The sequence below is a fragment of the Arachis ipaensis genome, chromosome B7, assembly GCF_059453495.1.
Source record: "Arachis ipaensis isolate K30076 ecotype BB chromosome B7, ASM5945349v1, whole genome shotgun sequence".
Taxonomy (NCBI): domain Eukaryota; kingdom Viridiplantae; phylum Streptophyta; class Magnoliopsida; order Fabales; family Fabaceae; genus Arachis; species Arachis ipaensis.
The window spans coordinates 74,077,739-74,149,827 of record NC_142442.1 but is presented as its reverse complement, the minus strand read 5'-3'; the positions used below and the strand labels follow the sequence as shown (position 1 = coordinate 74,149,827).

Here is a 72,089-nt window from a genome sequence, read left to right as displayed (position 1 = left end):
TAAGCAAAATGTAACTAAGGGGAAATGGGAAAAACAATGGAATGCAACTAAGGATAGAAAATTTGAACAAAAAGAGGAAAAGAAGAAGTAGTAGAAAACCTTGAGTAGAGAGAGGGGGCAAGGTGTAGGGCAAGTGAAGATAGGAGAGAAGAAATGGAAGGAAGAGATGATCCGCCGAAGGCGGTGGTCGGCGGCAGTGGCGGCGGATGGTGCTATCAGAGGTGATGGTAAGGTGAGAAGGTGATAGGAGGGGGTGAAGAAGAAAGGAAGAATGAATGGAAGAAGAGAATGGAGATGGAAAACTCAAACTGGGCGCGCTGCATCATAAGTGGCGTCGTGGAAGCGACGCGTGCGCGCCACATGCGCGTGCGCGCGGATGGGTGGAAAAGAAGAGGGGCGCGCGAGCACCACCCACGCGTACACGTGGGTTGGTAGAATGGTGAGGGACGCGTACGCATCAAAGCGCACACACGCGTGGAGGCAGCTGCGCGTTTTGCGCAGTGTTCGCGCGACGTTCGCGCAACTATCGGGTTGCATGTACCAGGGGTGGCATGCAAAGCGACCGACGCGTACGCACCATAGACGCGCACGCGTGGATTGTCAGGATGGAGAGAGGACGCGTGAGCGTGCCCTACGCATACGCGTGGAGGTAGCTGCGCGTTTCGCGCAGTGTTCGTGCGATGTTCGCACAACTCTTGGGAAAATGTACCAAGAGTTGCAAACGCGCAATCGACGCGCATGCATCTGTTACGTGCGTGGATGGCCCTTTTTTTTTCATACACATGAGGAGAGTTAATTAAAGCACAAAATTGGTAGTAATGCATGCTAAAGGGGTCAAAAACATCAAAGATCTCATGTAACATTCAACCTTAAGCATTTATTCAACATCTCAATTCAATCAAACCATTATCAATGGACTCCTCATGAGCAATTTAGCATAAAAATCAAGCAAAAAGCAACTATACTATGAACAAACTCACAAATCACAAATCAAGCAATCACCAAAGGTACAAAAATTCTACAAGCTATGTGCAAGAACTATAAGCAAAGGTAGATCGTACCATAGTGGGGTGTCTCCCACTTAGCACTTTTCTTTAACGTCCTTAAGTTGGACGGTCATTAGCTCAAATCTCTTCGCCTTCGGGTGCATCCTCAAGGAGGAACACCTCAACCTCTTTGTTGCTTTTCATCTTTTCTCCATGGTATAGCTTCAGACGATGACCATTAACCTTGAAGATATTGGGGCTTGAGGGATGGTGCAAGTGGTAGACCCCATATAGAGGAGAACTAACTCTCCCGCTCTAAACTCTCTTCTAAAAATGTTTCTATCATGCACCGCTTTCATCTTCTCCTTGTAAAGCCTTGAATTCTCATATGCTTCCAAGCGAAGGTTCTCAAGCTCCACCAATTGTAGCTTCCTTTCAACGCGCACCCCAAATCCTGTGTTTAACTCTTTTACGGCCCAATATGCTTTATACTCTATCTCCACCGATAGATGGTAAGCCTTTCCATAAACCAACCGGAATGGGCTCATACCAATCGGCTTCTTGTAGGCCGTTCGGTAGGCCCAAAGCGCATCACCAAGCTTAGAACTCCAATATTTCCTGTGAGGCTTCTTAACCTTTTCCAATATGCGCTTGATTTTCCGATTGGAGACCTCGGCTTGGCCGTTCATTTGTGGGTGGTATGCCATGGCCACTTTATGGATGATGCCATACTTCTTCATTAACCCTGCCATTCTTTTGTTGAAAAAATGCGAGCCTTGATCACTCACGATTGCTCGTGGCAATCCAAAGTGGCAAATAATGTTATTCCGAACAAAAGAAATCACTACATTAGCATCATCGGTTCTAGTGGGGATTGCCTCCACCCACTTGGAAACATAGTCAACGGCTAGCAAAATGTACATGAAACCATTAGAATTTGTAAAGGATCCCATAAAGTCAATACCCCAAACATCAAAGATTTCACAAAACAACATTGTTTGTTGGGGTATCTCATTCTTCTTAGAGATATTTCCAAACCTAAGACATTGTGGACAAGAACTACAAAAGAGAGATGCATCTTTGAAAAGGGTAGGCCACCAAAACTCACAATCCAAGACCTTCCGAGCCGTCCTTTGAGGACCAAAATAGCCACCACTCTTGGAAGAGTGGCAAGCCTCTAAAATAGCTTGATGCTCGAATTACGGTATACACCTTCGAATTACGTGATCGGCACCACATCTCCATAAGTATGGGTCATCCCATACATAATATTTGGGTTCGCTTTTGAGCTTATCCTTTTGATGTTGAGGAAAATTAGGAGGAAAGGTGCGAGCAACCAAGTAATTGGCAATAGGTGCATACCAAGGGGTCACCTCGAATATTGCTAGCAAGCCCTCGAGAGGGAATGTATCATTAATAGGAGTGGAATTGCCCTTTGTGTGCTCAAGGCGACTCAAGTAGTCCGCCACTAAGTTTTGCAAACCACTCCTATCTTTGATTTCTAGGTCAAATTCTTGCAATAGCAACACCTATCGGATCAACCTAGGTTTGGATTCTTTTTTGGCCAACAAATATTTCAATGCCGCATGATTCGAGTATACCACCACCTTAGAGCCAAGTAGATAAGCCTGAAATTTATCCAAGGTAAAGACAATAGCTAACAACTCTTTCTCGGTGGTGGTATAATTGGATTGCGCTCCATCTAAATTTTTTGAGGCATAGGCAATGACATAAGGAATTTTACCCTTGCGCTGTGCTAGCGCCGCTCCCACCACGTAGTTTGATGCATCACACATTATCTCGAATAGCCGAGTCCAATCCGGCCCTCTAACGATGGGATCTTGGGTCAAAGCAATCTTGAGCTTGTCAAACGCCTCCATGCACTCTTCACTTAAATCAAATTCCACATCATTTTGCAACAATCGATAGAGAGGTAACGCCACCTTACTAAAGTCCTTAATGAATCGCCGGTAAAAACCTGCATGTCCAAGAAACACACGGACTTCCCTCACAGAAGAGGGGTAAGGCATACTAGAAATAACATTGACCTTTGTTGGATCCACCGAGATCCCATCTTTAGAGACAATGTGTCCTAAAATAATACCTTGTCTAACCATAAAATGGCATTTCTCAAAATTTAACACAAGGTTTGATTTAGTACACCTCTCTAGAACTTTTGCTAGATTGTCCAAGCAAAGGACAAAAGAGTCCCCATAAATAGAAAAATCATCCATGAACACCTCCATGCATTGCTCCAAAAGATCCGCAAGTATACTCATCATACACCTTTGGAACGTTGCCGGTGCGTTGCACAAGCCAAATGCCATTCTCTTATACGCATACGTTCCGAACAGGCATGTGAAGGTGGTTTTTTCTTGGTCATTTGGAGTAATGTGGATTTGAAAATATCCAGAATAGCCATCTAAGAAACAGTAATGAGATTTACCACATGATCAACCATTTGATCGATGAAGGGCAACGGAAAGTGATCCTTCCTAGTGGCCAAGTTTAGGCGCCGATAGTCAATACACACCTTCCATGACTTTTGGACTCTTGTGGCTATAAGCTCTCCTTGTTCGTTCTTGATTGTAGTAACACCAGATTTTTTCGAAACCACTTGGACGGGACTCACCCACTCTCTATCCGAAATTGGATAGATAATGTCTGCTTCTAATAACCGGGTGACCTCCTTCTTCACAACCTCTAGAATGGTAGGATTGAGATGCCTTTGAGGTTGTCTAACGGATTTGGCTCCTTCTTCTAAGAAAATTCAGTGTTCACACACTTGGGGGCTAATGCCAATTAAGTCTGCTAAGCTCCACCCAATGGCCTTCTTGTTCCTCCTTAAGACATTAAGCAACTTCTCCTCTTGGTGGGGGGAGAGCTCCTTAGAAAAAATTACCGGGAGCTTTTGGTCATCTTCAAGGAAGGCATATTTTAGGTGGGCCGGGAGTGGTTTCAAATCTATCTTTTGTTCATGACTCGGCATTTTGTCATCCGGTGACATTGGAGATGATAAGACATCTTCTTCACATACATGGGAACTCCCCACACTTGGTTCTTCAATCATACTCTTTCCATCAAAATTATCTTGTTGAACTTGGGCCACAACATTGTTAATCAAATCACATCGAAAAATAGAGTGATCCTCTAGTGGATGTCTCATGGCTTCATCAAGATTAAAGCTCACTTCTCTTCCATCGATCTCAAATGAGTAGGTACCCGAAAACGCGTCTAATTTGAATCGGGCGGTCTTCCAAAATGGCCTCCCTAGCAAAATAGATGAAGTCCTTCCAGAATCACTAGGGGGAATCTTGAGAATATGAAAATCAATCGGGAAGACCAACCCCTTTATACTTACTAAAACTTCCTCCGCAATACCAACTACGGAAATTATGCTTTTGTCCGCCAAAACAAACCGGGCGGCCGACCGTTTCAATGGTGGAAGCTTTAAGACTTCATAGACGGACAAGGGCATAATACTCACGCAAGCGCCAAGATCGCACATACAATCAACAAATTCAACTGCATCTATGGTGCACGTTATTAGGCAAGGGTCGGGGTCACCACACTTCTCCGGCACACCATCCATTAAAGCGGAGATTGAACTTCCCAATGGAATAGTTTCTAATTCACAAATTTTTTCCTTATTCATACATAAGTCCTTTAGAAACTTTGCATATTTAGGTACTTGGCGGATAGCATCAAAGAGAGGAATGGTTACCTCAACTTTCTTGAACATCTCCACTATTTTGGGATCCAACTCAACTCGCTTCTTAGTCTTCCTTGCCAATGTGGGAAATGGGATTGGAGTAGCATCTTGCAAGACATCCCCATCCTTAGGTATTCCTCCCCTTGGTTGAGCAATCACTTCTTCAACTACCTCTTGGGCTTCATCCTCCTCTTCAACTTCTTCTATCTCAACCCCATCTTCAACCTCTATTGGACTTGGCTCTTCATGACTCCTCTCTTGCAATTTGGTACCAGACCTCAAGGTAATGGCATTGATGCCACCCTTGGGGTTGGGTAGAGGTTGAGAGGGTAAGGCACTTGAACTTGAGGGTTGAGTGGTAGAGGTATAGGTAGAGCTTGAGGGTGGTTCTATTCGGGAAATAAAGGCTTGGAGTGTAGAATTGAGACTGGTAAGGCTTGTGGCAGGTGTTGTTTGAAGCTCCTTTTGCCCTTGGAGGATGGAGCGGAGTGCCTCATCTTGGTTGGAAGAAGGGGAAGGATAAGTGATTTGGGGGGCTTGTGGTTAATTGGATGGAGGTGCTTGCCTTTGATGAGGTGCTTGGTAGGTTTGGGAGACTCTTCCTTGGTTTTAGTTTTGGTATGGGAGATTTTGTTGGTATTAGTTTTGTTAGTTGTTGTTGTTGTTCCATCTTTGGTTCCCACTATTGTCTCTTCCTCCTTGATTATAATTGTCCCTCCATCCTTGGTTAGAGTTATCTTGCCACCCTTGATTAAAATTATCCCCTTGGCTATAGTTTCCTGCTTGTTGATGATAACCTTTGTTTGGACGATTGTAGTAGGCATTAGTAGCCGCCAAAGTATTATCTTCTTGGAGGTTTGGACATTCATCAGTGTAATGGGTGTAACAAGAGCAAATTCCGCACACTCTTTGGGGGACCAATTGTGGACTTTGTTGTGGTTGAGGAGGTGGAGGTTGTTGTTGATTTAGTTGGAGTTGCTTTAGAATGTTTGTCATTTCTCCCAAGGTTTTGGTAAGGGCGGTGGTCTCACCACTAGTAGAAATTTCATTTATAGCTCTTGGATGGTTGTTTCTTTGTCTAGCATGTTGGGTGGACTAGGCCAAATCGATGATCAATTGCCATGCCTCCTCCGCCGTTCTATACTTTGTCAAGAAACCATTATTTGAGGCATCCAAGAGGATCTTGTCTTGTGGTTTCATTCCTTGGCAAAAATAGCTTATCAACACTAGAGTGTCAATCATATGGTGAGGGCATGAGTCAAGCAGTTTCCGAAACCTTTCCCAATACTCGTATAGAGTTTCCATTTCACCTTGGACAATGCATAAAATTTCTTTCCTCAATTTATCCGTCACCTCCGAAGGAAAGAATTTATCTAAGAACTCCCTTCTAAGAAAATTCCAATCACCAACAATCTCATCGGACAAAGTGTAAAATCACTCTTTGGCTCTTCCCTCTAGAGGGAAAGGGAAGGCAAACAACCAAATAGCAACCTCATCAGAACCCTCCCGCCTTGTTATTGAACACACACCTTGAAAATCGCTAAGGTGTCTAATAGGATCTTGGGCGGAGAGTCCATGAAACTTGGGTAGAAGATGAATCAAAGCAGTCTTGAGTTCAAAATTAGTGTTTAACTCCGGATAATGCACTTGAAGCGGTTGAAAAACAAAGTCTGGAGCACCGGCTTCCTTAAGAGTGACTCTCCTTGGAGTGGCCATCGGTTCGGTACCTAGATTGATAGAAGAAGAATTAGTAGTATCGATGGAAGAATAGATGGTTTCTTCCTCAAATGACGTGTCCAATTCACCCTCGGATACGGTTAGTGAATTGGTAAAAACCCTTTCACCACCTTCAAAGGCTAACCGTCTTCTAGCTTGCCTAAGATGTGAGATAGTTCTCTCAATTTCTGGATCAAAAGGGGCTAAGCTAGGATCCGGTAGTGAATGAGTCTTTCAAAGAAAGAAGTATGGAGCTCATGACAATAAGATGCACTAAACAAAGATTAATCCTAACTAACAATTGAACTATCAAACAATCAATGAATGCAAGTATTCACATATCCATATATTTACACTAACCAACAACATGGCACACAATTGCAACTCCCCGGCAATGGCGCCATTTTGATGAGTGATATTTTGTCGGTATAGAATTCTCTAATGGAATTATATCGTGAGTATAGCTCTAAACCAACAAACTATAATGCATCAAACAAAGAAAGTGTGTGTCCACAATTCAAATCAATAACCGAGAGTATTAGTCTCGAGTCGTTCTCCCTAGGAGTTGCCTTAGGATGCACATCATTGGTTAGGAATCTCTTGGTGTTGAGGTTGAATACGAGAAGTGTAAACTAGCTTGCAAAAAAGTAACAAACAATTGACAATGAAACTAAGGGGCACAAGAATTTGAAATCAAGCAAGAGTGAATGACAATCAATCAATATAAAAGCCTTAGCTAGGGTTGAGAATTAAAAGTCCTATCATCATTATCTCCATCAATCATGACATCAATTGGTTATTGCTCCACTTAGTTAACCTTTAACTATGAAGGAAAGTCAAGTGAAGATAATCAATTTGAGTCCACAAGTCCTATTCTAATCCTAGGGAGAGACTAAAGTTAGTGTCATTCAAATCAATTAGTAATTTCCAATTGTCAATCAACAAAGGACCTTAATAATTCAAGTGTTTTCAATTACCCAACCCCTAAGCCAAGAGTGAAGAACTACTCCATAGCTAAATTTGACGTTTCATCAAGCATTTGGTGAGCAATAATGGAAGACATCATGAAATTGGAGAAAGGAATTGAATTAAGGCTATCTATTACAAAAAATCAACAACAATCAAACAATTAACAACAATGAAAGTGAAACTCCTCAATTCATTAATGGAAATCAAAGTAACAAAGGTCTAGATACAAGATCTACAATACTAGAACATCAAAAATACTAAATTGAGAATAGAAGAAGAGGATCTACAATCTAGAGCAATGCAAACTTGAATCAAATTTAGATCTCACCAAAGTATCCAAGTACAATTGGGATTGAGAAAGTCAAAAACCCTAGAGAGAAGTTGGAGTTTCTCTCCCTAAAAATGTAACTTCCAAAAGTAACTAACTAGAAAAGAGTGTAAAAGATGTGTTCTCCTTCAATCCTTGGTTCTTTTAATCTTTTCCCGTCAGAATTCCTCTCAGAATTGGGCCTAGGAACCCTCTGAAATTGCTAAAAACGTTTTCACTAAAGGGGTCACGTGCGCGTATCACGCGTACGCGTGGCTTATGCGTACGCGTCGATGGGCTTTTGTGATCCACGCGTATGCGTCAGGTGTGCGTACGCGTCGATGAAGATTTCGCCCAGCGACGCCTGTGCATCCATGCTTGCGCACCAATTTCAGAATTCATCTCCCACGCGTGCACGTCGGTGCTAATACTCCAAAGCTCCATTTTCCATGCTCCTTCCACTTATGCATGCTTTCTTCCTCTCTTCTAGACCATTCTTGCCCCCCTATAAACTCTGAAATCACTCAACAAATGGATTACAGCATCAAATGGTAATAGAGGGAGATAAAAATATAGCACAATTAAGGCCTAAAAAGTATGTTTTCATTCATCAAGCAAACTCGGGAAAGAAACATAAAACCATACATTTTATATGGATAAGTGTGACAAAATATTGGTAAAAACCTCTAAATTCTACACAAAGTGAACCCTAAGATTGGGGTTCATCAATACCAAAACTACCAATTTTACGCTATTGTGGCAAAGGCTAAACAAGGAATGGTCCTTTGGGGATTGCTTAAAATCATATCGAAGGAGGGCAGATGAAAATTTTGCAAACCAGCAACGTGGAGCCTGCCGCAGTCCGTAGAGAGACTTTTGAAGTTTACAGACCAGTCCTTGTTGAGGCACTTGAAAACCAGGGGGAAGCTTCATGTAAATATCCTCATCAAGTTCTCCATGAAGAAATGCATTGTGGACATCCATCTGGTGGAGTTCACAATCCTGGGCTGCTGCCATTGCAAGTGTTGTGCAAATTGTTACCATCTTTACCATTGGGAAAAATGTTTCATTGTAATCCAAGTCTTTCACTTGATTATTTCCCAAAATTACCAGTCTTGCTTTGAACCTCTCTATTGTCCCGTCAAAATTTTTTTTAATTTTATAAACCCACTTACACCCATGTGCTTTCTTTCCTGAGGGAACTGTTATGAGCTTCCAAGTGTCATTGAGTTGAAGTGCACAAATTTCTTGGGACATCACTTCACGCCAATGCTCATCTGTAACTGCTTGAGAGAAAAATAGAGGCTCCTATTCTGTCTGGAGATAAGCAAGAAAACTACGGTGTTGTTTGGAAAAAGAATTATAATTCACAAAATTTTGTATAAGATAGGACACACCTGAGGATTTTGATGGAGAGGGAGGTTGGTCGGTAGGGTTTATTTGTATCGTGACAGTACAGACAAAATCGCGCAACCTGATTGAGGGTGTCTTCATGTGGTGACCCCGACCAAGTGGAACGTCCATTGTGACTAGTGGTAGATCGGAAGTCGGCGTTGTTTCTACTGCACTTGGTTCTGATGTATCGTCAGCGATGTACCCTTTAATGTCTTCATTAAGCTCATTCCCCCTTGTTTGTCAATAGGTGCTTCAATGAGGGAATTCCCAGCACAGTCATTTAAGTGTGGAGTACTGGGCCCAAGTGTGGGAGTTGAACTTGGCCTATTGTGTGTGTCTTCTTCAATAATTGTTTCAAGCATAGGAGATTCAATATCTTCAATCTTTGGTTCCAAAGCCTGATCCACTTTAAAAGGGAACGTATCTTCAACAAAATGGACATCACGAGACACAAAGAAAAATTCTTTTTCCAAGTCAAATAATTTTCATCCTTTTTGCCCAAAAGGATACCCGACAAACACACATTTTCGGCTACGGCTGGAAAATTTGTCCCATTGCCTATTCTGATTTTGAGCATAACGCAAAGAGCCAAAAACCCGCAACTGCTCATAACTTGGAATTGTTCCATGAAAAACCTCATACGGAGTCCTGCCCTTCAATATTGAGGATGGCATACGATTAATTAAATAGCTAGCAGTTAAGACACATTCTCCCCAAAGCTGAATAGGAAGATTGCCTTGAAAACGTAATGATCTAGCAACATTGAGAATATGTCGATGTTTGCACTCCACTCATCCATTTTGTTGTGGTGTATTAACACATGACGATTGATGAACAATGCCTAGTTGTAGGAAGTATTGTTTTAAACACATGAATTCCGCTCCATTATCAGATCGAACCATTTTAACATACTTGTTATATTGGCCTTCAACCAAAGTGAAAAACTTTTTCAATATGATTAATACCTCAGCCTTTTCTTTCAACAAATATATCCAAACCGCTCGTGAACAATTATCCACAATAGTCAAGAAATATGAAGCACCACACGAGGAGGGAGTTCTATAGGGCCCCCACAAGTCACAATGAATTAAATAAAAAATATTGGAAGCTTGATAATCACTTAAAGGAAACATATCTCTTATTTGTTTAGATTTTCAAAAATTTCACAAATCTCATTGCTTGTATATTTCTCACTTACATTACAAAGCATTTGCACAATTAAATGATGGATGCCTGATAAACCCCAATTTCATGGTTTATCTTGTGCTTAATTTAGGGGATTTTATCACCTTTTCCCACATTTATTCAATGAAATAGCATGGTTTTGTAATTCTCCCTTAATTTGTGCTTAAGTGTAAAAACATGCTTTTGAGGCCCTAAATTGGTGATTTTAATTCACTTTAATTCCATTCGATGCCTTGATGTGTTTGTTGAGTGATTTCAGGTTCATAAGGCAAGTATTGGATGGAAGAAATGAAGAGAAAAGCATGTAAAGTGGAGAATTCATAAAAAAATGAGCATTTGGAGAATTGAGGGCCACGCGCATGCGTCATTCACGCGTACACGTGAGTAGGAGTTTTGGCCAGCGACGCGCACGCCTGACACTCGGCACGTGACCCACTTAAAGTAAAATTGCTGGGGGCGTTTTTTGAGCTGCCCAGGCCCAAATACAACTCGTTTCTGAGGGTATTTCATGCAGAATTGAAGATTGAGCAAAGGGGGGGAGCACTTAGTTGTAGCTTGGCATCATATAGTTTAGTTTCTAGAGAGAGAAGCTCCTTCTTCTCTCTAGAATTAGGGTTCTTAGGCTTATTTCCATCTTAGATCTAGGTTTAATTTATTGTTCTCATCTTGTGTTCTTTACATTTTCATGCTCTAGTAGTTTGATTCTATTAGTTTTCATGATGATTTCACCTTTATGCCTCTTTTATGTTATTGATGAACTCTTTTTGGATTTGGATCTCCTTTAATGCAATTTGATATTTGATGTTCTTTTGGTGTTAACCTTAGTTGCTATTATTGAGTTCTTGCTCTTGCTAGTTATGTTTGTTATTAATTCTTGCATTTGATGATGTTTACTTTTATTGCACTCTAGATGTTTGATAAAATGTTTCCTCTAGTTTTTGAGTAGTTCTCTTGACTCTTGGCCTAAGCTAAGGGAATTGGGTGACCTTGATTCATTGGGTCTCATTGAATTGGTGATTTGAGAACCCTATGTGGTCAATTTGATAACCATTGACTCTAGCCTACTACTAAGTCAATTAGTAGCTAGGTTAGGACTTATGGATTGATGTTGATCAAGCCTATTTGACGTACTTAATGCATTGAGGTAGACATTATACTTATTTCAAGCATAGGAGTAGACTTAATGGGTTGGCCTCTCGTAATTGTCAATATTTGGTTTGTAGACAAGGATGGTGATCTCAATTATCTAAGTCTAGCAAATGGTTCTTTCCTTTCTTTCAATACTTCTTGTCGTTTACTTTCTTGTTATTATATTTTCTTGTCGATTGAAAATCAAACCCCCTTGTTCTTCATAGCCAATAATTGATCACTTCATTGCAATTTCTTGTGAGACGACCCGAGGTTTAAATACTTCGGTTAATTTTTATTGGGATTTGTACTTGTGACAACTCAAATTTTTGTATGTGAGGATTCATTGTTGGTTTAGAACTATACTTGCAACGAGAATTCATTGGTGAAATTCTAAACCATACAACAAAACGCAAGCATCAAAATGGCGCCGTTGCTGGGGAATTGCAATGGTGCTATGTTGTTGGCTATTGTATATATTGTGAATATGTTTGCCTCTTGCTTTTTTGTTAGTTTTTGCTAGTTGTAGGACTTTGCTTTCTTTGTTCCTTGTTAGTTTTTGTTTTATTTTCTCTTGTCATCATGAATTCTCATCACTTTGGCTATGACTGTGGTTCAAACTCTGTTGTAGAAAATGGAAGCTTTAATGAAGATTTGCATCAAGGATTTGGAGATCAAGGGTGGGAGGAGCCCCAAGCTTATGGACAATCTTCTTGGCAACAATCTCCTCCCGAATCAAGTTTGACAAGAGTGCTTGGGACATGACTACTCTCCTCACGGAGATGCGCAAGGAACAAAAGGCATTTTATTCCATCCAAGCCATTCAAGCGCCATCCCAACATCATTACTCTCCGGATTCTTATGGGTACAATCCAAATCCTAATGCATACCAATCTAATGTGTGTGATGACCCTTATTGTGATTGTCAACCACAACCACCACATACATATGACCCCTTCCCTCAATATAGTCCCCAACAATCTTACTCATAAGCTTCATACCACCATTCACCCCCATATGACCCTAACCCATATCCACCATACCAACCACCATATGAATCATACCCAGAACCGCTATTCCAACACCAATATTCCCAAGAACCACAATTTCCATACACACCACCTCAAGACTTTCACCAATATAGACCACCTTCTAACTACAATACCTTTCCCTCAAATAATGAACCCTCTCTTCCACCACCACCTTCATCGGATGACCTAATGCGAGAGCAACAAGAACTTCTAGCTAGGTGTCTGAAGCAAGATGAAGAGCTTAAGGAGATAGAAGCCAAGGTTGCTATTGTGATGGAAGCCGTTAGCAACATGGTCTCATCCCGCCTAAGCCTATGCAATCAAGGCACTCCCATTGTTGAATGTGGAGAAGCATTCAAGGATCTTAGTGAGGGAATGGACTTAAAGCTTCAAGGGAAAGAAGAGGAGTTAAAGTAAGAAGTGCAACAAGAGAAGGAGGTAGAGATTATTGAACAAGAGGAAGTAGTGGTTGGAGATTTAGGATATGTTGAGTACATGGGAGAATCACAAGTTGAAAAGTCCTCTTCCAAGAAGCTTGATATTGATGTTGAAGAGGGTATACAACTGCCAAAGCATGTCATGGTTGAAGACTTGAAAGAAGTCGATCAAGGGATAGATTCAATCATTGATGAATTCTTATGTACAATTAAATCCTCTCCCACTGGGCTTGAAATTGAGATTAAAGAAGAAGATGCACAACCTCCCATATCCTTGGTGAGCAATAATGAGATGGAATTAGAAGAAAGCTACCAAGAAGAAGGTTTGGAAGAAGTTGGGCAATCAACAAGTCCTCCTGTATATGATGATTTCGCATCAACATATGATTCTGTTGAGCTTGATGAATCCTTCTCCACTATGGTTGGAATTGATGATGAGGTAGATTTCACTAGACCTCCTATCTATGATTTGAGTGCTGGAGAAGAGCTTGAAGACATTGGTGGAGAAGAGCTTGAACTTGAGGAAGCTTGGCAAGAGGCAAAGCTTGAAGAACCTTGCCAAGTGGTGGAAGCCTCTAGAAGAAGATGGACGGGAGTAGAACATGCTTTGTCAAGACCGTTGGGAACTCCTCTACCTGAGTTGCCGTCTAATCTTTCATTTGAGTGGGTAAAACTTCTAACTCTTAGCTTTCTTATCCCACTTGAGTATGGTATTATTGAGACGGATGGCCAACTTAGGGTGCTTTGTGGAATTAAGTGTAAGCGGAGGATGTTTAGTGGTTGGCGTTGTAAGTCTAGGCTCATTATGGTTGGAAGCTCAAAATTGAGGAGCATGGATTGGTGTAATGCTCAAATAGATGGGTCTAGGAGAGTAGTTTGGTGCCCTCATGAGAATTCGGCTTTCCTACCACCCGGAGGGAATCACCATGATCAATTTGAAGACGAGTGCGAAAATAAAGTATGGGATCCCAGACTACTAGAGGAGGATCAACCTTGGGAGCCTATGGTTTATGGAGAACTCCATCAGAGCTTAGAGGTAACATTGAATGATGGAGCTTATTGGAAGTCCAAGCATTGGTGGATGTTCAAGGATGGATTCAAGCGCAAGCCACCTTGATGAAGAGCTCCCCATAAGTCCAACTTAAGGACAATAAACAAAAGTGATAGGTGGGAGACACCCCACCATGGTAAACTCTTTTCATTTTTCCTTTTTGTAAATATTGGTAAAATTTGTTTAATTTCATATTTTGTTTGGTTTGTTGAGTTTAATTGGGAGTTTGGTATATTAAATAAGGTTTTATGGTGTTTTGGTAGCTGTTTGGAGGTGTGAAATGCTTGGTTTGGTGCAAGAACATGGAAAAATTTTGAAAAACAGAGCACCAACCCACACGTACGCGTGCCCCACGCGTATACGTGACCCAAGTTTTTTCGACCATCCACGCGCACGCGTCACCCAGGCATACGCGTGGATCCCAAATTTTCACCCCCAAGCCAAGAACCCGAGAGTTGTGCATCAAGTGTGCCAACTTTGTGCCTTCACCCACGCGTACGCGTATCTCACGCGTACGCGTCGACCCTCTCTGAATAACCCACCACGCGTATGCGTGACTCACGTGTACGTGTCGCTCCCATTTCACCACTCCACGCGCACGCATCACTGACGGGTACGCGTGGGCTGCCTTATTTTATCCATCTTCTTTTCTTCTCCCCTTTCCATTTCTTTCCTTCTTCTTTCTTCTTCTCTTTTCTTTTCACCCTTCAATCATCATCCAACACTACCAAACACCATCTATAACCAATTCTTTTAGTTAGTTGGTTGGTTGTTTAGTTAGTTTAATTTTTGTTTAATCTTCTCTTTTCTTCATGATAAGTGTTGGATTATTAATCTTGTTTACTGTCTATTGCTGCTTATTATTAATTGAATGTTATTTTATCATAACTGTTTTTGATATTCATTGTGGGATCCTTTATTGAGGATACAATTTTGTTACTTGGTTTCGAGTTCTTAATGCTTAATGTTTTGAATACCAAGTACTTATACATTGCCTCCAAGTATATTAACTCTTTTGAATTGCATGTTTTGGCCACCATGCATTCATCATCCATCGTTAGACAATTGTACATTACCAATGCATTTTTTTAGGTGATGCTTGCTATGCTTGATCCATATTCACATCACCTATTTCATGCATTGAGATTTTGGAATTGTGAAATTGGATCGAAAGCTTACCTAAGTGGCATATTTTTGAGCTCTCTAAGCTTTGTGGACCATGCTTGCTATGTGATTGATTTTCACTTCTACATTCTCTTTCTTATGTTCCATAGCATCCATGTGCTCCACCTCTATGTCACTTAGGTGTTGCAAATAAACTTCAATATGTGTCATTGTTTGATGTGTAAGTTTCACATTCTATCTTGTTCATTAAAGTTACCTTACACATCAATCAATGTCCATTCATGATCCAATTTCACAATTGCTTGACTTCGCTTGAATGCTTTTATGCTTCTTTATTGCTTGTTTGGTTGTCTCAACCTACAAGTTTTCTTTAAAGTATTTCAAGCACACTAGAATGAGTGAAGTATATACTTTCTTTGTGTAATTGTGACATAACTCTCTATGATAGTGTGTGTGTTCTAAAGGGCGCCTAATTTAGAATTCACACACCTATTCTTTCTTAATGTCACCTTAATTCACTCACCCCATTCTAGTGATTTACCTCATTCCAACAATTTACGCTTCCTTGCTTTTGTATTTTCTCATCTTACAGTGTTATTTTCTGTTTTTCATGACCGATGCACTATAAACAAAAAATGGAAGCGGAAGAAAGAACACGCAATACCGGTTGATCCGCCAGCTGAAGATGGCACAATTCGGAAAGTCGCCATACCCCCTTGCTCATCTTTGAATGCACCGAGGACGGTGCAAACTTTGAAGTGTGGGGAGGTCGTCCGACCAGTCGACATTTTTGGGTGATAAATTTCTAATCCCAACACTTTTGCATCTCATTTTAGGTCTTCTAGAATTTTTTAGTTGCATTTTATTATTTTGCATACGTATACATAATAAGCTTAGTCAAAATAATGAGATTTTTCAAGAAATTTATCTATAGGGCACCGTAATTGATTGAAAAAAAAAATTTAGAACTTGCTTGAATTACATATATTGTGGAACATGATTTTTGAGCTAAGAACACAAGCATGTGAGATTTGAACCTAATTGTGTGGTTACATTATACAACCACTTATTTTTATTCTTGTGTGTATTGTTCTCTTTCTATGAATGCAATCATTGATTTGTTTGATTCTTTATGTCCATTATTTTGTGTATGAATGCACTTATATGATTGAGGCCATTGTTCATTGAGCTCACTTACCACTACAAGAAAAGGTAATATTTGTAACAAAAAAACGTTACAAAAAATCAAAATTTTGGAACAAAAGGATTTTGTAACAAAAAAAGGGGCCATTGCAGTATGTCCCGTTACAAAAAGTTTTTGTAACAAAAAATAAAACTATTACAATTCAAAGTAATATTTTGTAACAACTTTTTCTGATACAAAAAATCAAAAGTCGTTACAAAAGTGATACAAATTTTGATCTTCAAAATATTTTTGGTGACAATATATTTTTTCCTATCATAAAATTGTGTTACAAAATGTAACTTGATTTTGTAACATTTTTTTCTTTAGTTAGGAAAGCAAAATAATTATTTTGTAACAGCTTTTTTTTAATAAAAATTGCATGCATAATTTACCAAATTATTTTTTTAATTAACTTAACTATTTTACTAAGCAAGTGAACATTTATATAATACGTAAAAACATACATAATTCAAACATGCTTCATTTAACTATAATTGTTTTAAAACAAAATAACATTGTGAGTACATTGATTAGTTCTACAAGTTATATTTCTTGCACAAGTTTAACCAAAAGTTAAAAATCTAACATAGATTAGTGTCTCTATGAATCAAAATATTCTTGAGCCTTCAAGGTAGCATGTTGTCACCATTTTAGCACTCCTGTAAATAAAAAAAAACGAAACAAAAAATTAGAAACAAGTTAAGATATAACACTAATTATAATTTTTTCCATTAACTTTTATCCAAAATATTCTGAAAAATTTTGGCATAACCTCCCTAAAACTTAGATATTTCCACCGTCTACGGTTCCATCAAAAACAACCAATTCACTACTTATTTCTCAGCCAATACACAACCAAATTTATCAAACCAAATAATAGGGACAATATTCTTGAAGTGACACAAATCAGTTTAATTTGAAGCCATATCTGTTAACTAAGGTAATGAGGTTGGTAATGGACAAAGAATGCAAAAGAAAACCAAATATACTACCCAGAGCCCAAACTCTCCTATCAGGAAACAAAGCTGAACAGGATCGAGTGAATCGTACATGAACTCTGGAATGCTAGCTTCCTTAGCATTGATACAATGAAGAAGTCACATCTTTAATCCATCTCCTCCTCCACTACAATTCCTTTTCACAGGCGGATGACTCACAAGCACAAACAGTTGAGATCATAAATTGTAAGTCCAAAGATATCTTGTTCTGTCAAACAAAATGTATAATCATGCATACTTACCAAGTAATTATGAATAACAAATTTCTCTCCACATTTGATAGAAGTTTCTACTCATCTCCATAGTACAAGTTTTCAAAACCACTAACCAATGCAATAAATAAATAACTGTGTAAAAAACGTACATATGAAATCACTTGAAAGTGGAAGCCACTATCACTACAGAGTGCATACCATGTTACATGTGCAACATGTCAAGTTATTCTTCTACATAATATTTCACATGCTCTCCTCCATTATTAGAACCAGTTAACTAATTAGAAGCATGAAAACAAATTAAATTAAACTAATGAAAGAATAAAGGCAGAGACTCATAGAGTAATTAGAGTCAACCTGAGAGATAGAAACTTAAAACACTTTAATTTGTTTTGGGAGTGGGAGGGCCCGGCTTAACGTATTCCTTATGTAACACAATGCTTGCTTCCTCTCCACAAACTCTCTTTTTTCTAAGTTCAAAAGCAGAGACCAATTAAAAGTGCTTTATCAAGCAAAGAAGTAAGCTCAATTGAGTGCCCCATCCTTTCTCATCTCCAAAGTACTAGCAAACAAAGGAAACTTCTTTCATTTTTCTTTTCTTTTCTTTTTTTGGTTATGAATTATATTCTCCACGAGATGCAATTATCTTCCGCTTGGAAACATCCATATTATATAGAAACGATGTTAAATCTTCATTTCCACTAGAATCTATTTATCACAATTTTAAATCCAAGACTTTGATTAGTGAAAACTAACATGCACCAACAGAGTTAGTTCCCACTGGTTAAGGAAACATGTTTGTTGGATTTTTTAATTTTTAGGTATTAATATAAATTTTAACTTTTATTGTTTAATGTTTAATATTTAGTGGAATCAGCTAATTTATGAATGAAAGAAAAGTAATTATTGAAAAAGACTAAATAGTTTTTGTAGCTCATCTAATTTCAGCAAAAAAGTTTCACGTTTTCCACAACTTGAACAGTTATAAACTTCAATTCTGAAAGTTTCAGGCTAACAAACAACCACTGAATTTTATAGAAAAATTTAACCAGAAACTTTAAGAAAACTAGTCAGATCACAGCTATTGAGTAACAAAAGATGTATTTGTCAATAAGAACCTGAGAAGCATGCTAGGGGAATCAAAAGAAGGAATTCATTGAGAATGTAGTTTGAAAGCATCTAAATTTAGCATAGATCTGGAATCATTTCATCACCAATTATAAAAATTTAATCATGCAGAGTTGCTAACTTTACAAAACAAGGAAGCCCAACATTTTCTCATCTATTAATTTGAATAAAAAGAAAAGGGAAATAAAAAGAATAAAAAATATCTCACCAGTTTCAACTGAGAGCCTCATCAGCAGGATAGCCGGTGAAGATTTCAAAGACCTTATTGACATAGATGATGGGGAAATCAGGCTCAAGCGCATCACAAACAACAAACGAGGTTGGTGTTGTGATGGCAGGGATTTATACCGGTTCGAAATTCCACAAAATAATTCCGTTGTTAGTATAGTCCAAACCAATAGAAAATCCTCGCAATCAAATTAAGATTTGTGGTTTTGTGTCCCAAATAACGAACCCTAATAAAATTTTACCGAAGTATTTGGACTCCGGGTCGTCTCCCTAGGATACAATGAAGTGCTCAATTATTAGCTATAAAGGGGTAAGGGGGTGATGAGCGGATAATTTATACGCTTTTTGGCATTGTTTTTAGGTAGTTTTTAGTATGATTTAGTTAGTTTTTACAATATTTTTATTAGTTTTTATTCAAAATTCACATTTCTGGAATTTACTACGAGTTTGTGTATTTTTCTGTGATTTCAGGTATTTTCTGGCTGAAATTGAGGGACCTGAGCAAAAATCTGATTCAGAGGCTGAAAAAGGACTGCAGATGCTATTGGATTCTGACCTCCCTGCACTTGAAATGGATTTTCTAGAGCTACAGAAGACCAATTGGCGCGCTCTCAATTGCGTTGGAAAGTAGACATCTAGGGCTTTCCAAAAATATATAATAGTCCATACTTTGCTCAAAGATAAATGATGTAAACTGGCGTTTAACGCCAGTTCCATGTTCCATTCTGACGCTAAACGCCAGAAACAGGTTACAAGTTGGAGTTAAACGCCCAAAACAGGTTACAACCTGGCGTTTAACTCCAGAAACAGCCTAGGCACGTGTAAAGCTCAAGTCTCAGTCCCAGCACACACCAAGTGGGTCCCGGAAGTGGATTTCTGCACTATCTATCGTAGTTTACTCATTTTCTGTAAACCTAGGTTACTAGTTGAGTATTTAAACAACTTTTAGAGATTTATTTTGCACCTCATGACATTTTCACGTTTTACATTGTATCTCTACGGCATGAGTCTCTAAACTCCATGATTGGGGGTGAGGAGCTCTGCTGTGTTTCGATGAATTAATGCAATTACTACTGTTTTTCATTCAATCACGCTCGTCTCTATTCTAACATATTCACCCGCACTTTACCCTGATGAATGTGATGATCCGTGACACTCATCATCATTCTCACCTATGAACGTGTGCCTGATAACCACCCCCATTCTATCTACACTAGCTTGAGTGTGTATCTCTTAGCCTCCTGGTTCATGATCAGAGTCTTCGTGGTAGAGGCTAGAATTATTGGCGGCCATTCCTGAGATCCGGAAAGTCTAAACTTTGTCTGTGGTTTTCCGAGTAGGATCTGGGAAGGGATGACTGTGACGAGCTTCATACTCGCGAGTGTTGGGCGTAGTGACAGACGCAAAAGAATCAATGGATTCTATTCCAACATGAGTGAGAACCGACAGATGATTAGCCGTGCGGTGACAGCGCATTTGGACCATTTTCACTGAGAGGACGGATGGTAGCCATTGACAACGGTGATCCACCAACATACAGCTTGCCATGGAAGGAGCCTTGCGTGCGTGAAGAAGAAAACAGTAGGAAAGTAGAGATTCAGAGGACAGAGCATCTCCAAAACCTCAATCTGTTCTCCATTACTGCATAACAAGTAACCTTTATTTCATGTTATTTAGTTTTCATAAACAAAAGTAATTTTTATTATTAATCTCCTGACTAAGACTTACAAGATAACCATAGATTGCTTCAAGCCAACAATCTCCGTGGGATCGACCCTTACTCACGTAAGGTATTACTTGGACGACCCAGTGCACTTGCTGGTTAGTTGTGCGGAGTTGTGAAAAGTGTGAATCACGATTTCGTGCACCAGGGGGTTTTTGGTTCATAAGAGGGCAAGAAAAGTAAATTAAGCAAGTAAGTAAAGAAAACAAGATAAAGAACTCTTAGCTAAGACTTAGGTAACTGAGATCACCATCCTTGTCAACAAACCAAATATTGATAATCATGAGAGGGCAACCCATTAAGTCTACTTCCCAAAAGCTTTAAGTATGTAATGTCTACTCCTAAGCTTGAAGTACGTCAAATAGATTTGATCACATCAACCCTTAAGTCCCAACCTACCTACTAATTAACTTAGTAGTGGGTTAGCGTCAATGGGTATCAAATTGATTACCAAGGGTTCTCAAATCACCAAATCCATTATATCCAATGACTCAATTTTGCCTAATTCCCCTGGCTTAGACCAAGAGTCAACAAAACTACTCAAAAACTAAAGAGAACATTTCATCAAACACATAAAGTGAAATTGAAATAAACATCATAAATTGCAAGAATAATAAAATCTACCAACTACTTATTGCAAGGAGAGTAAGATCACAATTCAATTCATCAATAAAAAGAAACATTAACATCAAATTGCATTAAATGTAGATCAAATCCAACATGAGTTCATCATCACAAAAGAGAGCGAAATGAGAAATTAACATCACAAATAAGAGAATCAAGATGTAAAAATGAGAAATTATAAAAAAAACAATATGATATCAAGGAATTAAACATGGATCTATGACAATCTAATCTAATCCTAACCTAATTCTAGAGAGAAGATGGAGCTTCTCTCTCTAGAAAACTAATTAAAGGCTCATGTTGGCTAAAACTAATGCTCCTCCTTTGCTTGGACTTCAATTCTGCATGAAATACACTCAGAAACAAGTTGGATTTGGGCCTGGGCAGCTCAGAAATCGCCCCAGCATTTTGCCTTTAAGTGGGCCACGTGAGAGCATCGGCGCGTGTGCGTCGATTGGTAAATTCTTCATCCGCGCGGACGCGGCATGTACGCGTGCGCGTCTCTATGTAAAACCACTTTTGCGCGTGCGCGCCTTGTACGCGTGCGTGTCCATTGGTGCATTCCCAATCTTTGTTTCTTCATGTATTCTCCACTTTGCATGCTTTCCTCCTCATTTCTTCCATCCAATACTTGCCTTATGAACCTGAAATCACTTCAACAAACACATCAAGGCATCAAATAGAATTAAAGTGAATCAAAATCACTAATTTAAGGGCCTAAAAAGCATGTTTTTACACTTAAGCACAATTCAAGAGAGAATTACAAAACCACCGAAGACCACGACTCCACCGCACACTTCACGACGGCAGAGTAAACGATGGTAGCAGAGGAGAGGAGACGAAGACGAGGCAGACAGTTCACTACTAGAGGCTACGCCGGTGTTTCATCTTGCCGCAGGAGCTCTATTGTGCTTGGTGGAGTCGACAGCGCAGAGAAGAGTGAGGCGCGAGTTAGGGGGTGAGCACTTAGGATTTTTTTACTACTTCACCCTGTTAGTTTTTACATTCAACAATTTGGTATCTTAGCTTTTTTTTTCTTTGATATTTAATTATTGTTCTTTACAAATATAATTTAATTAAATTTTTTGTGCTTTCACAAATTAAATTCTAGTTAACATTAAAAATCTGATTATGAATAAAAATTATATATTAATTTTTTAAAAAATATAAAATAATATTTATAATTTTAAAAAAATTAAAGAATACAAACAATATGTAAAAAATTTTAATTTCTGAAATAAAATGAAATTATTCTGAAAAAATTATATAAACAAATTTTTTTTACCCTCAAAGTGTTTAACATTTTGAAAAAAAATTGTTATAAAATATATTTACATTTTGTGACAAACAAATAACTTGTTACAAACAATGTTGAATTTTGTGACAAATTAATTTTTTGTTACAAAACAATTGGAGCTTTTGAAACAAAAAAATATTTTTTTACAAAATAATTAGAGTTTTTGAAACAAAAAGATATTTTGTTACAAAATATTACGAATTTTTGCAACTTCTTTTTTTGTTACAAAATATTATAATATTTCGTAACAAAACAACAGTTCGTTATAAAAAGTAACATAATTTGTAACAACATAAGTTAGGTTGTTACAAAAAATTAGCATGTTTTGTAACAATTTCAAATTTGATACAAAATTTTTGTTACAAATGTTCCATTTTCTTGTAGTGTACCCAAATAGCCTACCTTTTTATCCTCCATTCTTAGCCAACTTTGAGCCTATGCTAAATCCATTTGTTCTTAGTTTTAGCACGTTACAAGTCTAAAGCGAAAAATAATAAATGTCCCTTGTTTGGATCTTTGATTAGCTTAGGCTAGTGAGAGTGTTTATCATTTGATTTTGGGAAAGTTGGGAACATTGGGTAGAGATAAAAATGTGTTTTGTGGTTTTATTGAAAATCATGGGAATTGGGTACATACTCATGCATTGAATATTAAACTATATGCATTGATGCTCTTGTATATATTTTAGTTTGAAAAGAAAAAAAATGAGAAAAATAATATATATATATATATATATAAAAGAAAAAAATAGAAAAAGAAAAGCAATAAAAAGGGGAAAAAATGCCCCAAAGTAAAGTTCAATAAAAATCAATGCATATATGCGGTGAAGTGAAAAGAGAATGCATGAGTGTGTGAAAAAGTGAAGAATGGGTAGTTAGGTTAGCTTTAAAATTATATAGGTTGTCATAGGTTAGGTGGAAAGTTTAAGCTTATCAAAGATTCAAATTCTAGTCCACTTGACCATATGCATCCTTACCTTGACCCTAGCCTCATTATAACCTATGGAAAAGACCTCATGATATTTGTATGCATGCATGAAATAATTTTGATTGTTAGATGAAAAACAAATCTTAGAAAGCATGATTAGGGGAGAATTGAGTGAATCAACCCCATACACTTGAGTGACTAGAGCGGATACATATCCGGTGAGGGTTCGATTGCTCAATTACATGCTTCCACCCATGATCATCCTTTCTTGCAAGTTTGTGAACTATTTTTAATAAGTCAATTCAATTGTGGGTTTGCTTTGATCGCTATTACTTTAGCCCTTGTGCTTGTATATGTATTCTTGGGAATTGAATTATTTTGACCAAGTAATTGCATTCATTTACATAGTTGAATATAGGTAGATTGCATGTAGGTAGTTTTCATTGAATAAATGTTGATACCCTTTGTTCGTTTCTTGATTTTAGCATGAGGAGATGCTTGGTTTAAGTGTGGGGAGGTTTGATAAACCCCAATTTCATGGTTTATCTTGTGCTTAATTTAGGGGATTTTATCACCTTTTTCCACATTTATTCAATGAAATAGTATGGTTTTGTAATTCTCCCTTAATTTGTGCTTAAGTGTAAAAACATGCTTTTGAAGCCCTAAATTGGTGATTTTAATTCACTTTAATTCCATTTGATGCCTTGATGTGTTTGTTAAGTGATTTCAGGTTCATAAGGCAAGTATTGGATGGATGAAATGAAGAGAAAAGTACGCAAAGTGGAGAGATCATGAAGAAATGAGCATTTGGAGAATTGAGGGCCACGCGCACGCGTCACCCACGCGTACACGTGAGTAGGATTTTTGGCCAGCGACGCGCACGCGTTAACCACGCGCACGTGTGACGCTCGGGACGTGACCCACTTAAAGTGAAATCGCTGGCGGGCGATTTTTGAGCTGCCCAGGCCCAAATACAACTCGTTTCTGAGGGTATTTCATGCAGAATTGAAGATTGAGCAAAGGGGGGAGCACTTAGTTGTAGCTTGGCATCATGTAGTTTAGTTTCTAGAGAGAGAAGCTCCTTCTTCTCTCTAGAATTAGGGTTCTTAGGCTTATTTCCATCTTAGATCTAGGTTCAATTTATTGTTCTCATCTTGTGTTCTTTACATTTTCATGCTCTAGTAGTTTGATTCTATTAGTTTTCATGATGATTTCACCTTTATGCCTCTTTTATGTTATTGATGAACTCTTGTTGGATTTGGATCTCCTTTAATGCAATTTGATATTTGATGTTCTTTTGGTGTTAATCTTAGTTGTTATTATTAATTTCTTGCTCTTGCTAGTTATGGTTGTTATTAATTCTTTCATTTGATGATGTTTACTTTTATTGCACTCTAGATGTTTGATAAAATGTTTTCTCTAGTTTTTGAGTAGTTCTCTTGACTCTTGGCCTAGGCTAAGAAAATTGGGTGACCTTGAGTCATTGGGTCTCATTGAATTGGTGGTTTGAGAACCCTATGTGGTCAATTTGATAACCATTAACTCTAGCCTACTACTAAGTCAATTAGTAGCTAGGTTAGGACTTATGGATTGATGTTGATCAAGCCTATTTGATATACTTAATGCATTGAGGTAGACATTATACTTATTTCAAGCATAGGAGTAGACTTAATGGGTTGGCCTCTTGTAATTGTCAATATTTGGTCTGTAGACAAGGATGGTGATCTCAATTATCTAAGTCAAGCAAATGGTTCTTTCCATTCTTTCATTACTTCTTGTCATTTACTTTCTTGTTAATATATTTTCTTGTCGATTGAAAATCAAACCCCCTTGTTCTTCATAGCCAATAATTGATCACTTTGCAATTCCTTGTGAGATGACCCGAGGTTTAAATACTTCGGTTAATTTTTATTGGGGTTTGTACTTGTGACAACTCAAATTTTTGCATGTGAGGATTCATTGTTGGTTTAGAACTATACTTGCAACGAGAATTCATTGGTGAAATTCTAAACCATACAAAGAAACGCAAGCATCAATGCCCTGGTCTCTTATGCCAAAGCGCTAGTTGATTCTCTGTTCTGACATGACAAGCTTGAATCTTGTGTCTCCCACGATACTGATAAACCCCGTTTTTAGGGTTTATCTTTTATGGATTTTGAGGGTTTTATCAATGATCTTTCACACTTATTCATATAAAAATGCATGGTTTTGTGTTCCTTCCCCAACTTTGCTTCATGAATGAAAACATGCCTCTTTTGCATTAAATTAGATATATTTTAATCCTCCTCTATTACCATTTGATGCCGTGATCCGTCTGTTTAGTGATTTCAGAAGTTATAGGGCAAGGATGGCTTAGAAGGGAGAAAGGAAGCATGCATAAATGGAAGGAACATAAAAAAATGAAGCTTTGGAGTTTTGAGCAGCGACGCGTATGCATACCTTGCGCGTACGGATGGATGTGCGCCACCAAGACCGGCGCGAGGAAGCCAGAGCCCGAGCCAGTGCGTTTTCATGGCTAGGCCAGATTCCCAGGAATGTGCACGCACGCCTGACACATGCGCATAGATTGTAAAAGCTCCAGGGACGCGTATGCATGCTGTGCGCGTACGCGTCAATGTTGCACATGACTTTTAAAGAGAAAACGTGACCAGCGATTTCAGGGCAGTTACAGACCCTGTTTGGAGCATAATTCTGGCGGGAAAAGGCATAAGAAGACCAAAGATTGAAGGGATACAGATCTATTGACTCATTTTTAGATATTTTTAGTTGGAAGTTACATTTTTCAAAATAGAGACTCCAGCTTCTCTCTAGCTTCTCTCTAGGGTTTAGCCTCTCAAATTTGGAATTCTCTTGTTGAATTTGGTGAGATCTATTGTCAATTCTCTTCTACTTTTCTTCCAATTGTAGATCTAGATTCTCATACTCTCAAATTAGTTCTTGTTGTTCAAGTTACTTGTGGATCTTAGCTTTTGGATGTTGTTACTTCTATTTCCATTAATACATTGAGGTAATTCAAGTTCTTAGCCTTCAATTGTTTGATTGTTGTTAATCTCTTGTAGTGGACACTTTTGATTTCAAGTTTATTCTCAATTTTACAATGTCTCTCATCATTGCTCCCCAAGTGTTCGAAAAAATACCAACTTTAATTATGGAGTAGACTTTCCCTACTTGGCTTGGAAGTTGAGATATTGGAGACACTTGAATTATTAATGTCTTTTGTTGATTGTCAATTGGAAATTGCTAGTTGATTTGAATGTCACTAAAGCTAGACTTTCTTAGGGTTAGGCTAGGATTTGTGAATCCAAATTGATTACTTTCACTTGACTTTCCTTAATACTAGAGGTTAACTAAGTGAAGCAATAACTAATTGAGATTACAATTGATAGAAATAACGATGATAGGAAGTCCAATTCTCACTTCTAGCCAAGGCCTTTATATAGTTTGATTTTCATTCACATTACTAGCTTGTTCTTTTCTTATATGAAACTCCAAAACCAATGCACTTTCTAATCAACAATGTACATCTTGGAGCACTCCTAGGGAGAACGACTCGGGAGTCATACTCTCGGTTATTGATTTTAGATTGTTTGATGTGGAATCGCGTGTCAGTCTAGACTATGCTACGATTGGATTTATTGATAAATTCTATATCGGCATAAAATCACTCATCAAAATGGCACCGTTGCCGGGGATCGAACCCGGGTCACCCGCGTGACAGATGTTGTTGATTAGTGTAGATATGTGAATATGTACATACTTGCATTTTGTTTGATTGTTTGTGTTAGTTTTCCTTCTGCGTGAATATTGTCATGAGCTCACTATATCTCTCTTTGAATGACGCGTTCCCTACCCGATCCGAGCTTAGCTAGATTTGATCCGAAAATAGAAAGAACTTTACTTCATCTCAGACAAGCTCGGAGATGGTTAGCCTTTGTAGGTGGTAAAAAGGTCCCTACCAATTCACCTACTATATCCGAAGTTGATTCCGAATTGTAATTCAAGGAAGGCACAGTTTATTCTTCCATAGACACTACTAATAACTCTTCTATTGATCTAGGTACAGACACCATGGCCGCCCCAAGGTGAGTCACTCTCAAGGAAGCCGGTGCTCCGGATTTTGTCCTTCAACCTACTCACATCCGTCATCCGGACTTGAATGCTAATTTTGAGCTCAAAACCGCTCTAATCAATCTTCTTCCCAAGTATCAAGGACTTCCCGCTCAAGACCCTATTAGACACCTTAAGGACTTCCAAGGTGTATGCTCTACTACTAGGCAGGAAGGCTCTAGTGAAGTTGCGGTTTGGTTGTATGCTTTTTCTTTCTCTCTTGAAGGGAGAGCTAAGGAGTGGTTCTACTCTTTGCCAAGTGAGATTGTTGGTGATTGGGACTTGCTTAGAAGAGAGTTCTTAGAAAATTCTTTCCCGCGGTGGTGACCGATAAGTTGCAGAAAGAAATCTCATGCATTGTCCAAGGCGAATTGAAAAATTTATATGAATATTGGGAGCGGTTCCGAAAGCTTCTTGACTCATGCCCCAACCATATGATTGACACTCTTGTGTTAATAAGCTAATTTTGTCAAGGGATGACACCACAAGACAAGATCCTCCTAGATGCTTCAAGCGATGGTTCTTTGACAAAATATAGAACGGCAGAGGAGGCTTGGCAATTGATCTCTGACTTGGCCAAATCCACCTTGCATACTAGACAAAGAAGCAATCACCCTAGAGCCATTAATGAAGTCTCTTCTAGTGGTGAGACCGCCACCCTTACCAAAACCTTGTGTGAGATGACAAGTCTTCTAAAACAACTCCAAGTGAATCAACAACAACCTCCATTCCATCAACAACCTCCACCACCTCCTCAACACCAACAAAGACATAAATTGGTCCTCCAAATAGTATGCGATATTTGCTCATGCTACTCCCACTACACGGATGAATGTCCGAGTCTCCAAGAAGATAACACTCTAGCGGCTACTCATAACTTATTTGACCGTCCATTCTATGATTGGCCTAATCAAGGATACCATTCACAAGGGGACAATTTCAACCAAGGGTACCCCCAACAAGGAGGCAATTACAATCAAGGGAGTAACAACTTTAATCAAGGTTGGAGAGAAAGCTCCAACCAAGGTTGGCGGGACAATTATCAACAAGGAGGTAGGGACAATGGAGATAACCAAAGATGGAACACCAACAATTCACAAAACCGATACTCACAAAACCAAAAGAGAGAAGCAAAGAGAAGGGAATGAGAAACAAGAGGCGACGCGCGCACGCAAGTCACGCGTGCGCGTGAAAACTGCATTAGCCATGCGACACGGAAGCGTCGCCCACGCGTACGCATGGGCGCCAGAAGAAGAAACGTGACGCGCAATCGTCGGTCATGCATACGCGCAATAACTCGTGCGATTCCAGCACAGTGGCAGCCTAACTTTCTGTTCAATTCGCTCTTTACGCTGATTTTCATGCCCACGCATACGCGTCGCTGACGCTTACGCGTGGGTTGAAAAATTTTCAGGAGACGCGTACACATGCAGCACGCATACGCGTGGGGTGGCTTGTGCTCCACGCACCCCTCCCGCATGTCTCCATCGCAACTCTCTGTCCCATTTATTTATACTGCGAACTTGCATGGGACGCGTGCGCGTCGTATACGCTCATGCGTCGTTCGCAGTTTTTTTTTTTTAATATGCAGAATGCAGATGATGATGCAAAAATTATGAATGAACACTAATAAAAATAAAATAAAATAAAACTAACAATAAAAAGGAACGACCATACCATCGTGAGTTGTCTCCCACCTAGCACTTTTAGTTAAAGTCCTTAAGTTGGACATTTGTTGAGCTCCTTGTCATGGTGGCTTATGTTTGAACTCTTCCTGAAACTGCCACCAATGCTTGGACTTCCAATAAACTCTATCAATTCCAAGTAAATTCCCTAAGCCTTGATGGGTTTCTTCATAAGCTTTGAGCTCCCAAAGTTGATCCTCATATTTTCCCGGATCCCAAACTTTGTTTCTACACCCGTCTTGAAGTAGATTACCATTGTCCCAACCGGGTGGCAAGCAGTCCAAATTCTCAATGCAATACCAAACTCTGCTCTTAGATCCAACCAAATGTTCACTAGTTCCACCCTTGCATCTAGTTCTTGAAGTATCAACCTTGATGAGCCTTGATTTGCAACTCCAACCACTAAACATCCTTCTCTTACGCTTAATGCCACACAGCTTCCTAAGTTGACCATCCGTTTCAAGAATACCATATTCAAGTAGAAAGGTAAGGCGAATAGAGACAAGCCTTACCCACTCAAATGAAGGAATAGATGGTAACCTAGGTAGAGAAGTCTCCAATGATCTTGACAAAGCATATTCAACTCCCGTCCACCTTTTCTGAAGGACTTCTGCTTCCACATCATTCTCAGACTCAATCAGAGAAGAGTCTTCATATTCAAGGGGTTCAATTACGGATGTGAATTCATCACTAGGAGGACTTGATTCATGATCCTCATCACCAAGGGAACTTGTTTCTTGATCTATCCCGTCCAAGTCTTCATAGGGAATATGCCATGGAGGTTATGCACTAGCCTTCTTGACATCAATTTCAATCTTCTTGGAGGAATACTCTACAATTCTAGATTCCCATGGAGGTTTAGTATCTCCTAAGTCTTCAACCAATTCTTCCTCTTCAACTATTATGGATTCCTCCACTTGTTCCAATACAAAGTCATGTTCCTTATTGTCCACCGGATTTTCTAGTGTCTCCTTCATGCTACGCTCTTCTAATGATTCTCTACATGTAGCCATGGGAGTGCTTTGAGTATCGAAGTGCAGAGAGGCTAAATTACCTACTACCTCGGTCAAGGTAGCTATGAACTCTTGTGTCGTCCTTTGCATCTCTCTTTGCCCTTGAAGAAGAACACCTAGAGTGTCATTCATTGAAGATTGGGGTAGATATGAGGGTTCATTATTTGGGAGGAAAGGTTCATGATATGAGGGTGGTTCATCATAACAAGGATGTGGCGATTCAACATTCTCCATCTTTTTTACTTGTTGCACAACACACTTCAATCCCTTGTTCTCAAGTTGATATTCTTTAGCCATGAGAGCTTCGTGTGCTTTCCGGTTAACCACTTGCTCCAATTGATGAAGGGTTGCTTGAAATTGATCCAGTGTTTCCTTGAGATGATCCTTTGACTCTTGTTCCACTTGGATATCATAAGTAGGATCATAAGGCTCTTGGATTGATGGATATGGACATGGTGTATATGGAGCTGGTGGTTCTTGGAAGTAATTGGGTTGGAATTGGGGTGGCTCTATGTATGGTTCATATGGCCCATGGGGTGGTTGTTAAGGTGAATAAGGATTAGGATCATATAAGGGTGTTTGGTAGTGGGTGGCTTGTGAGTATGGTAGTTCAAAGCTATGTGGAGGAGGTGGCTCATAGGTATATGGTGGGGATTGTTGGTAACTAGAAGGGGGTCCACCATATCTATTGTCTTGGTACGCACCTCGGAATGGCTCTTGCTCATAGTAAATTGGTGGAGGTTGTTGCCAGAACGGTTGATCAAATCCTTGTGGCTCCTCCCATCTTTGATTGTCCCAACCTTGATGCATGTTCTCATTATAGCTTCCATTCCCTACAACATAATTTGAACCAAACTCATAGCCAAAGGGGTGAGAATTCATAGTAGCAAGTAAAAACAAAAACTAATGAGAATTAATGAAAATAAACTCCTAAACTAGAAACACTAACAGAGAAACGAAAAAGCAAAATTATTCACAATATTCACAATAACCAATAATAAGGCACACATTTGCAATTTCCCGGCAACAGCGCCATTTTGATGAATGGATTTTTGCTAGTAAAGAATTCACAATAAATTCCCGTTGCTAGTATAGTTTCTAAACCAACAAAGAATTCTTTCATACAAAAATTTGGTTGTCACTAAAACAAACCCAATAAAATTAAACCGAAGTATTTAAACCTCGGGTCGTCTCTCAAGGAATTGCAGGGAAGTGTACTTATAATTGGTTATGAGATTGTATTTTTTTGGGTTTTTGAAATAAGGAACAAGGAAATAAAATGGCGAGAAATTAAATTAATAACTAAGAAAACTCTTGGCAAGGTGTGAAAATTAGAAGTCCTATCCTAGTTATCCTTATCAATTGTGATGAGAATTGTCCATTGCTCCCATTTAGTTAACCTCTAACTATGAAGAAAAGTCAAGTGGATAAATCAATTTGATTCCTCAAGTCCTAGTCAACTCCTAAGAAAAGACTAGCTTTAGAGGGATCCAAATCAACCAGCAACTTTCAATTATTAGTCAACAAAGGAGTTTGATAACTCAAGAGTCTCCAATTACTCAACCAAAGCCAAAAGGAGAGAAATCTACACTAAAATCCAACCAAGCATTTTATCAAATACTTGGAAGGCACAACATAAAAACATAGAAAACTAGCAGGGAATATTAAATCCAAACAACTAATTGCAAACATCAATGACTAACAAATAATAGAAGAAGCAATAAATATGAAATACCTCAAATTGCATTAAATAGAAAATCAAATCTAACATGAGAATTCATAAACTAAAGTGGATAAATAAACAAATCATCAAGAGAAGATAGATAAACTAAAGGACTAGAACAAATAAGAGTAGAAGAAAACTAAATTAAAGCAAAGTAAAAATCTGAAATTAAAAAAAGCTAAACCTAAAATCCTAAAACCTAGAGAGAGGAGAGGGAGGAGAGAGCCTCTCTCTCTAGAAAACTACATCTAAAACCTAAAATTATGTGAATGAAAGTTGTGTCTATGAATGAATGATTGATTCCCCCACTTTGCAGCCTCTAATCTGTGTTTTTCAGGCTTGGAACTGGGCCAAAAACAGCCCAGAAATTGCCCCCAGCATTTTCTGATACGTACAGCACGTGGCTCTGTCACGCGTACGCGTCACCCACGCGTACGCGTCGCTGAATTTTTGCAATGTCACGTGTACACGTGATGCATGCATGCGCGTCGCTTATCTGCATGGCAACTATGGCAAATTATATATCCTTTCGAAGCCTCAGATGTTAGCTTTCCAACGCAACTAGAACCGCCTCATTTGGACCTCTGTAGCTCAAGTTATGATCGATTTAGTACGAAGAGATCAGGCTTGACAGCTCAACAATTCCTTCAATTTCTTGTATTCCTTCCTTTTTTGCATGCTTCCTTTCCATCCTCTAAGCCATTCCTGCCCTATAAACCCTGAAAACACTCAGCAAACATATCACGGCATCGAATGGTAATAAGAGAGGATTAATAATTAGCAATTTTAAGGCCAAAGAAGCATGTTTTCAATCATAGCACAAAGTCAGGAAGGAAAATGTAAAACATGCGAATTATATGAATAAGTGTGAGTTTAGTGGATAAAATTCACTCAATTAAGCACAAAATGTACCACGAAATAGTGGTGCATTAGTGCCACATGTGCACGTGCTGGAATTCCTCGAGTACGCGTGCCTTGTCGTCCGTAGCCTTTGCCACCGTCTCTTCTTTCATTCCTTGGCCGATCGCCCCACCATTCTGGATACCCTACAATCTGAAATCATCATTTAACACTGTGCCCACTTTTGCCATAGTTAGAGCATATTGTTAATTTTTGGCTAGGATCTCCTCGTCCTTTCGTCCTGTTCCCTGCCTGCATCGCGAGTCCCACAACCAACCCTCTCTCTTCTGATGCCTTAGCCATATTCTTCACTTTCTCCTCTTGGACTAGCATTGCGTACACACGATTCAGAGATGGCAAAGGATCTGTTGCCAGGATATTTGACCGCACCGTTCCGTAACTCGCATCATCTAGGCCCATCAAAAATTGGTGAACCCTCTCTTCTTCCCTTTGCTTCTCAAGTTAAGATCCAATCCCGCACTTACATCCACCGCACGTGCATTTGGAAATTTGCTCACACTGTGCTAATTCATCCCACAGTACTTTCAATTTCCCATAATACGCCATCATGGCCATTCCTTCCTGCTTGCATCTCGTCAAACCTGACTTCAGTTGCTGTATTCGTGGTCCATTTACAGCGGAAAATCGCTCTTTGATATCTTCCCACAGTGTCCGCGGGTTCTCAACATACGCAACGGTTGATGGTAGGCTTAGTTCGATCGTGTTCAAGATCCATGATACAATCATGGATTGGACTGTTCACCTCCATTGATGAATCCCCATTTTCTCCGAGCCCGAAGTGATATTTCCACAGCTCTGACCCATTCCTCATAATTTTCTCCACGCAGCTGTACTTGCATGATTACATTTCCTGGGTTGTCACTCGCATTGAGGTCATATGGCTAGTAAATTTTCTTAGTTCCTTTTTCTGAAGCCTCTGTTACATTTACAGAGTTCTTTCCTGGTTCTGCTGCCATGGTTATGCAGCCAAAGTTCTTTTTGTGTTTGTCGGTATTAGAGTATGCTCTGATATCATGTAGAAAATAAGTTGTTTCAACCTACTTTTTCATTAGTCATGAACACGCATATATACATCTTTTGATATGAGATTATATCAAATATTTCCTATCTTAAAAGGCATAATTTTTACGATCCTAATAAATTAGAATGCATAATTTTCTATCATAGTACTAAATATACATAAGAGTACTCATTGAGTACTGTATCTACACTTAATTATAGAAATATTATTGATATAATATCCATTAATACATTCTACAAATATTTCATGATGAGTAAAAATCTTTAAGAATAAAATTATAAAAAATAAATTTATTGAGAATAAAAGTAATGTGATTAAGTACAATTTACTTATATGTGATTAAAAAATAATTGAAAAACTATGTAGTGTAAAAAATTGATATTATTGAGATAAAATTAAAATTTATTTCTATGTATCCTTTTTGTTCTCAACGTTTTCGTCCTACTTAAGTTTTTAACGTTCTAAAATCGTCTCAATTTTGTCTCGCTGTCAATTCTGTTAACAGATTTCTAACTACAGGACAATGTTGAACCAATTTTAAAACGTTAGGAACTTAAATAGGATGATTTAAATGTTAGGGACAACTTTAAAACTTATCTCAAATGTTGAAAATAAAAACAATACTTTACTCAATTTAAAAATATCACTTCTTTTTTATGTTAAAGAATAAACTATAAGAACTAACTATGAAAGATTATTACGCTGATAAATTTGGTTATAGAAAAATAAAAACTAAGTTTAGTAAACAAATCTACTTAAACTTCAAAAAAAAAAATTAAATTTCTCTTTTAACCTAATCTAATGATTCCCAACTCAAATCCTAGTTCATTTCCATTCTCCAATACTCTTTACCGCTACCTCCAATTTTTCAATCCCTTTTTCAAACCCCCTCCTTCATCCACTCCACCCCCAATTATTAGTGTTGAGTGCTTACTTTCCCGATGTTCTGCTTAAATGGCCAAAAAAACAATCCATAGGGTCATAGGAAATATTATAATGGCAGGAAAATTTTGTGGGATTATTATTATTATAAAGGATATATACTTGTATAATTTTATTGTTCGTGATTACTACTTCTGGACATTAGCTATCAAGTTGAATGGGTCCGCCAGTAAATTCACTTTCAAAAGCAATAGTTTAATTTTAATTCATCATAGTCTATACGTCTTTCTGATTATTTAAGGAGTGGAATTACAATTGACCCGTCCATAGGACACTTGAAGATTTTCTGGGAAGCTACTTCTGCCTCTAGTCTTACAAGATATTACAGTTTCATCAAATTACGGAGTTTGAGAAAGGGATTGGGAGTTTGGGGGATAGTGACGGTGAAGATATTAGAGAATGGAAATGGGTATGGTTAGAATTTGAGATGTTAGTTTAGGTTAGAGAGAGAATTTAAAAAGTTTCAATAATTTTTTTAGGATTTAGTTAATTTCTTCTGCCAAAACTTATTTTTTATAATTATAAATTAGTTTTAATTTTTTATGATCAGATTTCTCAACATTAAAATCTTTCATAGTCAATTATAATACTTAACACTTAATATCATCTTTAAAATTTTAAATTAACCATCGTAAAAAGCGGAAGAGAATAAAGATGAAAACATTTCTCTTAAAATGATTTGGGACATAATATATATTATTAGTTAAAATAAATATAAAATTAACTGGTTTATGTGCCACAAATTAAAGAAAATAAATAAAACTAGTTTAAAGATTTAACAAGGTTAAAAGAAAAAAAATATTCAATATACATCAAAATTAACTATTAAAATTAATCACCATATATATATATATATATATTATTTAATTTTTAATATATATATATATATATATATATATATATATATTATATTTTATTATATTTTATAAATTAGTCACTAATTTTAATATATACTTAATATGATTATTAAAAAAATATCAAATACATTGGATGTAGTAATTGCTTGAGTGCTAAGTCCTAATGTGCTCATGTGACATTTATAAATGAAAATGTTATTGTTAGGGATTAATTTTTTTTTTTTTTTACTTTACATTTAAACATAACCAATCAACTCTCTTTTTTTTATATTAAAAGTAAAGTTTAGCTAATATATACCTAACTACATAAGTTAAGATTGCTAATAATAGAAAATTTTAAATAGTTTATTATAATAAGTATACAACAAATGCATTGAAAATTTAAACTTTTTACATCTTTTCCAGTAAAGACTTTTTTAATTGATAATTTTATCATATACGATAAAGACTCATGTTAACTAAACTATTATTTGGCTTCTAAACATTCTCCATAAACAAACAGATAGATAGATAAAATCCAACCAATCACCAGTTTACCACAAGCACTATATATTTCTATTAAACATATTACATGATAAAAAAAAAAAAAGAAATAATATTTGTCACAAAAAAAGAATTACAGCTACGGTGGTAACCTCACGCTTCTCAGATACTTCTGCTCTTTTAAATATTGCTAAATAAAGTTTCAAAATATCTATCAAACAGTTGATAGAAAAAGAAAATATGAAAGAAAAGCACTTATACATAAGAAATGAAAGGTAAGTCGGCAACTGAAAACTGCCAGCCTTCCCACGGGACGACAAAGAAGGATTGGGGGAAGAGGGAACCTTTGTGGATAAAGACGGAGGAGAATAATAGTTGAGCAGTTGAGCTCAATTAAGTTAAAAGTAAACTCGTCTAAACGGGCCTTGGTGTGGTCACAAAACCCAAAAGCGTTGATCAACGCAAATTGTTACACAGACTTACAATGTAATTGCTTTAATCTCTACACAAAAGAAATCAACCTACCTGGCCTACAGGCTCAAATTGCTTACTTATTAAACAATGAAGTATGAATGACACCCGTCCAAAGGAAAAAAGTAGAAAACAAAAACATATTACCCCCAGAAAAAAAAAAAAAAAAAAAGAATGGCAAAACTCCAATGTGATGCAGTAACTAGCAAGAATGACAAGGGGAATCATATATCAACAATCACGGGAAAATTACATATATAACAATCCACAAGTCAAGATATATGCTATGAGTCTATGACCACTATCCACTTTTAAGCACAAAAACAACACATACAACCAAGGGTAAGAAACAAACCCCAACAGGGAAATTCAAAACACTTCAGCCACCTTGCTTGCAAGAACTCGATCCCTTCTTTCAATATAATCAAATGGAAACCAACCTGCCTTCCCTTTGCATTCACCCTCGGCCCATCCATTGTTTGTAACCTAAAAGATATTAGGAATAATTTGAAATGTACAACAGTATAAGGATTTTAAAGCAATATGTATCAACACCACCCCCCCCCCCCCCAATCCTTTTTTCCTTCTTCCCAAAACCCAAAAAAAAACCCTCCTTTTTCCGTTTCTATATGCATATGAATCTTTTGGCAGTCTCAACCATCATTAGGCGATATGAATACAATAAATTAGTTATGCATGCACTGGGAAATAAATCAAAGTTCCTTTAAGAGTTGAGACATGCAAGTCACAACACAAGCAGATGACTAATTTGAATAAGTGACAACTTAATCAGGTTCGGATGTTATATTAGATCATCAATTCTGCCTAAAGCTTAAACAAAGAGGAAAAAGGATTTGCCTTATATCATTGTACTGTGTTTAACTTTTACTTTCCTTTTCATGTGGTCTTTTAAAAGTTCAATCTGCCAAGAAAATACTTAAACATTCTGAATACAAAGGAGTCGCTGTTGTTTTCTGTGTGTGCATGCGTGCTTCTGTGTATGTAAGTGAGAATAAAAGTGAGAAAGAATTCTTTCAAATAAAACGAATAAGAAAAGGCATTGCAGCATTGGTCAGCTCATAAAAGGCTATGTTGATATTTGATAATTTAGAATCAGGCAGTCAATGAGCTACAAACCTTTCGAACAACAATAAAATCCCCAATGGATAGATTCAGTTCAACTTCAGACTCAGCATGATATGGAAATAAAACCTGCAGAATTAAAAGTGTGTTGAGCAGAATAAGATAAACAGGTGCATCCCCCCCCCCCCCCCTTCCCTCTTCTTCTCTCCTGAAAAAGAAAACACAAAACACCCAAAATAAGTCTCCAACTCTCCAACATCAAACAGTCTAACCTCTCCTAAGAAGTAACCCATACTATCTGTCATGCCATTGTGTGTCTGAGAAGCATAGACACCATTCACTTCTTCATATGATGGGGGTGGTGCCATGCTGTTATCCACACTAGGTGTAGGAGGGGCTTCAATTCGTTGTCTTTCTGATATCATCTATCATTAAATATACATATAGCTCATATGTGACTTAAATATGGAGACCAAGAATGAAAAAATGACCAACAGATACAGATGCTTACCTCTCCCTCAAGTTGATCAAGTATTTGGAGTACTCTCTGATGATAGGCACGCTCTGCTTCAACCTTCACAATCCAAAATAAAAGAGCAAATGAGTTTTTATAACTTATTTCCAATATTTAACAAAGTTGAAGAACCGTAGCATCATATGGTTAAACCACAATACCATAGCTATAAGACGCTGGAGGGTTAACCTCTGTTGCTGCGCTTCAACAGCAGTCAATGCTGCAGCAGCTTCCTTACCCAATATGGTCATGTTTGACTTCAGGTCTTGCAGCTTTGTTTCCGCTGCTTCTAGTTTCATAGCACTTTCAGCATTTCCTGGTGTTTCTCTTACTCTTGCCTGGCGTTTGGAAACTTCGATAGCCTGTCTAGGTTAAAACCACAGTATAATAGCAAAGTCTATAGTAGAAAGTGAAATCATTAATTAACTGTTTACTTGTTGGCATAATACAAAATAAGCTGGTCAGAGATACCTGTGCTTCAGCTTCCTGACGCATTCTGTCATAACGTTGAGCAAGATGCCTAGCATCCTCCAACGGAGCTCCCATCACCATTGCTCTTAGGGGCTCTGCAACCTAGGCAATAAGTAGACTTCAATGTTCACTACAATTATTAGTCAAATAATGAAGATGGCAACACACTGGACAAATCAACATCTGTGAAGACCTAAACATTCAGGTTTGTTAAAACTGTTAAGTTAGAGGAATCAAAACATCAATTATGTGATCACAGATTTGAACTGAAGTCTCTGTATTAGAAGTGGCTGTGTGATTGTAACAACCGGTACCTGCACAAAGGGAAAAGACCACCCCCCCCCCCCCCCCGGCCGCGGGCGCGGCGCGAGCAGCCAGCAACACTGCAGCTAACAGAACAGAAGAGTGGGTCAAAGATAATCTCACTCTAATACTGATATTGTTGTAGGAATTAGCAGTGAAAATATAAGAACGAAGAAAGGAAATTGATAAGGGCTGAGCGCCCTCCTCAACTCTCCTAGCCTATGCCTTAGTTCTCACCCAAAAATTCCCCTTTCTCTCACTCTACCCCAACTGATATATTCCTCACTCCTCTTCTCCCTAATTCAGTTGGGATCTCTCATCTGATTCTATCCCACACCATTCCCACTAACTGTGCCAGGTGGCATGTTTGTTACATGAATAACCCCATTCCTACTTTTCTCATTTGTCCCCATTCTGCCCTCCACTCTCTTCCTTCTACTATAATGCATAGGCAGAGGAGGAATTTTATTATTCTTAGGAATAGAAGCTTCTATTCTCACTTCTTTTGTACTTGGGTATGTAACAGTGATGAACTCACATAATGCCAAAGTTTTGGTTGATGTCTTGAGTCAGCTTCCTTTCCCCCTTCCAGAATAATACATAGAAACAAACCAGGTACATTGTATAACAGATGCCAAAAGGAATGTAGGAATACCATTGATTTTCAAGTGTTCAATCACAATAGGCTTTGGAGCATTCATGAAGACATAACTGCTAAAAATCTCTTTTCAACAAATAAGAAAAGAAAGGAAGCATCCATCCAAGTATGGTGTTTAGACAAGTATCATTGAGGTTGGATTAAAGAAAGGGCAGCAAGATCAAAGGGGAAAACAAGGTGCACCCATCCAAGCAATTCATTATTAGAGGTTAGTGGCTCTATTCATGGTGCTTTGATCTGGGGGAGAGGATGGTACCTGTGTGGTCAGAGCTTTCAGTAAGTTCCCACGCTCCTTCTCCATTTGTGCATGGGCATGTGAGTAACTTAGTGCAGCCCTTGACAACGTATTACCACTAGTGCAATTATTTTCCGATCCATATTTCCTGCTATCTTCTGACAACTTTGCTCCTGTTAAATAACATGCAATAAGATGATAACTACTCTAAGTTGTGTAAACTAACTGTAATAAATAAAATTAAAAAAAAAAAAAGTTTCACCAATCAAAATTACTTACCAATTTCAACCTGCTTGGATCCAGTAACAATATAACCTTCTACACCACGGACAATATCTCTTTGATAATGCTGAAAAATAAAAAAAAAATAAAATATAAAATAACGAGCCATTATTAGCTGAAAAGAGACTTATAAGTTAGGATGAAAGATAAACAAAAAGAAGATAAGAACAGAAGAACCAAGTAACCTTTCCTGCACGTGTTGATATGTAAAGCTTCTCAAGTTTCTGATGTTGTTGAAGCTCTACTTCATCAGTAACCATATTATCTGAACCTCCATATCCCCCACCTCCAAATTGTTTCAGCACAGCCTAAAAAGTAGTAATTGTGATCAGCGCCTTAATAGAGGGAGGAAACAAGCAAGAGTACGAAAGAATTGAGTTGCGAACAGAAGGAAAAAAGAAGTGTAAGAAATGATGAATTGCGTCCTAAAAAAATTTCATTAGATAGGAGAGAGAATAAATAGCTATACAGAAGGATAAAATCTACTCCAAAGGAATTCTCCTTTAAGTTAATGAAGAAATTTAAATTCTAACATATTTCACATTAGGCACACATCTAGAAAGGAAAACTCATTTAGCAGAAAACAAGCTATACAACAGTTTCAAAACCCATATGCAAGCTAACGTAGCAGCTCAAATCTGATATTTAAACCTCTCCTCAAAGATTTTGCGAAATTAATCATTAAAACATTTTCTTTGTTCATTTCCGCCGTGAAGTGCAAAGCTCGGTTAGTTAGATCCAACACTAATACAATACAATAATACTACCCGGTAAAATTACTCACACGCACAAAATTATACTTATAACTACTGTAATGTAAAATAAAGTAAACTACAGCCGCGTTCTGAAAAAGGAATTATAAACACACAAGGTGAAGATTACATCAGAAAAGAGCAACGAGGAAAGTAAAATGGAAAATCACGAGGGAGAAAAACGAAGGTAAAACGATTTGAATGTAACTGGGACGAATATGAAAGAAATCATAGAGATCTATCGATGTATGTTGAGGACATAAAGATCCAACGCGAATAAAATAGTTTTCATGTAATTATGCGAAATAAAGAGAAGAAGGAACCTGCTGTTGGCGAGCGACTTGTTCTCGAAGCTTGGAGGCTTGTTTTCTGATAGCTTCCATTCACGAGCAAACGGAGTGATCTCTGTCTCTAAACACGGAGACTCGGAGAGTATCGATTTCAAATTGAAATGCACCGCAGTAGCTGTTGATGATCACACAAGCAGAGAGGGCAGAAGTTTTCAAACTTTTTTTTTTCTTTGCTGACTGAAGCTGCTTTCAAACTTTGAGTTGGAAAGTTACGACTTACGACATCGCTACATTCATGTTTGCCCATTTATTTTGGGCCTTTTCCTCCCCCATTCCTGTGCACACTTGTTCGCCGGTCCCAATCTCTTATTTTGCATAAAAACCAAGGTTTTGAAATCTGGACCGGATTGGTCGGTTTAACCGAATTAATCAATAATTGGTCTTCTGGTCAATTCGGTTGACTTTTAAAATTGTTCTGTAAAAAAAAAGTAAAAAATCGGCTGAACTGATAATTAATCGATAAATTGATTGAACCAACCCGATTTTTTGAACGTTCGATTCACTGTACCAAAGCCAAAAACAAGGTTAACCAAACTGATCATCGAACCGCTCTAATTACTGATTTACGGTTTACTAGTCCAACCGTAGTTCAACCGAAAAATCCGTTTTAGAATAAAATGATAAATAAATTATAAATAAACATCCTAAAATATAATTATAGTTTAATATAAATCTTAAAATATCTTCCAAATTTAAAACACTACATGAAATATTATCAAATAAAGTCATATGATCTTATCAACATACAAACTCAAAAGAGTAATATATGTATGTACTTTATTATTTTTTTTAACTGAGCATGCTAATTAAGATGTAAAGCATAAGCCAAACTACCTGCATTGCTCTAATAATGATGCCAACACAAGGTATGGAGTCATCAGACTCAGATGCCACAATGGTGGAAAATAATTCATAGAAGTAGAAAATAAGTTCAATATAAGATACATGATTATATACAATTATTGGAGCAATTTTCCTTGGAGCAGGTTTTCTCCTTTATTTTATCCATTATTACCTCCAACAAATCGAAGGAGACAACAAACACAAAGAAAGCCATCACTTCAGCACCAATTAAACTTAAGGCCAAAATGGACAAGCCCTACCAATAAATTACCATCTCCTTTAAGCTAAAAGTCAACACAGCATAAGCAAGGTCTCCAGTAGTGATTTTACTAAGACTATGATCAAATTGGTTTAACAATTATTATGAGATCATCTACAGTCATATATACACTAGTTTAGTTTGAACACCTTAAGAACATTTTTTTTTCATCTTAAATTTTAGAGGAAAACCATTTTCAAGAGATATGTCTTAAATTTTTGTATTACAGGTTATTATTTCAAAAATAAACTAACTTAATCAAGCAAACACTAAAAATCATGGCAGAAGTTAATCATGTTGATAATTCTCTCACTTAAGAGATACATATAACCAAAGATGCACATGATACAATAGAAATACATATTTAAAAGGCAATTGCTTTATCAGCAATTACTTCTTGATTAATACTATCATATATAACTGAAATTAATAAATCATCCACAAAGTTAAAAACAGCAGTAGCATAGCCAAAAATTAAATAATCATCCATAAGGGTATAAGACCATAACTAAAATCAATAAGGCAACACCACAGTGAAAAACAACAGCTCAAACGACAAACCTAATCAAAAACACCATTACCAACAGCACAACAGACTGAACAAAGGAAGAAATCAAGAACAATCAGCAACAAAAATTAAAAACAGCAACAAATAATCACCTTAAACTCTGAAATTAATAAATCTATCAATAAAAATTCAAAAATAGCATATTCAAAAATTAAAAAACAACAGCAACTACATAACAAATCCATTTTTTCTGGTCTGGTCTAACCGACTGATTCCCAGTTGGTTCAACAGTTTTTTAACGGTTTTCAAATCGGCAGTTTTAGGCATTGGACCGAACCATTTTCATCGCTAGTTCCCAGTTCGACTGGCCAATCCGGTCCGATTTTCAAAACCATTATCAAAATGGCGCCTTTTTTTCAAAAAAAAAAAAAAAACCGAGCAGAACACCCCACCCCACCCCATTTCTCTTTCTCTCACCCAGCAGAAAAACCTTAATCCTCTCTTCTCTTCGAAGAATAGCCACCACCCACCATCCACCATCCCGCTTCAGAGCTCAAACTCATCGCCAAACCCTTCTCTCCCTTCTCTCTCTCTGTCACCCTCTCTGTCGCTGCTTCGCTGCTCCTTGATGTGGGCTTCTCCGCTCTTCGCTGTGGGTTGTCACTGCTTCTCTGCTCCTCGTCATAGGTCGTCACTGTTTTTGCCCTCCTTGTCGTGCATTGTTTCTGTTTCTCCCCTCCTCATCGTGCACTGTGTTTCTTTCTCTGCTCCGCACCGTGTTTCGCAGTCACTAATGTTCTGTTGTTTGTCATATCTCAACCTCCCTCACTTTTACAGTTTATCTCCATGGCCAAAATTTTTAAATTTTCAACCCTCTCAAGTCTCTAGTATCAATCTCTAACTCTCTCTGACTCTATCCCTCTGAAATTTAAAATTTGTTTTGAATATGAATATGATATATTATTGATGATTCTGCTGAGTTTTGTGTAACACCATACCACACTAAGTCTTACACTATAGTCGTAAATCAGAGGTGGTGTGGTATTACGACACCTAAAAGTGAAAGTACATATATATATATATATATTGAAGAAATATAATTTGACTAGGAGCCTGTGAAGAAAGATAACAAAATAATAATCGTATCGCACTCAAAATATCGAAGATATAAAGTATCGGTATACAGAAAAGATATATATATATACACACACACACACACACACACACATAATATTTGAAATAAGATACATAGCAAGTACTAGTCTCGATCTGTGAAGACAATACCAGCTAGAAAGTATAATACAATCCCAAAATAAATAAAATACAACCCGTTTCTCCATAAATCAACCTCTAAGAGGGATATACAAATATGTATTTAAAAGTGGAGAATGTAAATACACTAAGTACAAAATACAATCCCAAAAGACAATCTTCATTTTTCACAAGAGATCCTACACACTCAGCGAGGTACATCACGTATTGTATTTGAAAATTCAATAAAATTCCACAACGGGTGAGAACCCGAAGGTTCCAATAGGATAATAATTTCAAATAGAGAATATGTAAAAAGATATGAACCTGCTAGGCAATCCTAAACTCCAATCAACACAAGGTTCAAGCCTAGAGTCCTTTCTAATCCAAACAAGGAAAATCAGACTAAATCTCAACGGAATAGTGATCTTAGATTCTCAACTCTTCTCAATACTAGTCATTAGTCCTCTCAATATCACAATAATTGAAATTTGGTAATTTAGTGTTCAATAATTTGTTTAGTAGTAGTAACAAGCACAAATAGAGAGATTCAAGCACAAACAAAGGCAATTACAACAATTATAGCAATTAGCAATTAAACAGGAATAATCATATAAGCAAACCCAAATACAATATGCACACGCAAATAATGTCAGATAGATGCAAATGATGCATGCCTGTTCTACTGGCTATGAGTTCACGTGTTGGTTATTATGCCAAACCTTACACAAAATCCGGTTGACACCTCCGGATTGATCTCTCGGTGCGCATCCCAGGAGGAAAAACATAAATCATGGTATCATTATCTCAACAGAGAGTGTTGTCTCACCTTCTTCTAGAGGTATAAAGGTGCCAAACAATGGAGATCAGTGTCGTTTCACATCAACGGAGTGTGCCATCTCACCTTTCATCCGAGAGAACATAGGCGTTACGTATTGTCGTCCCCACATCACACCGCAACTACAGAACAAGCAGGATGAGACTGACATCCTTGCCCAGTGTAGGTGCCAAAGCAATATCAAATCAGTATGCAAGCAAGATAATACCCAAACCTTGCCAATCCAATCATTTAGGCCACAATCAATTAATATCAGTATCTTTTAGTAATTTCATAAGTGATTTAACTCATTAACCCCAATTCGTTATCCATTTCATCAATTTGAATTCATTAACCCCCAATCATTTATCGATTTGCCAATTTCATTAACATGTGAGCGGGATGGAACCTCTGCCCTCACTGTAGGTGGGATAAAACCACCATTTCCACAATAATTTCATCCGGTTTACCAAGTGGTTATCTGGGAATTAATTAGTTCATCTCATTATATCACTCTCCAGTGTAGTCAAAGCTTAATTATTGGTTATTCAACTCCATATGGAGGTTAGAGGGGTTTATAAACAGACTAGAGAGGCTAAACAGACAAAGATAGAGCTTTCAGAAAAATCAGCACAGTCATGCGTACGCATGCCCTATGCGTACACATGATTTTAATTCAGGTTAGGGTATCATGCATACACATGACCTATGCGTACGCATACTTTCAATTCTGTTTCTATTTCCTGTGTACGCACGCCCTGTGCATACGCTCAAGGTCATTTCCATTTGTTTTTGTTTTAGAATTCATGTGTACGCATGACCCATGCGTATGTAAAAGTTCAATTTTATGCATACGCATGATAGGTGCACACAAATTCAGTTCTGCTAAAAACTCTGCAACTCTGCATAATTCAACTTTTTATTCCTAAATTCAAACATTAATAGCTTTTGCTACATTTATCAATTTCCATCCGTTCTTGGACTATTTTAAAGATCTTTTCACTAGCCTTAATTTAAGATAGATTTCATTAAATTCCACGCTCTAAGCGCCAAGTTATGACCCGTCGAAGTTGGTCAAAATTTTATTTTTACCCAAATTACCCAATTGTCAATTTTTACCAATTCTCATTCCAATTCAATTTCAAACCATTCCAAAACCATTTCTAAACATCTCAACATTCATTTATCAAGTTCTATTCATTCACAAACCAATCAAACAAGTTCTAATACAATCAATCCAACTTTCCAAGTTTCCATCAACAAACCAATAGCAATAATATAATTACTCAACCAAACTATATCGTTCCATAATCAATCTTAATATGGCAATTTTCCAACTTACCATAACTTACCGAATAGGGGATACCTCACCTTATCACAGCCTCTAGCTGACAAGCCGATAAATGTCGGTCAAGAATTACCAAAAAGTTTTCTTCCAAATCAAGTCGCACAGTATAGTCTCAACCGACGATATTTTCGCTGATCAAAGTTAAAATGTGTGTCACAAATAAAATCAATAACCGAGAGTAGAATTCCGGGTCGTTTTCCCTAGGAGTTGACACAAGATGCACATTATTAGTTAGGATCTCTTTGGAATTTTTAAAGTTGAGAGCAAGAAAAATAAATAACTAGAAATTAGAACAATAAATAACTAGCAAGAGTTGATAATTAATCAATATAAAAGGTCTTGGTTAGGGGTGAGAATTAGAATTTCTATCCTTATTGTCTTTCCCAAGTGTGATGGTAAAGGCTCATGTCTCTCACTTAGTTATCGTCTAACAATTGAAGGAAAGTCAAGTGAAATAATTAACTTTATCTCACAAGTCCTAGTCACTTCATGGAGAGAGACTAGAGTTGGTGAGATTTAAGCTAATTAGTAATTTTTAATTATCAATCAGCACTTAACTATAACAACTCAAGGCTCCAATTACTCAACCCCAAACCAAGCAAGGAAATCTACTCCATGATCATGGATGACATTTCCTCAAACACTTAGTGAGCAAAGATAAAGAATATGATTAAAGCTAGAAAACAATCCAATTCAAATAACTAGAAATGAAGGTAGCAGCAGTTTCTCCCAAGATCCAATTGAAATTAAACTAAAAAAACCAAAACCCTAGAGAGAAGTAGGAGTTTCTCTCACTAGAATTCAAAAACTAATGCAAAACTAAAGCTAAAGTGAGGTGTGTCTGTCCCAGCTCCATCCCCAGCCTCTTGTCTTCATTTTCGGGCTTGAAACTGGGCCAAAAGTAGCCCAAAAATCGCCCCCAGCATATTCCCTTAATTGCAGTACGTGACGCTCGTCACGCATACGCGTCAGCCACGGGTACGCGTCGCTTGGACAAAGCTCCTGGTTATGCGTACACATCAGTCATGCGTACGCAACGGTTGGAAGATGGCTTGATCACGCCTATGCTTCAACCATGCGCACGCATCGGTTCCAGCTCCACAAATCTTCAATTTCTTGTGTTCCTTTCACTTTAGCATGCTTCCTCTTCATCCTCCATGCCATTCCAGCCTTATAACCCTGAGATCACTCAACAAAAGCATCACAACATTGAATGGTAATATGAGAGGATTAAAAATTAATAATTTAAAGGCCTAGGAAGCATGTTTTCAATCATAGCACAAAATTCGGAAGGGAACTTAAAAACATGCAAATTATATAGATAAGTGTGAGTAAAGTAAAAAAAATCCACTCGATTCAATCCAAAATACGTCATGAAATAGTGGTTCATCAAATCTCCTAACACTTAAATGTTAGCATGTCCTCATGCTAAGCTCAAGGAAACCAAAAGAGTGAAGGGAAAATGTTAGGACTTAAGCAATGCAACCTATCTATATGAATGCAACTAGATGTTAAATTCTCCTATGGTTCACGAATTGTGAATTACACTTTTCACAACTCGTACCACTAACCAGCAAGTGCACTGGGTCGTCCAAGTAATACCTTACGTGAGTAAGGGTCGAATCCCACGGAGATTGTTGGGTTGAAGCAATCTATGGTTACCTTGTAAATCTTAATCAGGAAGTCAATTATGTTTATCAGTTGAATTGTGAATAAACAGGAGAGCATGAATTAAAAGTTACTTGTTATGCAGTAATGGAGAATATGTTGGAGTTTTGGAGATGCTTTGTCTTCTGAATCTCTGCTTTCCTCTGTCTTCTGATTCACGCACGCACGTCCTCCTATGGCAAGCTGTGTGTAGGTGGATCACCGTTGTCAATGGCTACCATCCATCCTTCCAGTGAAAAGATTCCAAGTACGCTGTCACCGCACGGCTAATCATCTGCAGGTTCTCAGTCATACCGGAATAGGATCTGCTATCCTTTTGCGTCTGTCACTACGCCCAGCACTCGTGAGTTTGAAGTTCGTCACAACCATCCAATCCCAGAATCCTACTCGGAATACCACAGACAAGGTTTAGACTTTCCGGATTCTCATGAATGCCGCCATCAGTTCTAGCTTATACCACGAAGATTCTGATTAAAGAATCTAAGAGATATTCATTCAATCGGATATAGAACGGAGGTGGTTGTCAGGCACACGTTCATGGTTTGAGGAAGGTGATGAGTGTCACGGATCATCACCTTCATCACAGTTAAGCGCGAATGAACATCTTAGATAGGAACAAGCGTGTTTGAGTGGAAAACAGAATTGCTTGCATTAATTCATCGAGACACAGCAGAGCTCCTCACCCCCAGCAATGGAGTTTAGAGACTCATGCCATCAAAGAGTACAGGGTTTTGATCTAAAATGTCATGAGATGTAAAATAAGTCTCTAAAAGTTGTTTAAATACTAAACTAGTAGCCTAGGTTTACAGAAAATGAGTAAACTCTGATAGATGGTGCAGAGATCCACTTCTGGGGCCCACTTGGTGTGTGCTGGGGCTGAGACTTAAGCAATTCACGTGCATAAGGCTGTTTTGGGCGTTCAACGCCAGGTTTGGGTCCATTTCTGGCGTTGAACTCCAACTTTTGATCCTTTTCTGGCGCTGGACGCCAGAATTGGGCAGAGAACTGGCGTTGAACGCCAGTTTACGTCGTCTATCCTTGTGCAAAGTATAGACTATTATATATTGCTGGAAAGCCCTGGATGTCTACTTTCCAACGCAATTAGAAGTGTGCCATTTCGAGTCCTGTAGCTCCAGAAAATCCACTTCGCGTGCAGGGAGGTCAGAATCCAACAGCATCAGCAGTCCTTTTTCAGCCTGAATCAGATTTTTGCTCAGCTCCCTCAATTTCAGCCAGAAAAATACCTGAAATTACAGAAAAACACACAACTCATAGTAAAGTCCAGAAATATGAATTTTTTCTAAAAACTAATAGAATTAAACTAAAAACTAACTAAAATATCCTAAAAACTATATGAAATTAACCCCAAAAAGCGTATAAAATATCCGCTCATCACAACACCAAACTTAAACTGTTGCTTGTCCTCAAGCAACTAGACAAATAAAATAGAAGACTAATAGGTTGAGAAGCAATAATATCTCAGAGTTTTTTTTTTTTTGCATGAAGCTCAGATTCTAATTAGATGAGCGGGGCTAGTAGCTTTTTGCTTCCGAACAGTTTTGGCATCTCACTTTATCCATTGAAGCTCAGAGTGATTGGCATCTATAGGAACTTAGAATTCAGATAGTGTTATTGAGTATCCTATTTCAGTATGATGATTCTTGAACACAGCTATTTTATGAGTCTTGGCCGTGGCCCTAAGCACTTTGTTTTCCAGTATTACCATCGGATACATAAATGCCACAGACACATAATTGGGTGAACCTTTTAGATTGTGACTCAGCTTTGCTAAAGTCCCCAATTAGAGGTGTCCAGAGTTCTTAAGCACACTCTTCTTTTTGCTTTGGACCTTGACTTTAACCGCTCAGTCTCAAGTTTTCACTTGACACCTTCACGCCACAAGCACATGGTTAGGGACAGCTTGGTTTAGCCGCTTAGGCCGGGATTTTATTCCCTTAGGCCCTCCTATCCACTGATGCTCAAAGCCTTGGGATCCCTTTTTTTATTACCCTTGCCTTTTGGTTTTAAGGGATATTTGGCTTTTTGCTCTTGCCTTTTGGTTTTAAGAGCTTTGGCTTTTTCTGCTTGCTTTCTCTTTTTCTTTCTCTATATTTTTTTTCTGCAAGCTTTGTTTTTTGCTGCTTTTTCTTGCTTCAAGAATCATTTTTATGATTTTTTAGATTATCAATAACATGTCTCATGTTCACCATTCTTTCAAGAGCCAACATATTTAACCGTCTTAAACAACAAATTCAAAAGACATATGCACTGTTCAAGCATTCATTCAGAAGACAGAAAGCATTGCCACCACATGTAACTAATTAGAATTTCTCTTATTAAAAACTCGAAATTTTATTGCCTCTTATTCAAAAGATCTACTATTTTATTCATGTTTAATGATGATGAGAAAAATAGACTATAACTTAATTGGAGATAAAATCAAAATAGATACTAATTACTACTATATGACTCCTAAGGTAAAACTAAAATAAGAACAATTATCACAGAGTTAAGGCTAAGATTAGAACTCAACAACCTTGAGGTTTGGAAGTGGATGTTCCTCTAGTCTGTGAGGTGCTTGGTCCTTGCCTCTTGGAGTGGGTTGTTTTCCTTTAGGGGCCATGATCTTAGTGATCACGGATAAGCACACCAAACTTAAACTGTTGCTTGTCCTCAAGCAAAAGAAAAGAAAGGAGATGGGTAGAAGGAGAGCTCCTCCCCACCATCCTGGCGTTTGAACGCCCAAACACTGCCTGGTTTGGGCGTTCAATGCCCAAATGCTGCTCTCCTGGGAGTTCAACGCCCAGTTGTTGCCCTTTTCTGGCGTTGAATGCCAGATAGCTATCCTTACTGGCGTTTTCTTGCCAGTGAGCTCCCTATCTCTGTTTTGTGTGCAGATTCCTTCTGTAACCCTGTAAACTTATGCAAATGATTCTTTACCTTAGTGTCAGTGGACTTTATATAAACAAATAAAAATAAAAATAGGGCAAAATGCTTAGAGGATTGATGCCCCATGGCTGGGTTGCCTCCCAGCAAGCGCTTCTTTATTGTCTTTAGCTGGACCTTGCTGAGCTTTTAATCTAGCTTCAGCCTTGAGCATTCTTGCTCAACGTTGCCTTCAAGATAGTGCTTGATTCTCTGTCCATTGACAATGAACTTCTTATCAGAATTAATATCTTGAAGCTCCATATAACCATATGGTGATACACTTGTAATCACGTATGGTCCCCTCCACCGGGATTTCAATTTCCCGGGGAATAGCCTGAGTCTAGAGTTGAACAGCAGAACCTTCTGTCCTGGTTCAAAGATTCTAGATGACAGCTTTCTGTCATGCCATTTTTTTTATTTCTCTTTATAAAGCTTGGTATTTTTGAAAGCTGTGAATCTGAATTCCTCTAGCTCATTTAGCTGGAGCAATCTTTTTTCTCCTGCTAATTTGGCATCAAAGTTTAGAAATCTGGTTGCCCAGTAGGCTTTATGTTCCAGTTCCACGGGCAGGTGACATGCCTTACCATACACAAGTTGGTATAGAGAGGTCCCTATAGGGGTCTTGAATGCTGTTCTGTAAGCCCACAGAGCATCATCCAAGCTCCGTGCCCAATCCTTTCTACGGGTACTTACTGTCCGTTCTAGGATTCTCTTTAATTCTCTGTTAGAGACTTCAGCTTGACCATTAGTTTGTGGATGATATGGAGTGGCCACTTTATGGTGAATTCCATACCGAACCATGGCAGAGTAAAGCTGTTTATTGCAGAAGTGAGTGCCCCCATCACTAATTAGTACTCTAGGGACGCCAAACCTGCTAAAGATATGTTTCTGGAGGAACTTCAGCACTGTTTTAGTATCATTGTTGGGTGTGGCAATGGCCTCAACCCATTTTGATACATAGTCAATTGCCACCAGAATATAAGTGTTTGAGTATGATGGTGGGAAAGGTCTCATGAAGTCAATTCCCCATACGTCAAATAACTCAATCTCCAAGATTCCTTGTTGAGGCATGGTGTAACCATGAGGCAGATTACCAGCTCTTTGGCAACTGTCATAGTTACGTACGAACTCTCGGGAATCTCTATAGAGTGTGGGCCAATAGAAGCCACATTGGAGGACCTTGGTGGCTGTTCGCTCACCTCCGAAATGGCCTCCATATTGAGATCCATGGCAGTGCCATAGGATCCTCTGTGCTTCTTCTTTAGGCACACACCTACGGATTATTCCGTCTGCACATCTCTTAAAGAGATAAGGTTCATCCCACAAGTAGTACTTTGCATCAGTGATTAATTTCTTATTTTGTATACTGTTGTACTCCTTGGGTATGAACCTTGCAGCTTTATAGTTTGCAATATCAGCAAACCATGGGGTTTCCTGAATGGCGAATAAATGCTCATCCGGAAAAGTTTCAGAGATCTCAAGAGAGGGGAGGGGCGTCCCTTCTACTGGCTCTATTCGGGACAGATGATCAGCCACTTGGTTTTCTGTCCCTTTTCTGTCTCTTATTTCTATATCAAACTCTTGCAGAAGCAACACCCATCTGATAAGCCTAGGTTTTGAATCCTGCTTTGTGAGTAGATATTTAAGAGCAGCATGGTCAGTATACACAATCACTTTTGATCCTACTAAGTATGATCTGAACTTGTCAATGGCATAAACCACTGCAAGTAATTCCTTTTCTGTGGTTGTGTAATTTTTCTGAGCATCATTTAAAACGCGACTAGCATAATAAATGACGTGCAGAAGCTTGTCATGCCTCTGTCCCAGTACTGCACCAATGGCGTGATCACTGGCATCACACATTAGCTCAAATGGTAATGTCCAGTCTGGTGCAGAAATGACTGGTGCTGTGACCAGCTTAGCTTTTAGCGTTTCAAACACCTGCAGACACCCTGTGTCAAACACAAATGGCGTGTCAGCAGCTAGCAGATTGCTTAGAGGTTTTGTAATTTTTGAAAAATCCTTTATAAACCTCCTATAGAATCCTGCATGCCCCAGAAAGCTTCTGATCGCCTTAACATTGGCAGGTGGTGGTAATTTTTCAATTACCTCTATTTTTGCTTGATCCACCTCTATTCCCTTGTTTGAGATTTTATGCCCAAGGACAATCCCCTCAGTCACCATGAAGTGACATTTTTCCCAATTTAAAACTAGGTTGGTCTCTTGGCATCTTTTCAGAACAAGTTTCAGGTGATCCAGACAGGAGCTAAATGAGTCTCCATATACTGAGAAGTCATCCATGAAGACTTCCAGAAATTTTTCCACCATATCAGAGAAAATAGAGAGCATGCATCTCTGGAAGGTTGCAGGCGCATTACACAACCCAAATGGCATCCTTCTATAAGCAAACACTCCAGATGGACATGTGAATGCTGTTTTCTCTTGATCCTGGGGATCTACTGCAATCTGGTTATAGCCTAAGTAGCCATCCAAAAAATAGTAATAATCATGACCTGCCAGTCTTTCTAGCATCTGGTCTATGAATGGTAAAGGAAAATGATCCTTTCTGGTGGCTGTATTGAGCCTTCTGTAGTCAATACACATGCGCCACCCTGTAACTGTTCTCGTAGGAACCAGTTCATTCTTTTCATTATGAATCACTGTCATGCCTCCCTTTTTTGGGATGACTTGGACAGGGCTCACCCAGGGGCTATCAGAAATAGGATAAATAATCCCAGCCTCTAGTAATTTGGTGACCTCTTTCTGCACCACTTCCTTCATGGCTGGATTTAGCCGCCTCTATGGTTGAACCACTGGTTTGGCATTATCCTCCAATAGGATTTTGTGCATGCATCTAGCTAGGCTGCCCTTAAGGTCACCTATGGACCACTCAAGAGCTGTCTTATGTGTCCTTAGCACTTGAATAAGTGCTTCCTCTTCCTGTGAATTTAAAGCAGAGCTTATGATCACTAGAAAAGTATCACCTTCTCCCAGAAATGCATATTCAAGGATGGTGGTAATGGCTTGAGCTCGGGTTTAGGAGGTTTTTCCTCTTCCAGAAGAAATTTCAGAGGCTCTTTCATGTCCTCTAAGTCCTCCAAATCAGGCTGACATCTTTAAAGATATGTTCCAACTCTGATTCGAGACTCTCAGCCATGTTGATCTCTTCTACCAAAGAGTCAATAAGATCAACTTTCATGCAGTCTGTTGATGTGTCTGGATGCTGCATGGCTTTGACAGCGTTCAACTTGAACTCATCATCATTGACTCTCAGGGTTATTTCCCCCTGTTGGACGTCAATGAGGGATCGTCCAATTGCTAGGAAGGGTCTTCCTAGAATGAGAGTAGCACTCTTGTGCTCCTCCATTTCCAGCACAACAAAGTCAGTGGGAAAGGCGAATGGCCCAACCCTGACAATCATGTCTTCAATCACGCCTGATGGGTATTTAGTGGAGCCATCAGCAAGTTGGAGACATATCCGGGTCGGTTTAACTTCGTCAGTTAAGCCAAGGTTTCTGATAGTGGATGCAGGTATTAAGTTGATGCTTGCCCCAAGATCGCATAAGGCTGTCTTGGTGCAATTACCTTCTAATATGCATGGTATCAGAAAACTCCCAGGGTCTTTAAGCTTTTCAGGAAAGCTCTTCAGAATGACTACACTGCATTCTTCAGTGAGGAGAACTCTTTCTGTTTCTCTCCAATCCTTTTTATGACTCAAGATCTCTTTCATGAACTTGGCATAAGAAGGTATTTGCTCGAGTGCTTCTGCAAATGGAATCTTTATTTCAAGAGTCCTGAGATAATCTGCAAAGTGAGCAAATTGCTTATCCTGTTCCTCTTTCTGGAGTTTTTGAGGATAAGGTATCTTGGCTTTATATTCCTCAACCATAGTTGCTGCAGGTTTATTGCCTACAGAAGTGGTTGAAGAAGCCTTTTTAGAGGGGTTGTTATCAGCATTTGTGTGTGTCTGATCCCTCACTGGCAATTGAGTGCCAGAGTTAGAAACTGGAGTGACGTTAGACGCCAACTCCTTGTCTGTTCCTGGCGTCTAAACGCCAGAATTGTGCCCATTTTGGGCGTTCAGCGCCAGATCTTGCACAGTTTGGGCGTTCAACGCCAGATTCTTGCCCATTTCTGGCGTTGAACGCCAGTTTTGCCTTGTTTCTGGCGTTGAACGCCAGTTTTGGGCATGGTCTGGGCGTTCAGCGCCAGCCTTCCACCAATTTTCTGGCGTTTTAGCGCCAGAATTATTTTTCCCTGGGCTCTTACTGTCCTCAGGTAAATTTTGGGTGGTTTGCTCATTCCTTAGCTTTTTGCTGCCTTGAGGTGGGGTATATAATGTTTTCCCACTTCTTAATTGAACTGCTTGGCATTCTTCTGTTATTTGTCTTGACAGTTGCTGCTTTGTTTGCTTAAACTGTTCTTCCATATGTATATTAGCCATCCTTGTCTCTTGTAGTCTATCCTTGAATTCGGCTAATTGCTTTGTTAGGAAGTCCAATTGCTGATTGAATTCAGCAGCTTGTTTCACAGGACTGAGTTCAGCAGTTGCTGTTTTAACCTCTTCTTTCATGGAAGGGTCACTGCTTAGGTACAGATGCTGATTCCTGGCAACTGTATCAATGAGCTCTTGAGCCTCTTCAATTGTCTTTCTCATATGGATAGATCCACCAGCTGAGTAATCTAGAGACATCTGAGCTCCTTCTGCAAGCCCATAGTAGAAGATGTCTAACTGAACCCACTCTGAAAACATTTCAGAGGGGCATTTTCTTAGCATCTCTCTGTATCTCTCCCAGGCATCATAAAGAGATTCATTATCTCCTTGTTTAAAGCCTTGGATGTCCAGCCTTAGCTGTGTCATCCATTTTTGGGAAAAGTATTGATTCAGGAATTTTTCTGTCAGCTGTTTCCATGTCCTTATGCTGGCCTTAGGTTGGTTATTTAACAACCTCTTAGCTTGATCTTTTACAGCAAATGGAAACAGTAATAGTCTGTAGACATCCTGATCTATTTCTTTATCATGTACTGTGTCAGCAATTTGTAAAAATTATTCCAGAAACTCTGTAGGTTCTTCCTGTGGAAGACCGGAATACTGGCAACTTTGCTGCACCATGATAATGAGCTGAGGATTCAACTCAAAGCTACTGACTCCAATGGAGGGTATGCAGATACTACTCCCATATGAAGCAGTAGAGGGGTTAGAATATGACCCCAGAGTCCTCCTGGACTGTTCATTTCCGCTTAGGTCCATGATGGAGAAAGGGAGATGATGTAAAATAGAGAAAATATTTTTATTTATTTATATATTAATTTATTTAGAAAATAAAATAAAAATAAATAAAAGTGGGTGAAGATTTTCGAAAAATTGAGGAGAGAGAAAGTGGTTAGGAAGTTTAAAAAAAAATCTGAATTCTAAAAATTGATTTTCGAAAAAGATGCTTCAAAATAGAGAGAAAAGATATTTTTAAATTTTAAGGAGAGAGAAAAACAATAAGATAGCATAAGATTTACAATTTTTAGATCTAATGCTCCTTGTTTTCGAAAATTTTTGGGGGGAAAACACCAAGGAACACCAAACTTAAAAATTTTAAGATCAAGACACAAGGAAAACTCAAGAACACTTTGAAGACTCACAAGAACACAAGAACACAAAGGAAGAACACCAAACTTAAAATTTTTTTAGAAAACCAAAACAACTTTTCGAAATTTTTTTTTTGAAAAATCAACAAGAAAACACCAAACTTAAAGTTTGGCACATGATTTAATAGAAAAAAATATTTTTGAAAAAGATTTTAAAAATATGATAGCCAATTACCATGAACATAAACACCACGTTCTAACTAATTGAGCTATAAATTTAAAGTGTTTTAACAGGGGATAAATAACAAAAGACTCTAAACCAAAAAAGAAAAATTTTTCCTAATCTAAGCAACAAAAAAAACCATTAGTTGTCCAAACACGAACAATCCCCGGCAACGGCGCCAAAAACTTGGTGCACGAATTGTGAATTACACTTTTCACAACTCGTACCACTAACCAGCAAGTGCACTGGGTCATCCAAGTAATACCTTACGTGAGTAAGGGTCGAATCCCACGGAGATTGTTGGGTTGAAGCAATCTATGGTTACCTTGTAAATCTTAGTCAGGAAGTCAATTATGTTTATCAGTTGAATTGCGAATAAACAGGAGAGCATGAATTAAAAGTTACTTGTTATGCAGTAATGGAGAATATGTTGGAGTTTTGGAGATGCTTTGTCTTCTGAATCTCTGCTTTCCTCTGTCTTCTGATTCACGCACGCACGTCCTCCTATGGCAAGCTGTGTGTAGGTGGATCACCGTTGTCAATGGCTACCATCCATCCTTCCAGTGAAAAGATTCCAAGTACGCTGTCACCGCACGACTAATCATCTGCAGGTTCTCAGTCATACCGGAATAGGATCTGCTATCCTTTTGCGTCTGTCACTACGCCCAGCACTCGTGAGTTTGAAGTTCGTCACAGCCATCCAATCCCAGAATCCTACTCGGAATACCACAGACAAGGTTTAGACTTTCCGGATTCTCATGAATGCCGCCATCAGTTCTAGCTTATACCACGAAGATTCTGATTAAGGAATCTAAGAGATATTCATTCAATCGGATATAGAATGGAGGTGGTTGTCAGGCACACGTTCATGGTTTGAGGAAGGTGATGAGTGTCACGGATCATCACCTTCATCACAGTTAAGCGCGAATGAACATCTTAGATAAGAACAAGCGTGTTTGAGTGGAAAACAGAATTGCTTGCATTAATTCATCGAGACACAGCAGAGCTCCTCACCCCCAACAATGGAGTTTAGAGACTCATGCCGTCAAAGAGTACAGGGTTTTGATCTAAAATGTCATGAGATGTAAAATAAGTCTCTAAAAGTTGTTTAAATACTAAACTAGTAGCCTAGGTTTACAGAAAATGAGTAAACTCTGATAGATGGTGTAGAGATCCACTTCTGGGGCCCACTTGGTGTGTGCTGGGGCTGAGACTTAAGCAATTCACGTGCATAAGGCTGTTTTGGGCGTTCAACGCCAGGTTTGGGTCCATTTCTGGCGTTGAACTCCAACTTTTGATCCTTTTCTGGCGCTGGACGCCAGAATTAGGCAGAGAACTGGCGTTGAACGCCCATTTACGTCATCTATCCTCGTGCAAAGTATGAAGTATTATATATTTCTGGAAAGCCCTGGATGTCTACTTTCCAACGCAATTGGAAGCGCGCCATTTCAAGTCTTGTAGCTCCAGAAAATCCACTTCGAGTGCAGGGAGGTCAGAATCCAACAGCATCAGCAGTCCTTTTTCAGCCTGAATCAGATTTTTGCTCAGCTCCCTCAATTTCAGCCAGAAAAATACCTGAAATTACAGAAAAACACACAACTCATAGTAAAGTCCAGAAATATGAATTTTTCCTAAAAACTAATAGAATTAAACTAAAAACTAACTAAAATATCCTAAAAACTATATGAAATTAACCCCAAAAAGCTTATAAAATATCCGCTCATCATCCTACCTACTTGGTTAAAAGTAAATCAACCTCCAAGAATATATGAACAAGTAGGACTAGACCATGTGATGATTCATGAATTTTACTAATTCAAATATCAAGAATGAAGTTCAAATAGTACTACAAAAAGAAAGCTCATGAAAGTCGGGAACACAGATTGAGCATCGAACTCTCACCGGAAGTGTATGCACTCTAATCACTCTAGTGTTTGAGGGTTAATTCTCTCGATTCTCTACTAATCCTGCTTTCTAAGGCTTGCTCTTCTTCTACCAATCAACAAAAATTTAATGCATGAATACACATATCAAGCGGTCTTTTTATGGGTTGTAATGGGGTTAGGATCAAGGTGGAATTGTTATTTGGTCAAGTGGACTAGAATTTGAATCCTTGATTAGCCTAAACTTCCCCACTAACCTAAAATAATCAATGTAATCAAAACGCAAGCCTAACTATCCATTAACTATCTTTTCTACATATTCATGCAAAACTCTTTTAAACATAATTTATATTCATTGCCATCATTACTTCCTTTGGGGCATTTTGTCCTCTTTTCATTGCTTTTTATTTTTTTTATGCATGTATATATATGGTAGAGAATATATACAAGAGATTAATGCATATGATTAAAGTATTGAATGCATGAATATGTGCCCAAAATTTTTCACATTCTCATAGAAAGTATAAAATACCCAATTCTCAAACCAAACGTCCCCAAACCCAATTTCTCCACACTTAGTTCATGTACACTCTCACTAGTCTAGGCTAACCAAGGATTCAAATTAAGAACATTCATTGTTTTCCGCTTAGAGTTAATGATGTGCTAAAATAGAAAACAAATGGGGTAAAATAGGCTTAACATTGGGTTGCAAAGGATGATAAAATGGTAAGGCCATATGGGTATGTGAACTACAGTGAAACAAAGGCCTCAATCACATAAGTATATGCATACATCGAACAATGGAAATATAGAATCAAGCAAGACATAGATCACAATTTTAGAGAGAACAACACACATCGAATCAAAATATTGGTTGATAAGATGCAACCAATCAATAGGCTCAAAATCTCACTACGCTTGTGTGTTCTAGCTCTGAAACTATGTTCCAAAATAAATTTCTTCAAGTAAGCTCAAAAATTTTAATTCAAATTAGTGAAATGCCCTAAAATAGTTTCTTGGAAAAGAAATTATTACTTCAACCAAGTAGTACCTAAATGCAAGCAACTAACTACACATGCAAGTTATCCTACCTAACAAAAGAAAATTAAAATATTGGTGTTGAGGAAAAGGGTTGTTACCTACGAAAGTCGGTCACCGACCTCCCCACACTTAAACTTGGCACGGCCCTCCGTGCCATCAGTGATCCGCAAAGTGGGTCCGAGATCGCCACTTCCAATGGCCAAAAGATGGGGGGGGATAAGGGCGCCTCCATGTTCACCTCTTGATCGCTTAAATCGCCATCAATAGAAGTAGAGTCTGAGGTGTCGGGTTCTTCCATAGGCGGGTTAGAACACGCAATGAGCTTCTTTAAGTAGTCATAGCAGCGCTTGTTGCATCGCTCCATCTGCTCAATCCTCCGGCCTTGCCGGTCTACCTTCTGAATGAACTCAAGTAACAACTGGTGGGTGGATTGTTGTGGTAAATATGGTGTCGATGATGGTGGAGTAGAAGATGATGGAGCTTCCGAAGATGGTTCCTCATTCCGGCTCACAGGTGGCACTTGAGGCCCAATATATTTTCCATTCGGGACAATTTCGTTGTCCCTTGGAATCTTTGTCTTTATATCCCTAGCCTCATAAGGAACTCCAGCTGTAGACACCAAGTCCATAACCAAAGCGGGAAAAGGTAGGTTGCTCACTATTTGAACTCGGCCCATAGCTTGTCGGATGAGTCGAGGAATGTTGAGAGGTTTCTCCGTTATGATACACCAAACAAGAATGGCCATATCTGCAGCAATAGTGGACTCATGAGTGCTTGGCAATACATAGTGAGACATGATCTGTTCCCACACTCGAGCCTCCATAGTGAGCGCGTGTGCTAAGATGCACTTGGGTTGAGTCCTGCTTTTTCCATGGATCCACTCGCTTATGGGTTGAGCAATAACCCTAAGGATGGGATCCCAGTCAAAATTGAATCTCTCGCACTTAAGTTGTGCTTCTTGGTAAGCATCCATCCCATCTGGACTTGGTAAAATCTCAAGTACCCACTGAATAGCGTCTTCTAATATAGAAACTTGCTTTCGGTGCACAAAAACTGATTGAAGGGTAGGCGTGTGATAATTGGAGTAGAATTCAACTACCCAATATAGATTAACTTCCCTCGGCCTCCGATTTAGGAATCCCCAATGCCGTCTCTCAATACGGGGCATCACAAAATAAACAAGGTGTTCTGGAAGAAGTAGGAAATTTAAAGAAGTTTGCGCCTTAGCAGGTGCTCTTTGAGTTGGCCTTTTAGCCGGTGTCTTTTTAGAAGCCTTTTCTTTTCTTTTTTGGTGGCCATCTTGAAAAAAGAAGAAGAAGAAGAAATATTAAACTCAGAGACATAAACACCGGGTTTAAGGAAATGCAAGTGAGAGTTAATGCCGGAAAAAGAGTAGAGCGTCTTAAATACATGGTAGCTACAACATGTAAGTGAGATATCAATATGATCATGGAGGCATATCACTAGCACTAGATGCAAGAGTGGAAGAAGCATATAAGTATAAAGTAAGAAAGGAGTAATCTCAAGCATGGATATCAACAAGGATAGACAAATGCAAATAAAAACAAAAATAATGAGCATTTTGATGATAAAAATTTATGGAGACTAAGCTCAATGCACACGGAGCACAAGTGTTATGAAAAACGAGCACTAGGTTGAAAGAACAAGATCAAAGATGAACCAAAGTATCATTGGTGCTTTTTCACAAACATTTGGGGTGCATATCATAAACAACAAGCAAGTTGATAAGTTCAAGTGTGTAATATATCCAAAATAGAATGCCAATTATCAAAGCAACACCACATAACACAAACAAGCCAAGAAATATCAAAATAACCTACCAATTCACAAAAATAATTCAACTTGAAACTCCAACACCAATACAAAAATGCAAAGAGAAAAAGAAGTAATAGGAAACTACAAAGAACAAAAATAAAATGCAATTAAGGATAATTAAAATATTCAAATGCAACAATCAAAAGAAGGGTTAAAGAGTAAAAGAGAGTAAGAAAAGAAACCTCGAGAAGAAGAGGAAAAGAGGAGGTGAGAAGAGAAAAGAATAAAAAAGAAGAAGTGGGACCGCCGGAGGTGGTGGTCCACTAGATAGGAGATGTAAGAGGGAAGAAAGAAGAAAGATATAAGGATTAGAAGAAGGAAGAAGAATGAATTAGAAGAAAGATAGAAAGGATCAGCAGGGCAGCGTGCTGACTAAATTGAATCGGCTCCGCGACGCGTGCGCGTCACCAACGTGTACGCGTGGGTGGCCCAAAAGAGAAGATGATGCGTAAGCGTCGGGCACACGTGCACGTGATAATTTTTCATGCTAGATGATGAGCGGATATTTTATACGCTTGTTGCCATCATTTTCATATAGTTTTTAGTATGTTTTGTTTAAGTTTTATTAAGTTTTCATAGGTTTTAGTGCAAAATTCATATTTTTGGATTCTACTTTGAGTTTGTGTGTTTTTATGCAATTTCAGGTATTTTCTGGCTGAGATTGAGGAGCTGGAGCAAAAGTCTGATTTAGAGACAGAGAAAGCACTGCAGATGCTGTCCGGATCTGACCTCCTTGCACTCGAAAGAGCTTTTCTGGAGCTACAGAAGTCTAAATGGAGCGTTCTCAACGGCTATGAAAAGCTAACATCCAGAGATTTCCAGCAATGTATAATAGTTTATACTTTACTTCAGAATTGAGGGCCCAAAATTGGCGTTTAACGCCAGCCTCCTGGCCTATTCTGGCGTCCAACGCCCAAAAGAGAAGAGACCAGCATCCAACGCCCAAGAAAGACCCCCTAGCAAGCATTCAATGCCCTCAAGGCCTCCTAGAATGTAGATCTCAATCAAGCTCAGCCAAAACACTCACCAAGTGGACCCTAGAAGTGGAATTTCGCACTAAAAGACTGTTTCACCCTTCTTATGTAATACTTAGTCATTAGCTTAGTATTTATTTGAGAAATTTTACAGACTCAAGGGAGGACCTATCATATTTTTGTTTTATCATTGTATTTTTTCTATCATTATGTGTTTCTAAACCTCATAGGTTGAGGGGAGGAGCTCTACTGAGTTTTATGGATTAATAAAGTACTACTGTTCTATCTCAATACATGTTTGATTCTCTATTCTAAGATGTATATTCATTTTTCATCATTATGAATGCGTTGAACTGGCACAAGGTTATCTTATTCTACATGGGTTCAGAGTGAGTCTTTCATCGGACAATGATGAACTACTAGCTTGATTATACATCTCTTAGACGGCTAATCCACGACTTCGTTGGGGACTTCTCGAGACACTATTTCAGCCGAGGTACTGGGAGATTAAAGTCTTTGTGGTAGAGGCTAAAACCAAAGGTGAAGCATTTTCTGATCCGGAAGATTCGACCTTGTCTGTGGCGTTTTGAGTTGGATTACTAAGAAGAATAAACTGCAGGAGCTTCACCCTCAATCAGACTGGATCCGCACTAACCCTGGGTTTTAGATCTTGAGGAGCATTGGCAATCTCTTTAGAAAGGCGTTGATCACATACAGCCCACCATAGAAGAAATCATTCACAGTTGGAGTAGACAGTAAGACCGGAGTAATCTAGAAGAATAAAGCATCTCCAAGCCTTAACTATCTTCGTATCATTGCATTCACCATCAACGGAGTAACATTTTATTTATTTTCTTTTTATGCGTTTAAACAAACAAACAACTTTTCTATCTGCTTGACTAAGATCTACAAGATAACCGTAGCTTGCTTCAAATCACAATCCTCGTGGGATCGACCCTGACTCACTCAGGTATTACTTTGACGACCCAGTGCACTTGCTGGTTCAGTTGTGCGAAGTTTAATTCCGCACACCAAGTTTTTGGCGCCGTTGCCGGGGATTGTTCTAGTTTGGACAAACTAACGGATTATCTTGTTGCTTAGATTAGGTACTTTTTACTTTTGTTTTGAATCTTTTATTTTTCTTTTCAAAAATTTTTTCAAAACCTTTTCTATTTTTGGCTACGTATTTTCTTTTGATTTTCTTACTTTGAGTCCTACCTATTTCTTGTTTTCTTTTTCAAAAATTTTTTCAAAACTTTTTCTTTTCTTTATTAATCTTTATCTTTTGTTTGAATCTTTTGTTCTTGTTCTTGTTAAGGTCTCGAATTTCTTGTTTCTTTTTTCCAAAAATTTTTCAAAAATAGTGTCTTTTATTTGAGTCTTGTGTCAATCTTTAAGTTTGGTGTCTTCTTGAATCTTTTCATTTAAAATTTTCGAAAATTGTGTCTTTGGTTTTCAAAACTTTTAAGTTTGGTGTCCTTTGCATGTTCTTGTTTCCTTTGAATTTTTGGAATTGTTCTTTGTGTTCTTTCTTGGTATTCAAGTTGTTCTTGTTTCTTTTCTTGTTTTGATCTTAAAATTTTTAAGTTTGGTGTCTTTTGGTGTTTGTTTGCCTAATTTTCGAAAATTATTACACTTAGATCTAAAAATTTTAAGTTTGGTGTCTTTTGGTTGTTTTTCTCTTTCTTCATTAATTCAAAAAATAAAAAAATATCTTTTCTATCTTTATTTCAAAATTATTTTCGAAAATTTCAACCAAAATTTCAATTTTTAATTTCAAAATCATTATCTTATCTTATCTTAATTTCAAAAATCAAATTTCAAATCTTATCTTTTTATATCTTATCATATCTTTCTTATCTTATCTTTCTTTTAAATTTTAAAATTCAAAACTTTTTCAAATCTTTTGTTATCTTTCATTAAATTTCAAATCATTATCTTATCTTATCTTAAATTTGAATTTCAAAATCAAATCATTTCAAAAAATCAAATCTTTTTCAAAATCTTTATCTTGTTTCAAATTCAAAATTCAAAGTTTAAAATTCAAATTTTCAAAATTCAAATTTAAAAAAAAATTCAAAATTCAAATTTAAATTTCAAATTTCAAATTTCAAATTTCAAATCCTTTTCAAATTTTTATCTTATCTTTTTATCTTTCTTTGAATTTCAAAAAGATCCTATCTTATCTGATTTTAAATTCAAATTTTAAAACTGAAATTTCAAAATCTTTATCTTATCTTAAATCAATTTCAAATTTCAAAATTAAATCTTTTTCAAAATTTAAATTAAAAAATTTTCAAAATCAAATATGTTATCTTTCTTTTCAAATCTTGTTAGTTAATTGTTTGTCTTTCTTTTTTTGAATTTCAAAAATTTTTAAATCCCTATCTTTCTAATTTTTTATTTTATTTTCGAATTTCTTTTTAATTTTTCTATTTTTATTTATTATTTTCGAAAATAAAAAATTTAAAATTTTTAAATTCCTTTTCCCTCTTTAATTTTCAAAATTCTCCCTATTTATTCTCTTCTATTTCTTTTTGGATATTTCACTGGGAGCTCCCTATACTGTGACATAGAGACTCCCATTCTTCTTTGTCTCCTATTTATGTATGCAGAGACACCGGAGTCACTATGGATCCAAAGAGAAATGCACGAGTTGGGAGACCTCTGGGCTCCTATACATTTGACACTCCTATTGACTCAGATGACTTTAATGTCAACCTAGACTAGGTCCTGTTATTACGGCAAAAATGCCAGTTTTAAGGACACCCACGGGAAGACCCCAGTAAGTTCATCTCTAACTTCCTATAGTTCTGTGATACCATAGAGGTCAATGGAGTGGACCCTGAAGTCCTCAGACTAAAACTCCTTCCATTCGCTCTGAGTGCTTAAGCAAATGAATGGTGGCATATGAAACTCAGAGGAAGTGTGAACACCTAATTAACTAAGCTAATGACCAACGTTCAGACCTTCAAGCAGAAGGAGAGTGAGTCTCTCCATGATGCTTGGGAGAGGTACAAGTTGATGTTCAGGAATTGCCCTCCCCATATGTTCTCAGGATGGGGCAAGACTGATGAATGGAAAAGTTGCATCCGCACAAACTACCGGCAAGTATACCGGATCGCATCAAGTAGTAAAACTCACAAGAGTGAGTTCGATCTTACAGGGATTGGTGGATCAAGCAACTTTAGTTGGGTGATGAGTCTAGTCAAGCTAATATTAAAAGGAGTTTGGTGAAATTTAATGGACGGAATATAAATTGCGAGAAAGTAAATGCTGGAAAGTAAAGGACAGAAACTTAAATGGCATAAAATGTAGAGTGCTGAAGAAATAAATGCTTAAAAGTAAATGACAAAAGCTTAAATGACAAGAAATATAAATAAGCTGAATCTTAAATTGTAAGAAAGTAAAGGCACAAATGTAAATGGTGCTAGAAAGTAAATTTCATGAAAAGTAGAAGGGTCTTGGGTGCTGGGAATCAAGAAAGTAGTAAATCAAAGTAATTAAAGTGAATTCAAGGCAATCTAAATGAAGAATATCAAAAATAAAGATTCATTAGGGATTTGAGATATCATAATCCATCATGAATCAAATGGGTCTCAACTTCATTTTCAATCATATGAAGTAGATCTATGGTGGATTGTAATTAATTGAGTCCTAATTTCTTGGCAACCCAATCTCTCTAAACACAATCAATCTTGCCAATTCCTTGATCTAATTGTCATGAGAAGAGGTTAAGTACATTCTCTTATCTATAAGCCACACATACTCTCAAGACTTCAATTCCTCCCAAATAGTGTTGGTCAAGAAAATTGTGAAGGATAGAGCTTCACTTCTAATGCCTATGATTCCTCTTTCGAGTCTCACATAAGCATTCAATAGATTCAAACCCCATTCCGGAGTGAATGAATCACAATCAACATAGAAGATAACCTTTAGCTACAACAAGCAGATTGAGAAGAAGAAGAATTTCATTCAATCATATGAATTACAATAGAGCTTCTCCCCTTAATGAAATGGGGTTTAGTTCATCATTGCTCAGCAAAACAAAAAGGGAAAAGAAAAGTACATGAAAAGTAAAAGAAAGTACAAAGAAAATGATTCAGGGTTTCCCAATTAGGGTCCCTACTTCCCAGCCCTTTTTTTTCTAACTTCAAAATCTATCCTATTTATACACTTTTCCAATCAATCTTCAAGTCTTTGGATGTGGGCTTTGGCCTTTAGTTGAAGCAAGTTTGGAGCGACTCTTTGTGACGTTGACAAGGACGTTAGTTCACTAACGTTCACAAGCTTGCATGGGTGTCATTTGGGATGAGAGTTAGTGCTGGCGTTGGTGACCAACGTTTGATGCATAAACGGTGGCTAACGTTCCCTTTAAAATCATTTGGGAATGTTGCCACTGGCGTTTGTTCACTAACATTGCTACCAACATTCTCTTGGTCACGCATACGCGTCACTCATGCGTACGTGTCGCTGACCAATTTTCCATGTATTTCTCTTTGAAATTATTGAAGACATTGGTGTGCAACGTTTGTGGTAACGTTGGCACACCAACGTTGCCACCTCTTTTTCTATAAACGTTGCCAGCAACGTTGGTGAGCCAACTTTAGCCACCAACGTTGCATGTCATGCTTGGAACGTTGGTGAGCCAACTTTGGCCACCAACATTGCTTCTCATGCTTGGCACATTGGTGGGCAACGTTGGTGAGCCATCTTTGGCCACCAATGTTGCTCACTCTCTCCCTTAGAATGTTGGTAGGCAATGTTTGTGGGTCAAATTTGGCTACCAACATTGCTTTCCCTTCCCAGTCAATATTTGTAGCAACGTTGGTGAGCCAACTTTGGCCACCAACGTTGCTCCTCTTTCCTTGAGCCAATGTTTGTGGCAACGTTGGTGAGCCAACTTTGGCCACCAACGTTGCTTGTTTTCTTCTTAACAACGTTTGTGGCAACGTTGGTGAGCCAACTTTGGCCACCAACATTGCTTGCTTTCCTTAAGCCAATGTTTGTGGCAACGTTGTTGAGCTAACTTTGGCCACCAACGTTGCTTCCTCTGCTTCTTCTCTGCTTCTCCTCTTGCTTCTCCTCTTACCTATCATCAACCAAACAAATGCATCAAAGCCTTGCCATAATCACAAGATATTGCGTCAATCATAGCATTAGGTAACTCTTGCATAAATCTCATGAAAATGTACATAATTAACAATGTTTGATTGAATCAAGACATGCATGTAATTCTCATTCAAATGCTTACTTATTGCATAAGAAAGTGCATAAAACCAAATGAAAACTAATGAAAAAGGCTTGTGAAACTAGCCTAAGATGCCTAGGCATCACAACACCAAACTTAAATCTTGCTTGTTCCCAAGCAAGCAGTAAAACATGAGAAGAATGAATAAAAACAGAGAGGAATATAGGTCCTTATTGGAAGACAATCAATCTTGGTTCATGGGGTTTCATGCAAGATATCTTTGAAGCTCAACACTTATTGATTTCCAAGTTACAACATCCCCTTAAGCAGTAACTTTGTTGCTTCTATGAACCCTTTTTATTCTTTGGTCCTTGGTTGTTCCAAGGGTTACCTGAAACTGAAGGTCGATCTCGGATGAGATCTATTGTTGTGGCCGGAGCTGTCGTGTCCAACTTGTTGGATCTGGTGGTGCTGCTGATCCTTGATCACTGGAGGGTGGTGGTACCTGCAAGAGACTCCGATGCTTAAGTTAGCATGTGCTTTAGGCAGGTTTTTTTTGTGTAAAATCAGAGTATGAGTTATACCTGGGTGCTCTAGTGTATTTATAGTAGCGTGGAGTGACCTTTCTGGAGATAAGTTAGTTATCTTATCTTATATTTGAGCTAAGTCATCTTATCTTTTAGGCCAGCCGCCTTTAGAGTGGGCTGCGTTCTTTATTTAGGCCTACTTGGGCCTCTATGGTGATTTGGCCGAGCTCTTTGGGAAGAGGTTGGTGTCGACCAACCTTTATAAAAGGTCAGTCATTTTTGACTTCATCTAATCCGGATCATGTAGCTCGACCCAAGGTATGAACAGTGCCCCTGCTCAAGTTCGATCTTTCCCTTGAGGTCGTGTCTTTAGACTTCGACCCCTTTAAGGAAGTCGTGCTCGAGCATTCGCTTTTGGTTGATCTGCTGTGTAACTCCCGTTAGGATTGCTTCTGTTTAAATACAAAGCGTTTCTTTCTTTCTTTAATTGTAGCGCGCATTTGCGCTTTCTTGGGAATTTGCGACGGCTTTAAAGGCTCATTTAATTTCCTTTTGCCGTTTCTTCTTTTCTCTCTTTTACATTTCATTTTGAAATTAAAGAAGAGGTTTTTACTCTCACTTTCAGTTTCTTCCTCCCTTTCACTTCTTCGCTCATTGTTTTGTTAAATATTTTGTTCATCTGGCTTTTCTGATTTCACGCCCCCAAGCTCCCTACCTTCTTTTCTTAAGAGCGTTCGTTGGTGTGGATTATCGGCATTTCTGTCTGAGCCTTCTCTCGCACTTGTTCCTTTTTCTCCGCAGGTTGGTATTCTTCTTCCTTTTTATGCCTCGATAGTCATATTTATGTATGCTTTTACCGTTGCATGTCTGTCTTTTACATGCAAAGTTTTGATCTTTATTGAGTATTCTTTGAGAAGGTTGAACCTTTTTGGAAAGACTGCGTCTTTTGTTTTTTATCAAAGTTTGTGATTTTTTTATCCCTACTGTTCCTATTTTAGGAAGATGTGCGCTTTTTAGGTCTCTGTTTGCTATCTCCAGTAGTTTGCTTTTGTTTGAGAGTTGTAGGGTTTTTGATTTTTTGCGTTTGTTTCTGTGTTCCCGTATTGTTGCCTCCAAAGGGTACCCCTGGTTTTGCTGATTATTCCTTTGTTTTCGTAGACCCTGGGGTGCCCTTTTTGTTGCCCTACCTCTTTGTTTATTGATTGTTCCTTCTCTTTTCAATTTTGTCCGAGTTGTTTAGTAGTGACCCCTTGTTATCTTCCTTTGTTGTAGGTGTAGTTTGCCATATGTCTTCCCGAAAAAATATTGTTGAGATGTCTTCCAAGATCCCTGCTGGCTTGGCCGACTGGCTAGACTCTATAGTCCTGATGTGTGTTACCGTGGCCGATCCAGAATACTGTGAGAGGCTTAGGAGGTTCCATAGGATCTGTAGCAATAGGGATGATAAAAAAAAACTATGAACTGTTATCGCCTGATCCTAAGGAGAGGGTTAGTTTCCCTCCCTTAACTCAGGGAGAACGACCCTTCTTCTATGCTTATGACTATTTCTTTAGTCAGCTGAATATCACTATCTCTTTTACTGCTTTTGAGACCGACCTATTATGGACCTGCAATATGGCCCCTTCTCAGCTTCATCTGAACTCTTGGGGTTTTATGAAGATCTTTCAGTTGTTGTGTCAGGAGCTGCGTATTTGACCTACCCTAGCTCTCTTCCTTTACTTGTTTGTTTTGACCAAGCCTAGGGTAGCCAAGAAGAAGGCCTCTTGGATTTTCTTCCAAGCTACTCAAAGGAAAGAGGTGTTTTTGATGTTTGACGAGTCTTTTCGTGATTTCAAGAACTACTATTTCAAGGTCCGAGCTGTTGAGGTTGCTCGGCCTTTTTTTTAGATGAGAATAACAAACCTACCTTCCCTTTGTGGTGGCAAAAGGATACGGTGGTAGTTAAGTATCCTTGGGAGAGTTTAAGCGAGGTAGAACAAGCTTTTGTGGGTGTTTTGGAAGAGCTCTAGGGGGGAACATCCTCATTTGGATACTAAGAGGTTTCTGGGAGATCCTTCCCTCCTCCATGCTGAACTGGGTAGCGTCCGACTTCTTTTCTGATGGCTTTCTTCTGTTATTTTCCGATTTATCCCTTTCTTATTTATAACTTGTTTTCCTGGTTTCTTTTTTCAGAAATGGTGAAATCTACAGACTCTATGAAGACCTTTCGTAGGGCTAAGAAGGTGACGGCTGCACAAAACTTGACGGCAAAGACCTCGAGAGAAGGGTCTTCTCAGGTGCCCCCGAAGAAGCCGACTTCTGACACTTCAGGCCCGAGGAAGATCATTCCGACACCACAAGTTCAGACAATTCTATCTGATCCTGTTCAATCGACCTCTGGTGCTGCCTCCTCTCCTACTACTGCTGGTCCTCCTCCAAAGCGGTAAAAAACTATTGGTACTTATGATCTAAATGGCAAGGATTTTGACGGCGTGGGTTTTACCACCAAACTGATATCTCCTCATGGTAAAGTTCCACTGGATAATGTGTCCATCCTTCATCATCTGAATTTTATTACTAGCAATAGTATTCGGATGGCCAACCTGGGTGTGGCCTTATTTCATGTTGTCCGGGATTCTCCAGTTCATGCGACTAAGGCCTTTATGGAAGACGCCAAGTTGGAGTTTGATAGAATTAAGGGTTTGAAGGATGAGCTAGATGCTAGGGTAGCTAAGTTGGAGTTGGATGTGGAGAAGGAGAAATCTCGTGCTACTGCTGCTGAGGCAACTGCAAATCTGGCTGAAGAAACGGCAAAAAAGTACAAGGAGAGCTACACCCGTACCTATGGCAAGCTGTTGGAAATTAAGGAGAGGCTTCAGTCTGCCCAGGCTGATTATGCTGAGCTCTAGGTTTACATGGTGGACAGTGTGACCGATGCATATGAAAATTTGAAGGCTCAGGTCTAGGTTCTTGCCCCTGAGCTTGACCTTACTTTATTTAGTCTGGATAATATGGTAGAGGATGGCAGGGTCATGCCTGCCCCGGATGACGAGGATGAGGATCCTCCTCTTGTGCCGTCAGCCAAGGCTTCTGCAAATTCAGCCTCTTCAAATCCTCCTGCCGAAGTGGTTCCTCTTGGGTCCGATCCTGACGTGGAAATACTGAATGGCCTAGATGGAGTTGTCAATGCCACCCCTCTCGCAACCAGGCCTCCCTCTCCTAAAGATGTAGTTGTCGAGGCAACTTCGGATCCTTGATGACGTTTTACTATGTTCATGTATTTGTATAGTACGATCTGTGGACTTTTGCTGAACTTGTTGTTTTGTAAGTTTTTGTGGATGATTTTCTTGACACTTTAGTTGCTTTCTAGTGATGACAAGTTATCTTATGCTAGTTTTACTAGCATTTTTACTTGCTTTTATTAGGTTTTAGGCACTCTCTTGCACAATAAGTAAGTGGTTAGAGTGGAATTTCATGATTATGTTGATTCAATCAAACATCATTTATTTTGTACAAAACCATGAGATTTATGCAAGAATTTAGTGATTATTATGAATGATGCAAATTCTTATGATTTCGGTGAGACTTTGATTGCCCTTTTGATTAAATTCAGGTGAGAAAATGAAGAGAAAGAGAAGCACTGCAGAGTAACGTAGCGTTCAAATGAAGAACGCCATGCTCACCTGCGACGCGCACGCGTATGGGACGCTTACGCGTCAGGGGCACTTTTCGAAGACCCACACGTTCGCATGGAAGTGTTTGGCACTCGTTTCAAAAGAGAGCGCTTCGTTCAGCAAGCCAATGCTTTCGGGAAAGATCTAAAATTGGAGGCAAAATTTTGGAATCGACGCCCACGCGTGCTTGACGCGCACGCGTCGATGGGTAACTTGGGACGAAGCACGCGCACACGAGGCTGGCGCTGAAGCCTGAATTGAGATTTTGCTACCAACGCGCACGCATAGAGGACGCACACACGTGGGCAGTGCTCACTAAG

General features: G+C 38.4%; 2 protein-coding genes across 2 annotated transcripts; both read right to left on the bottom strand.

Annotated features, from left to right (window-relative positions):
- Positions 1–1,210: 1,210 nt before the first annotated feature.
- LOC148553002 (uncharacterized) lies at positions 1,211–8,734 on the bottom strand. Its single transcript, XM_088494754.1, has 8 exons — positions 8,529–8,734; positions 6,228–6,574; positions 4,711–5,087; positions 3,889–4,632; positions 3,330–3,408; positions 2,588–2,871; positions 2,197–2,515; positions 1,211–1,893 (listed from the first exon to the last, which is right to left on the bottom strand). The coding sequence occupies exons 1-8, from the start codon at positions 8,732–8,734 to the stop codon at positions 1,211–1,213; spliced, it is 3,039 nt and encodes a 1,012-aa protein (XP_088350880.1).
- Positions 8,735–36,794: 28,060 nt separating this feature from the next.
- Positions 36,795–41,766, bottom strand: LOC107609486 (SH3 domain-containing protein 2). Its single transcript, XM_016311477.3, has 10 exons — positions 41,213–41,766; positions 40,323–40,445; positions 40,135–40,204; positions 39,877–40,028; positions 38,660–38,761; positions 38,350–38,550; positions 38,186–38,248; positions 37,947–38,099; positions 37,729–37,803; positions 36,795–37,077 (listed from the first exon to the last, which is right to left on the bottom strand). Exons 1-10 carry the CDS (start codon positions 41,270–41,272, stop codon positions 36,961–36,963), a joined length of 1,116 nt encoding a protein of 371 aa, XP_016166963.1. The 5' UTR covers positions 41,273–41,766; the 3' UTR covers positions 36,795–36,960.
- Positions 41,767–72,089: the final 30,323 nt, after the last annotated feature.

Bases quoted from the DNA above. Each gene is read 5' to 3' on its own strand.
- LOC107609486 (XM_016311477.3), bottom strand. From the start codon at position 41,272: ATGGAAGCTATCAGAAAACAAGCCTCCAAGCTTCGAGAACAAGTCGCT. The intron at 38,762-39,876 runs GTACCATCCTCT...CTTATTGCCTAG, and splicing joins TGAAAGCTCTGACCACACAG to GTTGCAGAGCCCCTAAGAGC. The intron at 38,249-38,349 runs GTATTGTGGTTT...TGGATTGTGAAG, and splicing joins TCCAGCGTCTTATAGCTATG to GTTGAAGCAGAGCGTGCCTA.
- LOC148553002 (XM_088494754.1), bottom strand. From the start codon at position 8,734: ATGGTAACAATTTGCACAACACTTGCAATGGCAGCAGCCCAGGATTGT. The intron at 5,088-6,227 runs GTGTGTGTTCAA...TTTCCCGAATAG, and splicing joins ACACCTTAGCGATTTTCAAG to AACCACCCTCAAGCTCTACC. The intron at 3,409-3,888 runs GTAATTTTTTCT...ACTGTTTCTTAG, and splicing joins AAGATGACCAAAAGCTCCCG to ATGGCTATTCTGGATATTTT.